Raw genomic sequence first — 72,089 nt, 5'->3', positions numbered from 1 at the left:
ATGAGCATTGCTGACAGAAGAACACTGGATCATGTTCTACCACCCATTTGTTAGAAAGGTACCACAAAACTGGACAGGATGGAGAGAAGAGTCACAAAATGTAATTCAAAGACTGGGGTTGGATAGAGAACAAAAGAGCCTGCTGCCTTTCAGGGAAAGACTTAAGGAGCTCAATCTGTTTTAGTTAATCAAAAATAAGATTGAGAAGCCGTGTGGCTACAGGGTGTAATTACCCACATGGGGAGAAAATACTGGCTACAAAAGGGATCTTTAATCTAGCAGAGAGAAGCATAACAAGAACTAATTACCAGAAGGTGAAGCCCAGCAAATCTAATGTAGTAATGGGGCACAATTTCTTAAGAGCACAGATGATTAATTACTGGAACAAAATACCCAGGGCAATGGTGGGTTCTCCATCTCTGTAGTCAGGCTGAATGCCTCTCTGTACAACCTGTTTTCACCATGAGATGCCAGACTCCATAAGGACAATCCCAGTGAAAACCTGAGGCCTGCGTTGCACAAGACCAGTTTTGGACTCTTCTTTCATCTCACGTTCACATTACTTCAGTATCTCTTCTGCACAAAGACCCTCGACCCCACACCAATAATGCCACTTTCTCACCTTAACTTTGCCAGTCTTTCTGCTGCCTCTTCCACAGCCAGTGCTGGGAAGAAGGCTTGGATGCCCAGCCATTTGCTGCTCCTGATCTTCATCCTCTCCTTGGCCCGGACATCTGCCCTTACTTTCCCCACACCATACTGTGACTTCTCTCCACTTTGCTTCTTACAGCCTGCTCTGTCTCTTTGCATGCATCCCTACAAAAGCTGTCTGTGCTACCAAGCAGCAGAAAGAACCAGGGCATGGAACTCCAGGAAAAAATCTCACTATTGCTCCCACTCGTGGGCCACCCATGCTTCACCCATGCCACCCTCTGAGGGACACGCAGATCCAGAAAGGACTTCCCAAGCAGAGTTCCCCTTGTGTTACCACACACCTTACAGTATTCAACCTTGAGGAAGTGTCTGATCTGCCTCTCCCTCCCCACCCCAGCTGTCCTGGTGCTTGACTGTATCCAAACACCCACCAGAGGATGGACTGAGTGCTGGTGCTTAAACGGAGATCACCTGTTGAGCCAGAAGCACCTGAACATTATACAAATGCCTGCCATTTGCCGTACTTTCTCCATACCCAATAAAAATTAATGTATGATGCAGTCTGACCCAAGGCACAGGAGTCAGTGTCACCATTGCTCCCACTCTCTATTTTCCAAAGTAGTTCTTCCCCTTTTCATATCCAACCCACACACACTGCTTCTCTGGTAATAAATTCACTGCCACAGTTGGAGCATTTGTAACCTGCAGAGTCCGTGTCAGTCTGGAGACAGAAGGTTTCACTGCATCGATATAGCTTTGTAATAAAATGACCCACCTGCTGGCATTTTAGGGCCAAACGCGCTTTGAGGGTGGCTCCGTTGGTGAAGGCCATTTGTCAAGAATGGTGCAGAGCTCCAGAGTCCCACCAGGTTCCTCACTAATCTGGGCAAACAATTCACATTAATTTCTAAAAATGCTTTTTTTCATCTTCAGCTTGCAAGGCAACTTTATCTCTTCCTCCCAGGAATGGGACATGGCTAACACAATCTATGCATTTGTCAGCATCAGCATGGATTATTAGAAGCAACCATATCTGGACCTCAGTTTAAGGTTGCCACTCAATTCTGGCTGCTATAAAATGTTGCTTTCTGTATGGCTGAAGCCGCAGCATGCACGCAGACCTTCTGCTGTAGTTCCTTCCCTGGCTCACAGATAGCCTCTGACATCAATTCAAAGTCTCGTTCTTCAAAGAAGATGAAGAATTGAATCCCTGCTCCATGAAGGACCAAATTTCAATCTGTGACCCCTGTTGACAGCTGGGCTTCTCTGAGCCAGTGCCTCTGAGGTCTGACAACAAAACAGCTCCGATCAAAGGGAAGTCTCTGTGGAAATTATTCAAGTGGGGAGCAAGTACACTCCCAAGCCTGGGAGTCTCTAAGGGATGTCACTAGGCTTTCCTTGGAGACAACTTTACTGCCATCACTGACACTAACAATACAAAAACCTTTATTCTCCCCACCTCATGCCTTCATTCCCTCATTCCCTGCAAAGAGAACAGCCATCCACCCAGAGTGCTGACCCCAAAAAAGGAAACTGCCAGAGGCCCCATGAACTCTACATGGGATTTAGTGACTTTTTTTACATGAAAAAGGGCTTGAAGGCTGCAGTAACGGATGCGATATAAAAGTCTACAAAGGAGCTGGAGGACTTGACCCTGAGTTTCTAGATCAGCTGTCAAAGAAATAACCCTAATTTCTTGCACTCTGGAAAGGAGTGCTGAATAAGGGAATTGCACAGATGAGGAGTGCTGTTTGTAGATGCAGATGAAGTCTAACCCACTCAACTCCAACTTAATTCTAACATAAAATAAAATTCCAGAGCTCACTCTAAAAGCACTGTCACTATACCTGCATCGTTTCCATTGCCCCAGGAAGAGCTATGTAAGGTGTTGCAACTGAAGAGTTTAGGTGCAAGCCTGGGATTCTCCTGTGGCTTTCCTAACATCAAGATGCTGGACCTTACACCATGAGACATGAAGGAGTAGCAATTCAGTACATTAAATATACATGCATGCATGTAGATATTTATAAAGGGAAAGGGAAAAAGAGAGTTAAGAAACTGCAAAATCCATGAGCCAATTACAACTGGCTTTTTCCCCTTCCATCTTTTTCCATTTATAGTGCAAAATGGGCCTTAAGCTCCATTTCCAAAATACTCATTGCAATAATTCCCTCTAGCAGAGAATCATTATTTACTGCTTGCATTCTCACTTCAAATAGGAAATATCAAGCTGCAAACACAGAAGGGCTGGGGTTAAAGAAAGGTACTCCCATTTGGCTCAGAATGTCATTCCTAGAAGTGCTTATTGCCATGTAAAAGCTGTAAATTGTATTTAAAATTTTCACTGAATTTTCAGTGAAAACCATCAATTATTTCTGGAGCCTTTGTAGGTGATATTTATCTCTTGACCCCAGTTATATGGTACGGAGTAAGGCCACAAAACCAAACACTCTATCACACAATCACTGTGTGTTGGTGGGGAGTAAGGGGAGACTGCAGTGACAAAAAACTGAGAGACACTAAAAAAGAACCATCTTGGTAACAGGTGTGACCTCACTTGTGATGTCAGCAGCCAAATATTTGTGATAATCTACTGAAAGTGACTAGAAATCAAGCATCAGAAGGTATAACATTACGTGAGGATCATGCTTGCAGCTGCATTCAACTGCATTCAGGATAACACACTGATGTTTTCGCCATGCTAACAACACTAGTCAATTAACAAACCTTCCAGGCCAGACTAGCAACCGAAAAAAGAGATGCTAATCCAGTCTCTGAAGCGCTGCAGTGCACGAAGCGTGGGCTCACTCCATATGTTCTCTCCCTCCTTGCAGAGTAAACGTCAGTGTTGCTTTTGCATGTTTAATGACAGTTTTCTACAACCCACTGAGCTTAGGAAATATTAGAGGAGCTATGAGTGATTAAATTCAACTGGAGTGAGGCCAACTCATCTCACCATTCTTCAAAGTTGGTGGAAAACGTACACCAGTAAAAGGTGCGGGTAGTAAGCTCCTGGGCAGTAAACAAAGCTGCCACTCTGCTTAGAGTTTGCCCCACAGTGGCAGTCCCGCGTGTGTTCAGGCCTGAGCCCCTGCCAGTCCACCATACCAGGCCTTAACGCTTGTCGGCGGCCCCTGCACTACACTCAGCCTCACCCTGGTCTCTCTATAAATGGGATTAAGTAATTTATAGAGCAAATAAATAACGGGAAGCTATGAATCATGAGGCTATTATTCCTTCAAGGGTTCCTGTTCTAATTCAGAGCAGAAACCTTGTAATGATGCCATCAGCTGCAAGAAAGGAAGCTTGAGTCATCATAGCCCCTGGATAAAATAATATGTGTGCAATACACAATTGCCTCTTTGTTTAGATAAACTGGCTTTGTTACCCATGAGCCCTCTGACTGCCTGCAATAAGGAGGAATCGGTTTGATACTTGCCCCCACTGCAAGCCAAGAGCCAACACGCTGTAAGGCACCCACTCTTTTCCTTCCACTTAAGTGCTGAGAGCTGGATCACAAATAGTCATTTGCAAATCACAAAAAACGTGCCTTACTTGTGCCCAGCACAGTCCTATCATCCACCTACTCCATCTCCACAAACCCCCGCTCATCTGCCTCCCTCCCTCGGAGCTCTTATGTGAGTCAGTGGTGGGATGGCTCACACATGGCCCTCCATGCTCAGCTCTGCCTTGTGGCTCTGGTGTCCCTCCAGGCCTGAACCAGGAGAGGTCATAGGAGCTGCAGCATTGAACTTTTGGGCTGATATCCTCACAGACTGGTGTCAAAAACCTGTGCTAAGGGCCCGCGAACCCTATGGCTTGTGGCAAGAGGGGGTAGGTATGTCAGAGAAGCCTGAATATGGCACTGAGCAATGTAGTGAGCATGTGGCTGAGCAGGGCTTAGCACTTGGGGTTTCCCATCTTTTGGGAGAGTAGCAGTGTTCTCCCTAGCACTACAGGGAGATGTTCCCATTCCCTTATTCCAAGAACAGAGCGTAGAAGGTTTGCCCCGATCCAGTGATGGGTTTGGGGCATTCTTCCCAGCGGAAAACCCAAATTTTCTTCCCTGCCTCGTAAAGATAGACTCATATCTACCTTTCTCAACATTCATTTGAGTTGCTTAACAACCCGCCCATCTTTTAGGCTTTCCCAGCCCTTATCCAACATGGGCCTCGAGGCAGATGGGAATAGTCAATCATTAGGTCAGACAGCAAGATAGTACGAGGGACTTTTGCTCTCTACTGCACTGATCTGAACATTTGCCTGGGCGGGGAGAATATCCAGGTTTGGCATTCTACCCTAAACAGTTGTTGAAACGGTAAGTAATGGTTCACTGAGTCAGAGCTTGTTAGCGTGGTCACATTAATATGACTCAAATGCCTTCAAACTGGAGCTTGCATCTCAATGTGTTGCTGCATTGAGGAGATACCCAGATGGCAAATGGATGGCTCCAATACCTCTAGGCAAGTCCATTGTTGTTATGGGCAGAGCTATACAACAGCAGAGGACAGAGCACGTGTGGCAACCATACAAGCTTTTCCTTCGCTCAGATTCCCTGAGTGAGTGGCAGTTCTCTGATAGACCCTCTGATAAGTGCTTCTAGAGCTCTTCTAAAAAATACGTGCTAATGTCATTCATACACTCTACAACTGTGTTCTATTAAACAAATCCTTGTTTACTACCTATCTGTCAATATCTGTTGCTAACATATTGTCTCTTGTCTCCACTCCTTTTGCAGATGCCTGCAAGAGTTGCTCAAAGGCTGGAAGGCAATGCCCACTAGAAAGAGATTCCCAGCCTTTTTCCTGCAGTAGGTGTCTTCCCTATCAACTTTAATAGCTGTGGGATTGGGCCCCTTTTTATTAGTGTTTTAACCATGCTTGCCAAAAGCTCACTGTTCCAGCTCCAGTGTAGGAATTGCAAATGTCCATCTTTTGATCCACTGCCAAACGCTTCTTCAGGAACAAGGAGAGGGATGGCTGCTTAGTGAAGCCAGCCTGCATCCTGAACTACAGCTTTCCAGCTCCCAAATTTTAGATTGCACCCTTGTTCAGAGTGCAGCAAACAGAAGCCAAAAATTGCAGAAAACTATGAAGTCCAATCACAGAAAAAGACCAGAATAAAATTCAGGAGCATTTTTCTTCCCTGCCACATGTATGGGTCCTTATAGATCACAACAACCAGAGAGAAGCATGTACACCCTAAGAAGAGTGCTTCTTTTGCTGGGAGTCGGCGACCTTCAAACTTGTTTTAAACTGTTAAAGCATTTGAAACGTAGCCAGGTCATTATGCATTGAGATTAGTTACAAGGTATGTCAGTAATAAAAAAAATAAGCATGTAACCCTATTTTATAAAGACCTGCTCCCCACACAGGCTGTATACACTGTGTTTATTCTGTTGGAGCCAAGGGACCTGCTCAGAGAGAGCATGAAAAGTTAAGCATTTGTGTAAGTCTTTCCAAGAACAGGGCTTAAGGCAAAATTAGGGGGGGGGGGGAAAGAAGAAAAAGCCTTTACAGTGCATGGCTGGTATTGTATTTTTGAACATTTCTACCTCAGTTCAATAAAAATCAATTTTCTTCACAATAAGGATGGGCATTGCGACTTAGGCATAGCTTTTTCCATGGCAAATCACAGTTTTCAACTGTCAGCCACTTTGCCCATAAGAGTTGTTGAAAAGGGTCACAAGATACTATGGGAGAAATACATTCTGCTTCTCATTTTCACTTGAAAATGGTCTGAATACTTTATACATAAGCTTTTTAAAACTATTCACCAAACATGGCAAATTTTAGCCTGGAAGGTGGATATTTCACAAGCTACAACTATTGGAAAATACAGTTTTAGAATAAAAAACATTTTGCCATCTTAAATATAGAGCTAGTTGTCACTTACTTTAATACCTGATAATATGGTTTTATAAACATACAAGTAACATGTCATTTTGCATCTAGTACCTCGATTCTAGGCTTTTAAGACTTCTAGGAATAAAAAAAGTAACCAAGTATAAAACAACATGATAAAAATTCGGGGCTTTTTTCTATTCACTGTTGAAGCACAAGAAGCATAAAGGTATTAGTGTTTGCAGGTATTGGAAGAACCAATAAGGCATCAGCTTACTTGGTTTTACAGCAGGATCATTCTGCTATAATCTTGCAAGAATTTTAAAGTGAAAAATGTAAAGGAGTTTTTCAGGCCTTTTCCTACACTAAGCAAGAGACTCCATCATCACAAACCATATTTTTCAACTTGAGCACAGGTCTCTGCTGTGTTGCCAAAGCTTCTTTGGAAGATGAACTCTATTAGCAAAGGAAAAAGTCAGTGCCTTCATCTCCAGAAGATGGAGATGACTTCTCTTGGAGAAGACTTCTCTTGGAGAGAAGTCTTCCCACCACAGAAAGCAAATATTCATCCTCATACCAAACTCCATCAGGTTAGTGGTCAAACTGAAGGAAATCTTTTTTTCATGCTGCAGCATTCCAGCTAAATTATTTTCTTTACTCACAAGACTTGATTAACATGTGCTGAAGTCAGTGGAAAATCGCCTACCAATTGAATGGGAAACGGTCAATTGTACAGAGAACACTTGGGGTGATAGGATAAATAGTGCAAAATGGAAGCAGTATGTGGACAGATATGTTTGTTACACATGCCACAGCCACAGTTCAGGACAGTAGGATTTGTCTCACTGTGGTATCTGAGGTTATATCTGAATGTCTGTATATACGTAGCTGAACATGATGTTTAGCCCTCTGGTCATGACAGCTCCCCTATTTCAAGTTGGTGCTGTGCCTGGTACTTGCTATGAACCCACACAGCATTTGGTAGGAATTCTTTTTTAATTTTTAATGGTAGGTACAGGGTGATTCCTTGTGGCAGCAGATCCACTCCACAGGAAGGCATGGTCCTTTGGAAACATGGGATGGCCGCTTTCCAGAACCACACACAAACTCTGGCTTCTGTCAGATGCAATTTCTCAGCCAGGACCAAAGCAGCTAAGGAAAAATGACACAAATGTCAACAAGCTTAACAGTCCTTTCTAATGATTGGTTAGTACACAGTACCAGACAATATCATTCTGAGTCTGCTTCTGAGAAACATCAATTACCTTCATTTGGTTTGTGCGTCAGGAGAGAAATGCTTCTTTGTTTAGATATGCAACTCCACCTGAAGTGCCAAAGATTTTCTCTGTTGATTTTTGATTACCCGTTCTCCCAGCATAAATGCCTTCTGTAATGTCAAAAAAAAGATTTAATTCTTGGCCATTTGTGCAGCATATGCACTGGCCTGAATTGCAATTTTATTCAGATATGTGTGAAATACAGGAGCTGACATAGCGGAGTGGCAGTCTGCCTAGTCCACTGTCCTACCTCCAACGGCCATGGATGCACAATTATTCCTAAAGAGACAGCCCCTATCACACCCTCACCTCAGAACCATTGCACCTTTCTTCCAAGGCTGCCTCAGAGCTTTCACAGGCTCCGCGGATCTCACACACTGCCTGCATGGGAGCAGCATCCCTCAATCATGTTACGCAAACCGTGGCCTCCCAGCATCACTGCTAGGTGATGGGATGGCAGGGAAAATACCTTTTCAGAAGAGGTTCACATCCAAAAGAAAAAATGTCAGACTGCATTATCTCAGGCAGATACTGTGGTAGCAGCCATAACAGCGCGGCTGCCGGTAGCGTTTTCTTCTTCCCCATTTGACCTTGCACTGCTTTGGAGTGGCTAAGGTGATACCAACGGCGCCTCTGTTGCCATTTGGGAATATGAGGACTTCAGAATGGGGCAGACTTTGCAAGGATGCAAAGTGACATTCAAGTCAGATCTAGCCCTAGGGTGGAGAAGCAGAAAGTCAATTCAGGCAAATATTATTGAGTGATTTTAATGCATTTGTAGTTAGGCTTTTTATTTTTTTCTTTTTTGTTGGTATAATTGATCCTTTGGAAATTAAAAAAAAAATAAAAAGACTCAGTAAATTCATTTTGGGTTATAATGAATAACAGCTTTTGGGACAATTGCAAAGTGCCTGAATTAGGACAAAATATAAATTTGTAGATGCACACAGAGACAAAGAATAAGGAGAAATGGAAATTATAAAGTAACACTTATGATTTATGAAAAATTCTTCATTTTACTGCTAATCATAATGGACTCCTGCTGCTTATAACCTTATTGTAATCAAAGGGGTATATTCATTTCTTGCATAGTTATGTGCACATAACTCCTACTGAAGCTAATAAGTGTTATGTGCTTGCTGTGAGGGGCGAAGAGGTGCCACACAATTACATCATTTGCTATAGCTTCATTGTAAATGATAAAAATGTCCTCAAATGTTACAATTATAGATAACATTGCCCATTTTTAATTTTAAAAATTATATATAGCGTTGAACCTTTGGCCTTGTGCTTGAGGGAAGATAGAAGTGGTTGCAGGCATTGGAAGCAGTGGGAGGATAGGTTTCTGTGCATGGCCAAGCTCTCTACAGGCTTCCAGCAAGTCTTGCTACGTGCTGTGAGGAGACTGCTTAACCACTTTCCAATAAAGCTTCCCATGGGTGTCTGTAGGGCTGGGTGAAGGCAACCTGCTTCACCGTGCCTGAAGCTGTGGAAGAACTGATCTTGGTGGGACCCGACAAAACACTGAAAATATCATAGAAAGCAACTTTGAAGAAACAGCAGAGATGTCTGTGTTGACCAGCACAAAATTAATATCCTTATTTTCAAGGGTATTAAGGAACCTGCAAGTAATTGTCCTGCATATCTTCATTCGATATATTTTAGATGTGATCCGTTGGTCAGGGTGTGACATCAGAGTTCAGACCAGTGGTAGGATGTTCAGCCAGTGCAGTTATTTTGTGTGTTCCCTTCTGGGAAAAGTGTGTCCAGATTCACCTTGGACAGTGTGACTACAGCTGCAGGTAAAGTGGAAAAGGATCGTATTTATATATAAAGAGTGCCATTTTGGCCACATAATTTCGATTTTGTATGGCAGGATGAGATGAACTTTCAATATTAAAAGCCAAAATGGTGCAGCTTAGCTATCAGACTAGAGCTAAAAGTTCTTTTGATAATGCTGAGCCAAAACATTTCCATTGTGCTGACTGAGAAAATTTCACACAGGCTGATGTAGATGAAATTGATACATCCTTAAAAAAATGCTTTGATTTTGGTAAATTATTATTTTCTAAAAGACAACTGAAGTAATGTTCTCCAGTCCTGAGCAGTGTTTTCCAAACTTTTGCATTTCCCTAAAGGAAATAATATAAAAAGAAAATAATGAAAAGTTCACAAACCTGCATAAGGGACTATGCACTTAGGTATCATAGACAGTGAAGAAACAATTCATCATAGTACAGTTCAATGTGTATAGAAGTGTTTGAAGGACCAGTATCTTAGGCTGCTGCACTTCACACAGTCCCAGGTTGCCCTGACATGAGTATTCTTGAATACAGCAGTCACGAGGCAAGTATAATGCAGAAAAAAAAAAAAACAGGTTCCAAAGCTAAATTCTTCAGAATTTTTGTGTCATTTTGAGTTTAGACAGCCTGATTTGCAAAAGAAGGTACCTCTTGAATTGATGGAAGTCGCAGCAGAACTACCCTTCCCCCTACTTGTGGGTGTTGGTCTCTTCTCCCAAGTAACAAGTGATAGGACAAGAGGAAACGGCCTCAAGTTGCGCTGGGGGAGGTTTAGACTGGATATTGGGAAAAAATTTCTTCAACAAAAGGGTTGTCAGACATTGGAACAGGCTGGCCGGAGAAGTGGTTTAGTCACCATCCCTGGAAGTATTGAAAAGACGTGTAGATGCAGTGCTTAGGGACGTGGTTTAGGGGTGGACTTGGCAGCACTAGGTTAGCTGTTGGACTTGATGATCTTAACGGTCTTTTCCAACCTAAACAATTCTATGATTCTACTTCACCTTAGAAATCAGCAGCAGCATCTTCTCATGTGATGCACAGCATTTAATGAAGGAGCTGCTACCAGTGATTGAAGCAGCCAAATCTTCAGCTCTTATGCAGCACACACATGCACACAAATGTTACAATCCGGAAATAAAGGACAAATATCCAAATCTCTATTTAGTTAACAAAATAAGTAGCACTTATTCTCAGATGTGCCAGACCACCCAAGGCTCCAGTTTAATTGCTTTGAGAGGCTGTGGACCAACATACTCCTTCAGATCCAGCTGTGCTGCTGGATGTTACCACTGCAGCTGCTCATCTGTTGCGTCCCCTGTCCTCCTCTTCCCGCCTCTTCCCCCCCCCAGCATTAAGCACCCATTTGAACCAGCCCACGCAGCGGTTTGTGTCAGCATTCCTTCATTTGTGCCAAGTAAAATCACCCAGGTTACTTTAATCAGTTTAAACAGGAGGTGGCAGGAGTGACTGCAGCCCTGAGAGGCACCAGTCTTTGGTCAGCAAGGCAAGGATGAATGGCCAGCAGGCAGCAGCCTGGGAGCTGATGAAGAGAACTAAAAAGCTCAGGTGCAGAACAAAGGCAAAAAGCCAGTTCAGACGTAATTCATCCTATTATGGTGTTGGAGAAAAAAAATGCACGACACTGCACTGGTGGCTCCTGCAGGTCTGACCTGCTGATCTCATGCCATCCTGTTTTTTCAGCTTCTCCCATGATCTGAGGTGTCTCAGCTGCCATGAATGGAAATACACTGTTCTTGTATGACTACCATCCATCCACAGTACCCAGAGTACATCCTTTACTCTTCTGCCTGGAAACGCTGTACTAGTGACCTTTGAGATCCTTGTTTATTTGATATTTTTCAGGGGTTCAGACAAACAGCGCTCATCAAGTATTATCACTTAGCACAATCAGTCCCGAAAGAAGTGGCTTTGCTGCTTCCAAGATATACACTTAGCAGCTGCGGTACAACTAGGGAGTGTCTGGTTCCTCATGTGTGGTGTGTTCCCATCCAGGAAATCCCAGTCAGAAATGTGGCAGCATTACCTGGATGGCGCACATAACCCAGAAAGCTTGACTAGTCCCAGAAGCACTGCGTGTCCTATGTTTGGGGATGCAACATTTGCACCTGCGACACATGTTCTCTTTCAGTAAGTGACTCCGAACAGCAAATCCTGTAGCCTTTCTCATTTAGGACATGATTCAGGCTGACTTTCTCCTCTCTCCCCTCTGCCCAACCCCAGCTGTCTGAAGATGCTGCCATGCAGCGTTTGCTAATCATACTAATGTGTCAGAATGATGACATGTCAAAATAGTGGCACCCGAGCGAGAGACAACCCAGTCTCTTCATCCCCGTCTTTGAGGAGCTGTGCCTAGTGAGGCATGTAGCATACCGACAACTTTCTCATCAAGTGAAGCTCAGCTGCAGAGAGGTTGGGAATCCCCATGCAAATCAGCAGACAGGGCTGGAGAGCTGGGGTGTGGGAGGGAGTGCAGTCTGGGAGAAACCAAATCAAGAAAGTATTAACTAAAGTCACCTTGCTTGCAGTGAGGACAGGTCATAATCCTCTCTGAGTCCCAGTGGGAACATAAGAGCTTATCTAATGACTCTCAAAGTCTCCTTTGTGAGGGACAGGAATGTGACACCTCTTTCTCCTCCTCTGCTTGTCCTCTGCAGCTGTTGGATTAGCAAGGAATTGCAGTGAATTTACAGATTCTTCCCTAGTACACCGAGGGGGAGGGAGCATCCACCAAGGGGTTATTCTTACATTTTCAGTCACCTCCTGCCCCAGCCAATTATGCAGTTGCGATAAAGACTGTTTAAAAGTGACTGTATTCTGCCCCAGAGCTAGCTGCATTCAGAGAGGTGAGCGAAATCTGGGTTTCTCTCAGTTTTAGTGTCCTCTGGATTAAAAATTAAAGAGGAGATATTTGCGTTAACTTTTGTCATAACCTGGGGAAGGATCTAAACAATTTGAAACCTCAGACAGCTTCAGAGAGAGATTCTGCAATTGTGCTACCAGGCACAGTTACACCTCGTAACCCTGAGGAAGACAGGGCAAAGGCTTACAGTAGCAAGTAGCACTTTTATGTATAGAGACACTGATTCTTATTTCCACTACCCTTACAATGGAGTGGGACCTTAAGGTGAAAGTAAATATTATTTTTGCACAATTTTTCCTTGCTGTTACATCAGGAATAGACTTATAGGGAGGAGGGTTGACAGGATTACAGCTCTGCTTACAGCATGTACTGGATGCCGTGTATACTCTTAGCTGCATGTTGGGGAGTGGCTGCTCCTCTTTCCCCATTTCCTTAGATTGTGGTCACATCCCACTCAACTCTACAGTGCCATAATTTGTAGAAAGACCTTTCTGTAAATGAGAACAAAACACCATCTACATTTTTTAGACCAGTCCCTCTTTTTGTTTTGTTTTGCAAAATGTAGTGAACAAGATTGTTTCTAGAGTCACGGTTGTGCTACAGAGCAAAACTTTCTAGAGAGGGATTAGAAAGTAGAAGTGATCTTCTTGTGGTCGACAGAATCTGCATGTTCCAGGGTGCCTTGAAGGCTTCTGTCCCCATTATAGAAAATAATGAGTGTTTCTTTAAGTAGCTCCAATAAATTACATCCCCAAATGAAGATGTTCTGCTGTCTGTGTACAATGTTACTAATTTCCTTTGTACAAGAAGAAAAAACATTAACCAGAGGTATGAAGGACACCTACCGTATCCCTCCTTTATGACTCATGTCTGCCCATCTTCACAACCTTTTCTTCTGGACTCACTGTTTCAGGTCCTTTTTGCTCTTCCCTTTCCAGAAAATATTCACACTCTGAATAGCCTGATTTGCCAGGACAAATTCATCTAATTCACTGTAATTAGGAACATGGTAAACTTCCACTCGTGTACAAAAGATGAAAGGTAACAGCTAGCAAGTGATTATTTCTATCAGTAGGTTTCTGTATAGCATTTCAGACAAAACATTCCTGCTCTTAATAGCTTGAATGTCTCAAAAGAAATCCATGGTAACTTGATCAACAGTGTCTGAATCTTTTCACAGGCTGGATGCTTTTCAAGAAATAATGATATTTGAATCATCTTTCTTAATGAAGAAGATATAGCATCAATACAATGTGCCAGTTCTGCTGCTTAGCCACTCAAAGTTGGCACTGGCTTCACATCAGGGTTGTTCACTTGGTGACTGTAGGGTGCTAAGGCCCTGATCCAAGAAAGTAATGAAGCACGTGTGCCTAAACACAAGCCTGAAGCTAATTTTTCAGGCCATCTCGTGTTTAATGCCACGCTTCTGCTCCAGGTACCTCACAGAAAGAAGATGGGAGAGCCAGGAGGGAAGAGAGATGAGTGTCATTTGCAAACACGTTCGACAAACAGATCCCAGTACGGAAGAGCCGACATTACGCAGGCACCTGGAGCGATGGGTCTCCTGGGCAGATGCAAGGTATGCAAACCATTGACATCAGTCTCCTTAACTGTCTGGAGGATCAGGAGGCACAAAAGCATTGTACCGAACTGCACTAAACCAGACTGCTGTAACTGCCACCTCTAAGCATAATAGGCCCGCCGGAGCAGGCATCTTGTTACTAGTACTGCTTTTCTTCCTGTCAGATATCTATGAAAATCAGCCTAAAATTACTCAGTTAAAATGACCACTGCATCCACTAAGAGGTGTGAGGTGGGAACTAGAGACAGATGTGGGGCCTAGGAATTATCTAAGCCCAAGTTCACCCTTTGCCAGGGCCTGGCAGGTTGTTCAGGCACCCATACAGCATGCCCCAAGCACGATGGCATACGTAGCTGGGCTGTGGGCAGAGAGGGGATTCGCCTCCCTCCAGCTCCTCAGGATCAACAACCAACAGAATATGATTTTTCCCCGTCTTCAAGCCTTCTAGTGTGAGAAAATAAGAAACTCTGGCCTGAAGCAACCCATTGCCACAGAAACCATAGACCTCAAGGTTCCCAGACTGGGGAAAATCTGTGACAAAAGTTGGGAGCTTATGGCCCTGCAGAGACCCAGTATTGCAGGAGTATATCTGTGCAACATCAGTCTGCACAAGAGGGAGGATGCTAATGGTTTGGATGCAGTGAGCTAGACACACCTCAGTTTGTGGGGACAGTCCTGAAGGAAGAAATTGTTGCATTTTATTTCAAGTTAATTGTGTGCATATTTCTCATTAGTATCCCATGGTCAGACCAGAATATTGGAAACCTCTCTTTTTTTTTTTTTTTTTTTTCCCCTCAGCTGCATTCCTATTCTTTGCAGAGGCAAAATCACTCATGAATCTTAAACAGCTTTTGCACAGAATCAGCTCAACTAATGAAAAAACAGAGAAGATTGCCATAATCTCTTGAATCTAAGGAGTAATATAGAGCACTGATTCTATCAGGATGAGGAAGAAAGACAGACATGAGAAAGATGGCCAGGTGCATTATGAATGTTTTTCAATATATTTCTTTAAAAAATGTAGGGGAGGGAAAGGTGACAGTATTTTAACAATACCATTATTTTACATCATCCTTCTCTTCATTACTTATGGACAGGCTGATGTTGAGATTTAGCACAGGAAACAGTTTTAAGAATCCATATATTCTTGGCTACAGTTCATGCCCTCAGACTGTGCCAGAACTCCAACTGAATGTTAAATATCTAATCTAGCTATGCATTTTTAATGCATGTGTTACCATCATATTGAAATAACACTGAGTGCTAATGACAAGTCTTTGTTTTTTAACAAATAAAAGAGTGTACCCAGAAACTATACTGAAATAGTAGGTGTAGCCAAAATTGACAAACAGTGCAAAAACATATGATTTCTTCCCAGAGACAACGTGCCATGCACACTATAGTAAAGAGCATGGAATTAGATGTGACCACACATGTGGATAAGGTTTGCTGTACAGGGAGCTTTTCATTTGGAAGATTTAGGCAGGTCTGAACTGCATTCTAGTGTTGCCCCTCTGTGTGCCCTCAACTAGCCACTTGAAGTGTGTTTGTCACTCAAGGCAAGATGAGTGATGGCTCTTCTGCCAATGCTCCACAGACTTGCTGTGGAGGTGGATGCCACACCAGCCTGCCAAATCTCCCACACTGACCTGGGTCAGAGGAGGGCCTCCGGTACAGGCACAGCACCCCACCTGCAAGGCTCTTCTGCATCCGGGGCTTGTCCTGGGGTGTCTGCACAGTACTGCTCTGGGCCATTTCAAGGCACTAGTTTGGTCAAAGGTCTCTAACCAAGCACTGCTTTGGGTGGATGTTCCCTTAGAAATTATGAGGACAGTCAGCGAAATTAAATGGGGAGACATGTCTCCTTCTTCCTGCCATGGCTCCTCTTGTCTAGTGGAGCACTGATGGCTTCAAGGCTAGGACTCTTCCTTAGCGTTTGTACAGATACAGCACAAGGGAGCTTCAATTTCAGTGGCAGCTGCTAAACACCACTGCAATACATGATAATTAATATGAATTAATTGTGTATACCAAAGAAACCAGCTGACTGGCAGGCCCTACGTACCCACTTCTGAGAAGATGATTAGCCCTTTATTTTCCTCTCTGCTTATAAATACATACGTAAGTGTATATACATATTTCTCTTCCACAGAAAAACTTCAGTGATTGACCATTTAAAAAAATAAGGTAAATAAGGCTTGAGATCCGGAGAAAATGAGAGCAACGTTCCTAAACCATGAATTTTTCAGGATTTTAAAATGGTGTCTTTCATTTTTTTAACTATTTCTGGAACAAACATACTAGGTTTTCATTACTGCTCAAGTCATCGATCCATTAAGCTTTTATCTTGAAAACAGAGAAAGACTCATTCCAAGGGGAAGAACTGGAGATCAGCTGCTACATATGCAATCAAAAGAAAACAAAAAAAAAGAGAGAGAGAATCTATATCCCTGGAACAGATTCCCCCAAACCTAGTTCCCTCCTTCATTCCTTCCTAAAACACACATCTTAAAGTATTCTTTCATTTGTATTGCGTTCTGCAATACTCTGCTTTGGTTTTGCCTGCTATTAATCTAAAACATGCTTGCTCTAGTAGTCAGGACTGAGAACTGAGGAGTGATGCTTCCTCACTGGCAGAAGGGCATTCTCCAATAAAAGGGGATGAAACCCTGACTAGACAAAGCAGTCAGTGCTCCTCTAACTTCTAGCAGCAGTTTGCTAATGACCTAAAGTGGGATCCTTATTCAGTAATCCTGCAACAAACAGAAATATTTAAGTTTCTAATGCAAATACCATTTCTGGGTTTTGCTCACTCATTTTGTTGCTGAGACACCTGAAAAGTATGAGTACTGTTACATCCCAAAGGCAAACAGCATCACATTTATTTTCCTCACAGAAATTAAGTTTTCAGCCCATGTCTTTACCCCAAGGTGTCCAAACACCATCATCTTCATTTCCTATTGCAGGTGCTGAAAAGCAGGCAAGGTTACTTACGCTCCTGATGTTTTAGTTGTTTTTTTTTCCTAGGAACATGATATGTATTTTGTCCTTATTTCCTCTGGCAAACCTGGTACCGTGGAAACACTGTGACAGGAAAAAGTATCTCAGTTGCCTAAAGAATAAGCACCTAGTTCTCAACAGCAGTTAAAGTTAGCTGAAATGAATCCCACTCGTAGTCACTGCTACTTTCTGGGTAGCTCAAAGATACCTGTTATAAGGTGCTCATGCTGTGCCAGCAGTCTCGCTTCAATCAATGCAACGCCTCGCGCAGCGAGACATGACCCAGCTAGAGGCAGAACTGGTTTCCTTATTCTTTAAATCAATAAATTCTGCCATTGTTTTTCCTTAGGACCAAAATATTTCTATATCTTTAGCATAATGATATAAGTAAGGCATTGCTGGTTAAAAGCAGCAGCCCAACAGATGAACAAAATAAAATAAAAAAGAATGTTAGAAGCAAGGCTGGGGTAGAGTGACTATCCCCATCCCCATATGCCTTTCCAGCAGCTAGAAATTATGTTATTTCCTGAGCTTGTAGTCATGCCTACATCACTCAAAAAATACAGCTTTTGTTTGGGCTAATGCCAACAGCTTTCTTTAACTGTTGTTGTTTTAATTTCATTACATTTGGGCTTTCAAAATTTCCTGTGGCAATGAGTTCCACAGTGCCATTGAATACTTACAGTGCTTCTTTTAAACCTGCTGTCTAATAAATTGTTCCCTCACTCCAGGGAACCTTGTCAGCTTCTTCATGAAGTTTCGAGTTCTCTATTTTCCACACCTGCCTCATTTTTTTTTTTTTTATTCTGCCAGGAGACCAGAACTGCAGATGGCATTCAAGGTGTGAGCACAGCATAGGTCTGCATGGTAACAAAAAGTATGTCTTTTATCATGTTTTCTATTTCTTTCCTAATAATTTCTAATATTCCATTTGTCTTTTCGACCACTGCTAGCTTTGAGCCAGTATTTTTGAAGAATTATATATGATTCCCCAATCTTTCTTCTGAGTGGTAATAGCTCATCTAGAGTCCATCACTGTGAACGTATAGTTAAGGTTGTTTTCCTCCATGTGCATTACTTTGCATTTATTGACACTGAATTTCATCTGCCATTTTATTACCCAATCACTCAGTTTCTCAAGCTCCTTCTGCAAGCCTTCACAAACAGTTTTAGCTTTGACTGCTGTAAATAATGTGATGTCAGCAGCTGGCTATGACAATTCACCATTCACCTCTTTCAGAGAAAGTATTTAGAGGCGTGCTGGGCCTGTGGGACCACACCAGAAACCTCCCTCCTCTGTGAAAGCGTTTTTCTAAGCTGTTAAAGCACCAGGGTGCCCTGATAGTCCCCGAAATACCCTATATTTCCGGGGTACCCAGGCTATGTGACTCCTCCCTGCTCCTTCCAGAGACCCGGAAGCCCCACACCTTCCCCCCATACTAAAACTCCCTTTGCCCCTTCCCAGAGCCATGCCTCCTACTCCCAGCCCAAGCGCGGGGGAGGCGAGGAGCGCAGTTACAGTTTGCTTCCCCCAGACCCTCTCCCCCGAAGAAGCTCCTCCCACCCCAGCGCGGGCGCAGCCCCCCGCGCCCTCCGACCCCCCGGTGCCCTCGGTCGGCGCGGCGCTGCGCGGAGCAGCCCATGGGCAGAGCGGCGGCCCGGCTGTGCGCACGGCGCCCTCTGGCGGCAGTCGGGGAGGGATGCTCCCGCGGGGGGGCATGGGCACCACCGCGGCGCCTCGGCGTTACTGGCTCAGGGAGCGAGCAGGAAACACACCGCTTGGCAGGAAGGAGGCAGAGTGGCTGCCCGGCCTGCGGCTGGGAGATGGCTGCACGACGAACCTCCAAGAGTGCACGGACGGCGCAGGAAGCACTGCGGAGCGTGAAGTTAGAAGCTTTCGGAGAGGTGTTCATTAGTGCTACGGTCACCGATCCCTGCTAGCAGTGCCAGTCATTCCCTGCTGCACTCACTGCAATAGTCCTTCCTGAGCCATGGCACTGTCACAACACTTTAGAATTTATGTAGGTCCCAGCAACAGTGGGAAATGAAAGCTTTTAAAGGGGGGGGAGGGGCGGGAAGTGAGTCCTGTTCGCTGTTGTGTTCACAACTTCCCCAAAGGGAGGTGGGAGAAGAAAATTAAAACGAAGCTCTTGAAGAGGAATAGCTAATGAACAGGGAGCCAAAGACCCCGCCAGGGTAGTACTTTTCATCTGGGAACTTATCTGCCATGACTCAGAGCTCGGTGCTTTTGTTAGCACACTGCTAACTGTCTGTGCTGTACAGTGCGGGCTGAGAAAAGCTGAGAAAGAAGTAGCTTTCTAGTTAATTTTTCACTTGCTCAGGGAGAGGGCACTGAGAATGGAGGCTTCATCTCCCTCACTCTGGGCGGCACTGTGTGCTGATGCAAAAGCCAGTGCTGTAAAAGATAACTCCTTCTCCAGGATCATGCCCTGGAACAGGACTAAGTAGCCTGTTGGGACTCTGTGCTAACCCAAATAGCTCCAGGGGTCTTAGAAGCAGCATCTTAGTACAGCAAAGTTCAGCACAATTCTACCTGGAGGAACCGGCATGTTTGAAACTAGCCTGTACATCTCTGCATCGCATGGTCCTCACACGGCCTGATGTACCTAGAAGGAAGTTCAGATACAAATGCTCAAACTGCAGCCATGGTTTAACCCATCTTAGTGCAGCCCATTCCACCAAGGGCTGCATGAAAACATAACAAGGTTTTTGTAACTTTTTTGTTTCCATAACATCACTACACTAATTGGGCAACCCTCATCTTACACTTGGAAGTGTCTACTTGTCCTATACTTTTACAGCACCTAGCACACAAGGAGGTTCTTTGGTGCTAAAGGAGAGGTGATCTGTAAACTCCGCCTAGCGCCTTCAGAAATCCAGGTGGAAGCTAAATTTAGGAGAATTAAACAAACACAAACTGCAAGCTCAATGAATAATATGACTACAGTCCCCACATTAGTAGAAAATTGCATCAGTTTGGAGCATGTTTCCAAGCCCACAGCTTCCAATTTGTCTTTGTGACCAAATAGACTTGTCTACTTTGTGACTGCAGGCTAGTGGCCTGGAGGCTACATGTTTGGACTCTGCGTAGAGAGGACCCACTGCAAGGCTGAATGCAGCCACGATGGGAAGGAGGGCCTGTGAAGACACAGAGCCATTCCCTTTTCCTCCAACCTAGTACACATGCCGTTTGGCCTGGGTGAAACTTCAGGTACCAAGTGAGGTATTAAATCATCCTCGATCAGAAGGCTTTGTAACAGTTGTAATTGTAAGCCAAAAAGCAAAACCTCACCTAATGAATATTCCAGGCCAGCCAACACATGAATCGGGTACGTTACACAAATTGCAAATAGCTTCACTCCTCTCTGTGGTCCTCCAAACCCTCTCACTGCCCTGCACTAGTGTGAGCCAGCCCTAGTGCTTTTCTCATCTGTCAACTAAGTCTACACAAGCGATGCAGAAAGTACATTAACCTTATTTCCTCCCCATGTTGAGGTGTCTAGTTGCACTTGAAGTCCAGTACTTGAGCTGTGGCCCAGGGATACTCACCCAGCACCCCAGGCAGGAATCTTGTCTGCATCGACCTAAAAAGTAAACAGGTGGTTTGTTGGTCCTGTTTTGCCATGCAAGGTCACTAAGCAAATGCTTGTCGTTCTCTTTCTCTCTCAGGAAGCAACTTGGCACAGCTTCTTCATCCCAGACACAAGCCTGTACAAACTCTTTCTCTCTCTCTGTGTCTTTAAAACACTCTCTCTGTATTTGGTCTTCTAAAAGGTCACCAGGAAGATTTGTCGACAAATCACTGTGGGGACAAAAGGGGGAGGAGTAGCTAACCATTAGCGCTAAACAGCAACTGCAAACTGGGCAGGCATGAGTCAGGTTAAGCAACCAGCTTGGACGTGAGGTTTAAAATGTTGTTTGCCCATCTTCCTCCCTGCTTCAGCTGCAAATAGAAGAGATATGCAAGCTGGATGAATTTTTGTTATAAAAAAAGAGTAGTCTGGCAGGGTCCACAGAGTAAGGACCCTTGAACTCTCTTTGGACTGAATTATTCTGGATTTGATTAGCTCAGTCACACATGGTGGAAAGTTCTTAATGGAAAGATTTTTGTGGAAGGCAGAGACTCTTTTCTGAGGGTAAAGCAGGAAATAGAGAGATAACGCTGCGGCTTTCCTTGATGTTCCGTATACTCATTATCCAGGCTGGATATTAACTGTGCAGAGTCACCTGTGGATGCTCCACACAAACAGCTACGCTATTTCCACATCCAAATAGGTCATCTGCGTGGTGCTGCACTGTCCCAAGTGGGACACTGTCTCTGTTGCACACTGGCTTGGGCATGTCTGCACTGACATGGTTCTCACCGCATCATCGTCTCTATTGCATCCTCCCTGTACGCTCTCTACCCGATTTGAAGCTGCGTTCAGTGCCAGCTGTCTTACTGCTTTTTGTGAATTTTGTTATGCCATCTGTATCTCTATTACCTTGCATTATCAGGAGAAAACAGTCCTTGACTATGTATGACTTCATGTTTTTGTGTGTGTGCACAATTTTTTTACCGCTGTGTATCTGTGATGTATTAAGGTGGAGCTAACTGAATATTTAGCCATTTAGCTTGTTATGCCTGAGGTGCGTTTTTATTTTTTTATTGGAATGTGATATTTCTATTATAAACTATAAGCCCCAAATACAAAATGTGCATCTTCAGAAGTCTTGAATTCAAAATGCAGTCTCAGAATATTAATATTTCAGATGAATTTGGTAGTTCTAACACTTGGGTAATAATGAAAAAGCACAAACATGCTGCAAGATTGATCCAGCCACCATTTCAATCAAAGGAACTTTTTATTTGACTTTTATGGGGGCCAAGTTTGGCCCTGAACACACTGTGTTTCAACTCTTTTTAAATGTTTAAGTGAAACTACAAGTCTTCTGGTATAAGCAGGAGGATGCTTGAATGTTGCACTTGAATTCCTTGGCAGCAGAGTTTTGTTTATTTAGTACAATATCTAAATACCTAATGCCAGAATATGGAATGGGATCTAGATGTACTTCCTGTGTCACTATTGTTAGTCAAGTGACAGATTGCATGTTACCTGAGCAGTGATTTAAAGGTGACAGATTTGGAGATGTAAAAATAATGTGAGTCTGCACTCCATATTCTTCATAGTTCCTCAATGGAGTAAGAGAAACTTATTGTTCAAAAAAGGAAGTGATGGGTAATTATCAACTGATTCTTAACCTCATCTCACATCTACCATTGGTGTACGAGCAAGTCAACAAAATTTAGGAAAGTATTTACAATAAAAAACACCAAAGCTGGCAGTGACTGTCTTGTGTATTCACCTAGTCATGTCAACAGTATAGGGATGGCAATTAGTATTTGGTGTCTGCAGGAGAGTTCCTGTGGATAAAGCACATCCAAGACTGTACCCACCTTTGCAGAGCCAGAGGAAAAAATCTACATGATGCCCAGGACAGATTAATGCAGAGGCATGTGCCTAGAGCTCCAGCTCTGCTTTGAGGACAACAACATCTCCGTTTTCATTACTGAGAAATGCTTTTAGCCCTCCTGGCCATGAAGGAAAGCTGGAAATGGCAACTTGTATGTCACGGATAGAGCCAACATCTGCTTGAATCTGCTGTCAGCGTCCAGCAGAGGGAAGGGCTGTACCTAAAGCTAAAGGGAAATTATAGGGACTTTATTTTTCCTAAATAAATAAAGAAGACAGAAATTATTTTTCACTTTAAAAAATGCTGTTTTCATGAATTTCATAAAAAGAGCACTGACAATCTGAAAACGTTTTCATTTTTCAAAACTTACACCCATAATAATACAACTAAATGGAACATTTCAGCCAATTAGTTTTATTTTTGGCAACCTAAACTGCGAATAAGCTTCAGTATTCAGTCAGAAAGGAAGCGCACTGCCCTGTTACGTTACCATTAGTACAGGCAGGCGTGGGGGGGAGAGGGAGAAACCCTGCACCAGCTGCCCTTAACAGCCCTCACCCATCCTTGACCAGATTTCTCTTTGCCTATGCAAGAGGGCTTCTCAGTGCCTTGCGTTGGCCATGCACAGCTCAGCCGCTCTGCACTCTGTTGAGGTGGGGGGTAAATTTTCCTTTTCTTCTCAGGGTGGGCTGTCGAAACATTTACTAGGTCAGAAAATAGCACTACTCTGTAGCCCCTTTTCAGTGCCTCGCTAGCAATGACTGACAGCTCATCACCAACGGAGGCTGAATGAGCCAGGAAAAAAACACAGATAGGAGCGATCTACCTCGCAGCTCCTGAATAGAAGTATTAGCCTCAAAACCCCTCTCTTGCCTTCTGGCCTGAAAAATACCCTTTCATCCCTCTCAGAGGTTTTCTGAACCAGGCAATACTCATCTGCCTCCTCCTTTTCCTCCATCTGCGGCCAAGTGTAGTACCTACTGGAAGTTGCAAAGGACACAGACAATGGACCAAAATCAGCAGAGGGAAGGGGGTTGGGGGCCACGGCTGAGGGAGAGTTCATGCAAATGAGTCACTTTTCAGGAAATTCATCAGTCCTGCCTGAGAGACAGATTCTCGCACCTTCTGCAGGAGTCTGACCATCTACAAAAGCTTTTACTGTGTCCTAACGCATCTGCTTCTTAATGTATGAGCAGGAGCAATCTCAAATCTGGAATTGCCGTAGCTTTCCTGTACTTGACTCTGCAGCTTCAACTAATAATGTTCTTTAGATGGACGTTCCGGTATGTGATTTTATGGATAAAAAGCAGGCAGTGCACTTGAAGAGAGGCCAGGTTCACACACAACTACAGAAATGTTGGTTTCCTGCAGTTTGTAACTGCAAGGGAAAGAGAAAAAACCCAGCTATATAGCCCAAACTATTTTCATAGGCTGTGGCAGCGTCACATCAGAAAATGCAGAAATATGTTTAAAATGTCTGTTGTTATAAAAGCATGGGATGGTTTCTTGCAGGAGATTTATTTGAAATGCACGAAAAAAGGTCTGTTAGGGGACACCCAGGGGAACTAAATTAGGGTTTTTCTTCCCCAAAGCCATAGACAGCTTTAGCAGCTGGAGCTAAACTTTGGCTCGAGTGTGTGTAGTTTGTGGGCTAGACCACAGAAGGACCTGCAGTCAGCTGCAGAAGTGTCCATTTCCCTGAAGTCTAAATTCTTGTCCACTACACGAGTGGAAATAACCATGACTCAGAGATCAACTTACGAAGAAAAACCACCCAAACTATAGTTTTGCCCTGTAATCAGACAACTTATCTCAGTATGCAACTCAACCCTCCAGCAGACCCCACATGCCCATGTAGCTTTGGAGACGTCCTGCCCTTATCCAAACCCTAATGGTGACTTGCTGCTCCCCTCCAAAGATCCTGTAATTCTCTGAGCCACAAGAGCCTCCCTCTTCCCCTGCCTCTGCCACTTTAGCACTTGGCCTTTCTCTGGAGGGATGCAGCAAGAAAGCGCTTAATGGGCCCCTGTGGGACATCACAGGAAAGTCCAGGAGTGAGGAAGAACATCAGGCACATAATTCATGACCTGCCTCAGGCAGAAGGGGGCAAACAGAAAAAGCAGCAACAACAAAAACAACAACAAAAAAGCTCTTCTCTCGAGAGTAGATTAATAGGAGTTCCCACTGGAGCCCATTAAACAAAACAAAATGCTGAAAGCCTAGGAATATTGTACACTTCATCATTTTCTCAGGATCCTGAGCGAGAGGGTGGGGAAAGTTGCAATGTTACTGAAGTGGAGGGAAGGAGCCTGGGAGAGGGCTGGCTCAGGAGGGGGGAGCACTGCCTGGCAAGAGGGGGTCATATCTCCTCGGTAAGTGGATGAACATCTCCTTTGTGTGCCTGCAGGTGATATTTTTCCTTCTCTAGTCTGTACACAGATATTTTGTGCCCTCCCAAGATTTTCCAGGGCCTCAGTGGATTGTGTGCTTGCTTTGCCATTCTGCCATCTGGACAGCCTGACATGACTGTCCCTGGCAGAGGTTGAAATTTTGATGTATTGTCTAAATTTAGAAGTGACATTTTCCCCAGGTTTTGTAAGCAGAACTAATGAATCGCTACAGTGCAATCTTTTACTCTCTCTTCATGGAGTTTGACCTGAATATCATCACTGACGAAGATGATGCGTTGACAGGACAGGTTGCAAGGATAATATCACCCAGTCTGCTCTGCTGCTGTATCTTGCTCCTGCCCAGTATATTCTCCTACTATCAAGACTTTTTTGTCTACTGCTCTCATTCCTCTGTCAACAAAGAGTTTATTCTCGTCTCAGTACTCCCTTTGTATGGCTCTAAGGACACATCTTCATGCCCTTCTGCCATTTGTGTTCAGGACCTATAGAGAAATTTGATAATACAAACCATCCCAGCTGCCAGTTCATCCTGAAATAACATTTAAGGTCTCATCAGTCAAGAAACTGTTTGGCCCAGCAGGGCCTGGATCAGGATCAGTTCACTCCCTAACACTTTGTGGAATAAGTAGGGTTTAGTGTATTCAACAGGAAAAAACATGAATGATTGTCATTTTCCCATTATTAATTTCTTTCAAACTGCATGTCTAGGTGCTGGGAAGTCTGAAGTTTGAAGAGACAGAAAAAGTTTAAAGAGACAGGACAACTCTCAGCTTCTCTTGTGCTTTCTAGAATGAGTCACCTGAAAAAGGGGGGTTTAGTGACCAGTCTTTAACTGATTTTAATTTACAGGCTTTTTTTGTAGATATTTCTGTAAATTCGTTCCCCAGGGCTCATTTTTGAGATCAGTTCTCTTTACTATCTTTATCAACAACCTGGACAAGGGGATTGAGTTCATCCTCAGTAAGTTTGCAAATGACACTAAATTGGGCAGGAGTGTTGATCTGCTTGAGGGTAGGAAGGCTCTACAGAGGGATATGGACAGGCTGGATTGATGGGCCAAGGCCAATGGTATGAGGTTCAACAAGGCCAAGTGCCAGGTCCTGCACTTGGGTCACAACAACCCCATGCAGCACTACAGGCTTGGGAAGAGTGGCCCAGTGGAGAAGGACCCGGGGGTGTTGGTTGACAGCCGGTTGAATATAAACCAGCAGTGTGCCCAGGTGGCCAAGAAGGCCAACAGCATCCTGGCCTGTATCAGGAATAGCGTGGCCAGCAGGACTAGGGAAGTGATTGTCCTGCTGTACTCAGCACTGGTGAGGCTGCAGCTTGAAAACCATGTTGAGTTTTGGGTCCCTCACTACAAGAAAGACATTGAGGTTCTGGAGCGTGTCCAGAGAAGGGCAGTGAAGCTGGTGAGGGGTCTAGAGCAGAAGTCTTATGAGGAGCAGATGAGGGAACTGGGGTTGTCTAGTTTGGAGAAAAGAAAGTTTATTGGTCTCTACCACTACCTGAAAGGAGGTTGTAGCGAGGTGTGTGTTGGTCTCTTCTCCCAAGTAAGAAGTGATGGGACAAGAGGAAATGGCTTCAAGTTGCACCAGGGGAGGTTTAGGATGCATATTAGGAAAATTGTCTTCACAGGAAAGGTTATCAAGCATTGGAACAGCCTCCCCAGTGAAGTGGTGGAATCACCATCCATGGAGGGGTTTAAAAGACGGGTAGATGTGGTGCTTCGGGACATGGTTTAGTGGTGGTTTTGGCAGTGTTAGGTTAATGGTTGGGCTCGATGATCTTAAAGATCCCTTCCAACCTAGACGATTCTATGATTCTATGATCCTTCCCATCCTGCAAGGCTGCGGAAGCCCATATATGCAAAAAATCAAGGTTGTTTTTGGCTTGCAAATCACAAGTTTTACTGTTTGAAGCAACTGCAGGAGAATCTTTGCATGGCTAAGATGGATAAGAGTATCACTTCTCATTCTGTGACATCTTTTCACCATGGGGGTGATTCAACTTAAAGTGGGAGCCAAAGATGCAAGACGATTTTCACTTCCCCACCTGGGCTGTTGAAGCCCCTGTGTGCTGTCCCACAGGACACGTTGCCCTCTCCTTGCCTGGCTTTGAGAAGCAGAAATGATTCAAGGAGTGATCTACCTAATATTGGCTCTGTCAGCCAGGACATTGAATTAATTACTGGTAACTAAAGCACTGTTTCACAAGACTGTTTGCAAAGCCTGTCACGTGAAAGGTGTTGACTGGTTAAAACCCATGCAGGATGTCAGACAGTTGGGAACTTCATGACACAGTAATATGTTTTTTTTCCTGTAGAAATCAAAGCAATTTTAGAGAAAGGTAAGGTTGTCAAACTTGTACACACTGAAATCTGTGACCACTCCAGACAGATAAAAGCCCTGTTGTGCATAAAATACAGAATTTCTTTATTCCCACATAAATTGTCTGTATAGATGCAATAACTTCTTTCCAGGATGCCTCACAGATTGAATTTCTGGATTTGAGAAAAATAGCTATGGAAATAGAGGAACAGCCTTTGAAAAAAGTGCATTTAACTACATAATATGACCAGGTAGCTGACTATGCCTCCTGTTAATCAGGACAGACAGCAGCCTTAGGAAAAGCATACATAGTATAACTTTTCCTGAATGTTTTGTTTGGGTTTTTTTTTGGCAAACAGCTGATTTTCCAGTTGCATCTAGATCAGGAAATTGGGTCAGCAGCAAACACATACATTTGCTCTGCGCACACAGAGCACTACACCACCACGCTGGTATGGTTTGAATTCATTATTCATTAAAAAAAAAAAAAAAAAGTAGTTTATAAAAATTCTTCAAATTCTTGAAACATGTTGTTCCAGTAGATTTTAAAAGGCTGGTTTTCCATGTTTGAGATTACTTCTTTATTTAAAAATAATTATGGTGAAAAATGAATTGAAAGTTCAACAGCAAGACAAAGCATTTTATTACAATCAAAATGAAATGTTTTTATTGAGCTGAGACTAATGAACTGAGAAAAAGGCCTTTTTTTTTTCTTTTTGAGTCCCCGAGAGTTTGATTTTTCTTCCTGATTTGGTGTAGGAGCATCTCTTGAAATCTCAAAATACTCCCAACATGAGAAAGCTATATCCCATAAAACTATACCCAGGATGTGAATGAATCCAGACCAGTCTTCTCAGGAATGAGACAATAGCTGGCAGCTCCACCCCTTTACTATAGCATAAACATTTTCCATACAGCCAAGACACCAATTGTCAGCTTTACCTGACGGACTTCTGCCTAGTGCTAGGCTCACTTTATTTGTGTGTGCTTTTTTTCATATAAGCACATTGGAAAAAGCTGCCTACCAAACCAAAACAGTCCAGTGCACACACGGTTAAGAACACAGGACAAAAAAGGTCAGTCTCCCGCTCCCAATCTGTGCATTTGAAGGGGGCCGGGGGAAATGTTCCCACACTCTAGGCACCTAACTTTTAGGTAATTAATCTGAACTACTTCTTGAGGCTTTCTCTCTTGAAAATGAAGAGAGACAAGTGCCTCCTGAGGGAAGTTAGGAGCACCTCTCTCAGACATTTACATGAGGATAACTTGAATTGCCTGTTTGGAAGTGCCAGTCTCCTCCTCATTGGCCAAAGAGACATCTTGTCATCTTCTGCTGGGCCTCTCTGTAACAGAAACTGCAGTAAAGGCCTAATTCCTTAATCGCAGATACTTCTACAAAACAACAGCAGTACAGCATAGCACTAGTGATTCATAGGAGGATTCAGTGCCTTCTCCACATCTGGATGATGAAGAACCATTCTGGGACACAGGAAGTTCATTTTCATGCATCACTATGGACATATATTCACTACCAAACTACAACCAATTTGAAATAATGAGCTAGAGGTCATGGACTTTCTGTTTTACTGTGTCATCAATTTCTGGTACATTTTTTCCCCCACCTGGGGAATTGCTCTCATTTCTGTACATGTAGCCTCCGTAGCCTTCTTCACTAAGTGGGGAGAGAATTGTTGTTCTTCCCCCCATGTTTGCAAGAATGGGCTAAATTAAGCACATTCCTTCTTTATTTTTAACTTTCTGTCAGCCAAACAGCAGACAGATCAAAGCCAGTTTATAGCCATGCCAGACATTTCTCGATGGCAATTGCTGCTCAGAGGCCCAAATTGCTATGAAAAGGACAACCTTTGATCTCTTCAGCCCTTCCCACATATAACAGGTCCTGCTCTGTTTGAAGCAAAGAGCCAGACTCCCCATCATGGATTAACTAAAGATTTTTGATAGAAAAACCTCTATAAAGGGCTTGAGGGGCCTGGCAGGGGCGAAGAAGCATTATGAAATATGAGAATGGATTAAACAGAGGGTGAAGTTGCTAAAAGCCACCTGCAAACTATGTAATCAGTGACCTGGACTCAAACTGTTTGTGTGCTTCCTCTTTTGCAGTCTTGCTGCTGCTGCTGTTATTATTTTTGGCCTGGGAGAAATATCTTTCTGAGTCCATTTCACCTTGATGGATTATGATGCCATTTTAAATGTCAATTGATAATAATTGTGCCATAAAAAAACATAATAAATGTTATCCGTTTAAACCTACAGTGTCCCTTTTCTTAATATTTCTAATTTATGAGCTTGTTGAGAAATCTACGGAGACAACAGGGCTAATAAATCTGAGGTTAAAAGGACTCCAGAAGGCAGGCTGCATGGGCTTTCTGCTAGACCATTGCCAGCTGTTGAACTTTGAGAAGATCAGAGCAGCTGTCACTGGGGAGACTGTCACAGACCAGTAAGGCATAAAGGATGGAAGACAACCTACAAGGACATGAGGCTCCAGAGGGCAATGTGGGCCATTTGCAGCTGCACCATCGCTGGCAACTGCTGGTGCACCTATGCACCGGTGCCCCTGACCACCTGAGCTCATAGACTTGCTCTGAACAGCTGATTGAGCACAAGCCCTCAGAGATCAGGCGTTGTCAGCTACAGCATCCATGCTGTGCATAAACACTGGACAGCTCTGACTCTGAGTCACATACAAAAGTGGGAGCTTAAAGGAGAGGCTTCAGAGGCGCTGGGTGGAATATAGTCCAATTATTGCCTTCGTGCAGAGGAAGAGACCGGTGGGGCAGGAACGGTCACGCTTCCTGACTGACAGCATAAATAAAGTTTCTTTTTCCTCTTTGAGAGAGGCAATATAGGACAAAAACCTCCCAAATATTGATCCCAAGTTGATTTCAAGTCCTCACATCGAGAATTTTTCACTTTCTGAAAGCTCACCATATTTTAAAAACCTCACAGGCTTTCTGGACCTCTAGATTTGCGTGGCACAGGCAGGACAAGTTGAGGAAAACAATACAGCATGATTTTGTTCCGGACACCTGCTTTCTGGTGTAAGAAGTTGCCCTCAGAGCTCAGCAACCTAAGGGGAAGATATGTTTCCTGCCTCAAGGAATTTATAGAATAAATTAGACAGGTAGCCCAATAATTGTAACAAATGAGTCATCTGCATTTCCAGGTCAAGCAGAAATGTAAAAATATCCCCAAACTAGCCTACAAAAGCCATCAAATCAGAACTTGGCAGAAAAATAACTTCTTCGTTCTTTGGTAATTTAAAATAAATCATTTCTTGTTTTGAACATAAATAATTTGTTACATTCCAGCAACTCAATCATTTGAAAAAGGGGGTCAACTACAGTATTTTAATTTGCAAAATGTTCGTTTGCATTTCAAGCTTCTATTTTTTGCCAGTCATTTTTATTTTAACATAATACAAAGCAAAGAAAGTCCAAACTAGCAGGCATTCCAAAGAATTTCAATTTTATTTTTGGTTAGTGACACAATATTTATCACTATTTTTCCATTTTTGTATTAAAAAATATTTAAATGATCAAGTCTTTCAGTATTACTTAAATACTTGATATCAATTCTGCATTTTATTCTGAAGAAACTTTTGTATGCAAAACATGGGATTTATGCATCATTACACTGCTGCTTTCTAATCCCCTTTCAAGAGTTGTCACTTATTCATCCTGTTTCCTACTTTAATGCTGCTTGTGCTTTTCTATATAGAAGAACAAAAATATATTTCTCAGTTGGCATTGCCTTCAGTTTTAATAAAAAGAACAATACAATAAGACAGAACAGAAATAAAGCCTTCACAAGGAAGCTTTCAAGTTGTAAATTTGCATGTGTGCATCTCATTTAAGCGCACACAGAAAATCAACTTCTCCCTGCGAGCAGCAGGGAGGTTTAAAGTCACAAACTAAGACAGAATAGTTATACAAACATGCACGGTTTGATTTTGTGACATGGGACTACAGCGTTGTCTCAGCAGGTCCCTACCCAGAGCGAGTTGGCAGAGGTGGAGAAAGGCAGTGTATATTCTCTGAATATGGAGATACTCTGGTTTCGCTTGTTACGTGTTGTCAGTGTGATCATTGAATAAAGGTATTTCACCAAGATGAAAACTTGGAGTGTGCCTGTCTCAGCTCTCTTCAGAAAATTTTTAACATGGAGTCATATGGATTTCTTTGGGAGCTGGTGTGAGCGTTCATGGAGACGTAACTGCCAGAAGGCTACATTTCTTCCTTTCAAATTGGTGTGTATTTAACTCAGCAAAAATGGAGCTGGAGCAAAGAGGAGGGATGGGAGGTGTGGTTTTTGCCCTGAAGTCTCTAAGCTAATTTACCCAGGCAGTGACCTCCAAAGATATGAGTCCTCTCATAAGGAGTGTTGGGACCTATCAGACTTTCCTGTGAAATCCTTCTCCTCCACATGCAACAAAAAATGAACCCCTTGAACACAAAGAGGCTTTAATAACAAACCAAAGCCAAAGCTTTCCACAGCAAAGGAAAATGTGTCCTTTCTTGGGCTTCATCTGGCAACTGAAGCAGACAAATCCATGGGTTTCACTCCTGCACCTACATAGAGCCTTTGGAAAAATGGACATCAGGGGAGGCTTAAAAGAGTCTCCTGGTTCCAAGAGCTGGTTGTCCTGTACCTGAAAGGTTCCAGATAAAAGGTAGCACAGTAAACATCAGAGAGTCCAGACACTGTCATATATGATAAATTAATACACTGGAGGCTGGGCCAAGGACATTCAACTCATGACATCTAGGAAGTAAGATTTGAAGCCATTATTCTATAGGAAGCCAGTAAAAGCAAGAAGTGGCCCCTTTTTTAGTGCCTTATGCAAGAGGAGTAGGGAAATTAAGGCATTTGTAAGAGAATGCACCAGGTTTCTCCTTGTGCTTTTTTGTGTTTTTTGAGTCAGGAACAACAAGGAAAAGCAGAAGCATTGTTATTAAACAGGCAGTTTTCAGTCAGGCTGTAGATTCAGAGCGTCTTTCTTTGCTTCCCCTCTGCATACAGATGACAGGCTCACCTCTTCTCAGCCCATAAATTACCTACTCTCTCATTCTGCCTAAGCAGGGAAGGGGGGGACATCTCTCCTTGCGTGCCCAGGCAGAACTACAGGTACTGGCAGCAAAGCAGGAGAGGACAGCTTGGCCAGAGCGGCATCCTCCTGTGTGCATCGATTGAAACAGCAAGGTGTCGTCTCCTTATGGAGAGGGCCACAAGACCTTTTGCACCCACGCAACAGCTGCCACCTCATCACACAACCAGGAAGGCGCGAGATCCTCCTTTATGCAAACAGCTCCATTGAGCCACTGGGCAGAGGCATGCAAAGGGAACAAAGAAAAGCACTTCCCACTCTCTACCCATGCGTTTCATCAGTGTGAAAGACACTCTCTTGTCTACCCTGTCACCTGGGGAGAAGCTTGATTAATAAAATCAGATAATTAAATATCCTTCATCACGACTGGCTGCACCATTTTTTACCTCTTTCATATTGTTCTTTCCCCACCACCCCCACCACTTTTCCAGTATCTCGAATCTGGAAAAAGCCGAAAGCCTTTCATCTTATCAGGTGTGGTTTATTGCCCCCTGGTTACACAGTAATTTTGGTCTCCACTCCATGAAGAGGTCATATGATGGGATATCAGCTCAAGAATTGTCAGTTCATTGGACAAATAAGGCAGGGCCTGCCAATACAATTATAAGAGCCCGATAAGGAAAGTGCAGAGGAGAACCAGCAGGAGAGGGAGACACAACCATAACAATTTAAAAGGTGAGGGGCAATCCCAGAAGAAGACAAGAAATGCCAGTGGGGGCAGGGAGAGGGAAGGAACGGGAGTGTATCTAACCACACATTCTCCCTAAAATAAAAATTAACGAGAAGATAGAAGTGGCTGAGCAGAGGAATCACTGGCATTCATCCGCTTTATCAGGGAAATCTCCCCCTGTGGTGGACGCCTGACTGGGAGGTGCAGGCGGCGGGTGGTGATTATCAATCTAGCTCAGGAGAGAAAGAGAATAATGTTTTATCTTTAGGTGTGCAGGTGGGGGGTAGAGGGCACTAATTCCTACTCCTAAGCATTTTGCAAGGAGCATCTCTTTTTCTCTTGTGACTGATAAGATGGGATGATGTTGAAAGTCACCTGTTTGGAAAGTTCAAAGGGTTTCCAAAGTAGAAGAAAAGAGGATCTGAACCAAAGCTGATGGCTGAGTGGAATGGCTGAAGGATAACCTGGGAATTGCTGGTGAAGGAGGTTTCCATGTGTGACACCTCCTTGTATGCAAGAGAAGTTTACAGGATGTCTGTATTGCTAGTAAATGGCACAAGGGACAAGTATTTGTCCTGCCTATTATTTTCTTAACTCCATAATAAATCCAGTGGGCTTGTCACAGATTTCACCCTGAAAGCAGAAAAGGAGGATAACTGTCCCACAAACAGGATTTACCAACCAGAAGCAACCATTCCCAGGGCATTTTTCACCCGGGTCTGCGAGGAGCACACCTTCTCCTGGGATGGCCGTTCAGAGCTCTGTAAATCTGCACCAGCTGGGGGAAGTTTGGCAGTGAGTGGGGTTGGTAAGACTTTTCACCTCCACTTCTAATGCTGTCTTCCCCAGACATGGGCACCCAGGTCTTGGTCCCACGCTGATCAACAGAGAGGAGCAGCCATGTGTGCTTACTCGTGGGTTGCCTTTGTTTCTCCTCCCAGTGCTGCTGCAGGTCGGCCGGGCACGGGTGGGGAGAGACGTGCACCTTCCCAGCTGCATGTTTCTTGGGGTGCGCCGAGAGCCTGGAGAGCAGGAGAGGACTCTCTACCCCGTGGCCACTTTGGCAGGAAGATGACAGACCCCCGGGAGCGTGCCAGCCAGGGGAAGCCCAGCCTGTCCTTTTCCATTGAGGAGATCTTAAAGAAACCTTCTGCCAGCACCACCCTAAGCAGTGAAACCAGGAACAGAAGTAACTATGTTGAGAGACCTCCAGCCCTAAAAGCAGGGTCGCCGCTGGCCTTTGGTAAGTACAAGTTATAACACTTAATGAAAATGGTCCTTTCTTTTTAACCCCTAAAACTATCCTGTTTGATTATGTAGAATTTTTATTCTTTAGCTTTTGTAGGAATCTGGGATTTCCCTAATCAGGTACAAATCATTCATTATATATACAGAAATTATCTTTAAAAATAATTGGCTTTCAATCTTGCAGTAGACTGGGCTCTGCTGCCAGCCTTTGGTGGGATTTTGTACATTATGAAGCCCTCATGTCATTGGAGATGTGGGTATGCAACCTGAACAGTTATTGCAGGTAGATCTCTTCGGTAACAGCAAGAAGTCCTTGTTGTAAACAAATACAACATCCTGGTGTCTTTCCCTTTAAAAAACAATACTCTTGTTATTAAAAAAAAAAAAAAGAATCACCTGTCATAAGGAAAGACAGGCGTTCAAACTGAGGAAGCTAGCCAGCTAGCTGCTGCAACTTAATGAAGTTGTTGGAATTTCACTTATATCAAGAGCTGACTGTTGCCTGGAATTACAGCCAAATCTCACATCAGTACCATTTTCTGATAAATCCAACCATTCATCCTCAAGCAGGAGAAATGGTCTGTAAGGGTAATGGTAGCTGAGGAATGTTAGAACTCAATTGCTGGAACAACAAAAGAGAAGGCATTTCTGTTTAATCATTTCTCCTTATCATCATGGACACTAGGTCCTTTCTTGAACTAAATAAAACCAGCTGGTAGAAAACTAGCATGACTTCGATCTTAGCAAACCAACAAGTGCATTAGCCCTTTTGCCTTCAGTTTCCTCAGTTTTAGTACTTGGGCCTTGAGTGAACTCTTAGCCACACAGAAATTGTCTCTTTCTTTCCTTAAACAAAAACTGATGGCCAACATTTTCTGGATTTAGTATTTCTTCTTCTTTTTTAATCTTTCGTGAAAAGGAGATGTTTTATGTATATAAACACATCCACTTAGCTGAAAAATGACCTGTAGTTTTGACAGAAAATTTTCACTCACCTCTCGCTCATCTGCTTTCAACAAAGCTTAATGTTACACTTTATATTTTGTAACACAGAGAGATCCTTTCATGGATCGGGACCCTATTTCCTGGGACTCTGGATGAACCATCCAGCAGTAAGGGAAAGAGTCTTTTTCCAAAAGCCTGGCAGTCCAAGTAACCATTGCTTATTTGCATACTTTCAACTCTTTTTATGTCCAAACTGGATACTCGCCTTGACTGGAAAGCAAACAAGACCTAAATCAGGAAGGGAACTACAATGAAGTGAGCACCACACTCACTTGTGTAACATTAGTCACCAGTTGGGCTCAAGCCCTGTCCCCCTAACGCTGCCTCTCAGCCATGCTTTGCATAGGATTTGGAATTTCTTGTTCACCTCTGGTACAGGGTAACCTCACTCACTCTGTGAAGATATTGTTTCCTGGCCATGAGGCAGCACCAGCACATAACACATCTCACAGCTGTGGCAGCCCCAGTGCTTGGGGCTGAGTATACAGCCGCTGCCTTTGTGCCTGCAGCTTTCCACAGAAACCTGTCTATGGGAAAGAGGCGTAACATGCTGCTGAATTTTCACGGAACCATAGGATAACTGAGGTTGAATAGGACCTCTCAAGGTCAACTGGAAGTCCAGCCTGCTGCTCGAAGAAAGGGCAGCTTCAAAGATAGATGAGGTTGCTGAAGGCCACAGCTAGTGTTGCTTGGCTGTTTCACTGCTGGTACTGTTGGAGAACTGCAGCACTTAGAGGTTTCCTAAAGCTGCCAGTGCAGATCGGGCCTGAACAAGAGCAGACCATGTTTTAAATATGGTCCTGAAACAAGCGAGAGCTTGGTAGTTTGTAGGGGTGGACAAGGACAGAGCTGATGCTGGTGCAAGTGTAATGAGGCCTGTGTGCTGAGGGACCCCAGGTGCCAGGTTGCGAAGGGGGAGAATGCTTGTGTAAACTCTGTGGGAGTGAGGTTTTGTGAGCTGAAAGTCCTTCCCAGAGGGCCCATGGCAGTCACTTTGTGCCACTGGATCCAAAGTAAGACAGATAACACCACTGAAAATTAAGGCAGTGCTGCTCATAACATGGACCATAGAACTGCATTTTAACAACATGAATCTCTTCTCTGAGAACAGAGAAGCGTGGCAGAGACAGGACCTTTTTATATTAAGTCTGTTTTGCGATCAATATGTTGGAGCCCTGTTTCACTGAGTGTCTCGGCTAAGCGTGCCGCTCCAAGCACAAGGTCTGACAAATCTGTATGCAGGACATGGTGGGTTCCTAGGACTGCATTACTGCACTGCCAGTACTGCTCATCCCAAATTGCTCCACCTGAGAGTACAGTCAGTTTTTCACCTTGAAAGCAATGCAGGCAAGAACAGCCAGGCCTTGCCTTTGATTTCACTTCATCACCTAACCGGAGAGAGACTGTAGCTGTAGCAAGAGAATATAGTGACTCTTCTCTCCCCTGCTAGAAAGCAAGGTTGGATTAATATACCTAAGGCAATGTAAAACGTTAACTAATGAAGCAGTATATGTACATGAATATTCATTTAACTATCACTGGAGCTGGGAAAACAGGAAAGCTGTAGAGATATTCCAAAATGTTGTTGTACGTTGCTTTTGCAATCGATTGAGACTATTTAAAAAAGAGAATAAAAATTAAGCTTTCTCACTCTTGGTTTCTTACTAACACCAAAGAGATACCCAAGCTTATTAGCCTTTGGTGGCCCAGCAGAACTGCCGATTTTTGCAGATAAGGTTTATTTATTTCAGAAGTGCAATACCCTATGCTGTACATCTTGGGATAATTGCTGTATTTCATCAAAGTCATTCAACTTCATACCATATAACACTGGCATTGAACAAGTTGTGTAAATAGTCAGCCATATCTAATTTGGCTCAGCGCTGGCCAAGGTCAGGGAACTGAAATGAGCTAGAGAACTTGTTGGAAATTCCAGGATGGGACCCAAATCCAGCTGCTTTCCCAGAACAGTTCAGCAGCAGCAAAGGAGGAAGTACTACAAGTCAGGGCTGAGTTATATCTTACTATGGTTTTTAAGAACATTTCCCACATCCCATATGGTATGGATCCGAGCAAAGCTATGATCCATATGAGAGCAGGAAATTGCACCGCATGCATACTTGTGGCTACCGTAAGGTAAATACTCCAGGCAGAAATTATCATCCCACTTATCTGCTGATCTAGGCAGTGCAGATACCAAGTTCATACTTGTCCTGAAATCTAAATCTAGCCATTAAGAGCTGAGGAGATGGGTAAGACCAGAGGACCAGAAGATGCAGAATGTCAGAAATGAAGGACATATACAAAGCTTACCCTGGAGTCCTTTCCCAAGAAAATCCAGGGGTGTTGGACCAGTGACTTCTAGAAGTTGCTTTTAACCTAAATTATTATATGCTTCTTTGACAAAAATGTTGTTGTGGTATACAGTGCCAGCCTCTCATGGAAAGCTGGGGCAGGACTTGATCACGTATGAGAAGATCTCTTGGCCTGACTCCTAAGTTCATAGGCTTTTGTAAGTGTAATTCCAGGGGAACTTGGAATAAGGAGTGCGCACTCTTCCCAGGAGTGTGCGACTTCCCATTTTGCAGTATTAACCGTTTGTGAGTTTACTGCACAAACACAGCTACTAGATGACCTGGAACTGCAGCTGTTGATCTGAAGTCTACTGAAATTTTTGAAAGACTCTTACCAAGTTAAAAAAGGAATAGTGAACAAGAAGGCATTTTAGTATTCAGTCTATGCTTTTTCTCTCTTCTTTTTGTCACAGTGCCTAAAAAGCGTAACCACGGCCTTTGCAAGGGACACAAATAAACACCCAACAAGTGCTGATCTCCTCCTTAGTGCCAACTCTTTCATTTTAAACAGAGGAGACTAATAGGCCTATTTCAGAAGAATTCCTTCTTCTGAAATCCCTGGGAACTTGATTTCAATGTGCTTGAAAGTACATCTGAAATGATTGTTCATTACTCCTCCGGTTTCTGCCAGTGAGGTTCCACCAACAGGAGGTCCTTTATCAAGTCAAGGAGAGCTTGGGATGAGGACGTTACACCTGGGAAATTAATAATAAAAGCAGTAACAGATACAGTAATTTTGTCATTCTGCCTGTGTTATGCTCCATTATGTTAAGGATATGCAAATTAATAGGAATAAAACTGCCACTTCACACACAAATGTCAATATGGTGATTGTTTACTTCACCCTTAGCAACACTCCACCCAGCTTTATTGCAAAAGAGGAAACAGCTGAAGGAATATAACTGAACAGATACCACCTGGCCAATATCACCAATTCACCCCACCTATTACAAGGGAAAGCAAACCACCTAAAAGAGAAAAAAAAAAAGGTATAGAAGAGAAAAACAGCACAATAAAAAGCTGCTTGCACTTCTCAGTGGCAGACTTTTCCCTGTTCACAGCCTTAGTAAGACCCTAAAATCATAAGTCTTATGCCTACCACAGGTTTGTCTGTATCCAGTGATTACACAAAAAGGCTTAAATGAAACTTAGGCCATCTGAAATAACCTCCTGCTTCCAAAAAGAAATCTTACTATCTTGCCTCAAATTTCCCGTCCTTTCCTACGCAATAGAAAGTCAAGCCAAAAAAGCCATTTTGAGCCGCGAGTCAAAGTCCTTTCTGTGCATGACAGTAACAAATATCTCATGTTCTGCCAGGCTGAAATGTCATTTTCATCCCTTAAAAAAAAACAAACACCCACAAAAAAACCCAAACAACCAGAAAAGAAAACTGCATTCCCGTCATGGTTTTCCTGGAGGAAGTTTTACCTTATGCCAATTGGTAGGTGTTTTTCAGAGTTCGCTGCTGGAGTCACATGACTACCCACCAAAAAATAAAAAGCTACAACTTCAGTCTCCTTGCCCTTTCAGGACAAAAAGCATCAGAGAAGGTTGCAATGCAAATAGGATTAGACCTTAGGGCTCCTAACTCTCAGATATGTGCTTTAAACTCAGTATCATCTATCTTCAACCTTATCCTTCAGAAAATTTCCTTGATTTTTCCAGCCTCTTTTTAAGGTTCATACCGCTCTAATTTGTTTCTTTGATCTCAAACAACAAATCTTCCCACTCCTTTTAAGCAGTTCACAGAAACATTGTTATTTTCCCATCTGCTTAGGACAGTCTTCCGTTCCTTCCCTGTTTTCTCTTCTTCAGCCTATATCCATGCTCATACATAAGTTGTGCTCATCACTGGTGTATGTGATCACCTCAGAGAAAAATTTTGGGGGAGGAAAGTTGTGTATGAAGGATGAATACATGTGAAAAGTCTTCTATAGTTTAGAAAATGCCAGTGTCGTTCTTAGAAAGCTTTAATCACTGCCCATAAGAGCACCTTGCTCAGGTACCCTTATGTTCTTCATTACTGTAGGATATAAGCACCATCAATTCTGTAACATATTCATTTTCACATCTAGCAAAGCAGTCCTTAATTTAGGGATGGGGGATTGAGATAGAAATCCTTGGCTAAGAACCTATGCCAACACTGATATCCTCTGAGTTCTTAAGCAAATCGTTTAACCCCAGCCCCATGCTAGTGACCACTCCCAGGTCTATCCTTCTCCTTTATTCCGCAAATATTGTTCAAAACCTCACCTGTTTTCCCACCAAAAAACTTAAACTTAGTTCATCCTAAAGGAATTAAATGAGTCTTATTTTGCACAATATGCCTCAGACACAGAGGTGAACCTCATACCAGGTTTTTAAGGTCTGCATGGCTGGACACATGCAATTGTGTTTAGAAGTTTACCCAAAGATTGGTGATGATTTGAAAAGATAACATCTGAACAACCATCCTTTATTGACACGGGGCTTTGGCTAATTTCCAGAGCTCTTGTAACCACATTTTCTTCATGTCAGTGTCAGCCCTCTGTAAAATTCCTATTGTGTGGGCTTTTACTGAGGGCAGAATTATGCACTTTGTCTCCAGATGTTATAATTATCACTGCTCCAAGGCTGGTTACAAATAGAACTTGTTATTTGTTCGGAGAATAAAAATCTGGCAAGTCTAAAAGTTTAGATGTTTTGCCCATGCTAGATACTGCACCAAAAGTAAAATATGTATTAAAAAATGGAATTTCTTCTGGTACAATTTGTTGGGGTTCAAACCTGCTGCTGTTTCAATATGAGAGGGGAGTGGGGAACAGGCGCTGCAAATCCCAGAGCCCAGATGTGGGTGACTGCTCAGGAGTGCAGTCCATTATTGCATTAAGATTTTAATGTTCTTTGGTGGTAATAACAGACAAACCTGTGCTGTCACATTCATTTCAGGGTCATGCTAACCGTGGAACCTGAATTCCCCAATGGGTCCATTACGCTTGTGTTGTCTCTTACTCTGCCTTTCCAAGCAAAGAAATCCAGGCATGGAAGAAAACTAGATCAAATTCTAGGTTTGCCATTAAAGTAGCACAGACCCAGTTATCTTGTGTCTGGAGAGTCAGGCCTGAGCCTTGATTGCACCTACCAAACGCAGCGCATAAAGCACCCAGAATTGGGCTTATGGTGAGGTTCTAATATAGAAAAGAGCAGGTAAGAGAATGGGAGTATTTGGTATACCTCTCTTGTGATGCTAACATCCACAGACAGCCCACTGCTTTGAACCATAAGGCTTCCCAGCATGTTATATTTCAGTGCATAGCTTTGCAAGGTCCGATTAGCTTTATAAAGAAGAGTAAGGACTCATGCTACATTCATGAGGGCAGAAAACTAATCTGAAAGATCTTTGCAGTGCCTCTGCTACACACAGAGATGACGGTGTTAGTAATAAGGCAACACCACGGCAGAAGAAAGATCGTGGCTTCTGTGATCAATTTCATCACCACTCAGGGTAAGGTGCCCTAGCACATGTCACCACTGGTGACTGCTGATGTTACCTTCAGCTCCCACTGAGATTGTTTATAATGCCCATGCTCAAATCTAAGCCAACCTTATGGCTGCACTTCATGAAAATGGACCAATATGCACTTCTCTTATGTTTGTCCTGTCAACAAGAGTGTGCAGGTGATTTCATGAAGATGAGTTGGCTGTCAGTACCTTCCTAGATATCACCAGTGTCACCTGTCACAAAGGCAGATGGAAAATGTTGACAGCCTGGGCAAAGGCTGCCTTTAGAATTATCCAATACCTAAATCTGAGCAGCAGGCAGCCCAGATATAGAAGAAAGGACAAATGGACTTGAATCTGGGAAGACGCTGGCCTTTAGCCTATTATCTCGCCCGTCTTCCTATAGGGCAGATGTACCTACGGTGATGATTAAGAAAGGGCCACATTTTTAAAAGCATTTTGTTTCCAGCAAATTCCATGACAATCTTGCTGACAGATTTTCAGAGCAGGTCCACATATACTGTACTTCTGAGTTCTTGAGAAAAGGCAGCCATCGAGTTGGACGCTGACAGAGAAGCTGAGCTTTCTTGATCATTTGGTTGTGTCTCCTTACTCCTACAGTCCTTTTTTTTGAAACTCCCCAAAAAGACCATTGAAAGTTTTAAGGTGGAAGGAAGCAGATAGTAGGCTATATTTAGGGGTCAAATTCACCAGGATCGTGCCCCTGCAACATGGGGTCATCTTGGCATTGATGCACAACACAGAAGCATTAAGGCCATTTTAAATATGATCAGGTTTGAATGGTAAAGTATCTAGACCACATTCAGGTTTCTTTTTTTCACACAAACTAGAAGGTGCGCTGAACAACAGTTGCTTTATTCAAAGCTATCTTGTGCTGTGTCCTTCACAGATTCCAGCAGCAGGAGTCAGTTAGACTGCGACTTACCTTCAGCCAACACTCTTTTCCCTGCCACATGTGCTACACCCATGGCCAGGACAAAGAAAGTGCAGGCAGCTCACTGCAGGAGACCTACTGACAGTCCAGCTTCCCTCCTGGGTGAGGACACAGCACGTAAACATCTGGAAGGCAAAAGGAAACATGAGGAAGAGGAAGATCACCTATGCGATTTCCCAGTGGACCATCCACTTCATGGTGAGTGCCTCTATATCCAAACTTTCTTGCAGAGTACCCAAAACCACAGTTGTTATCTTACAATGATGTACATGGCAATACCTAGCAACAGACATCACAGATATTTCTACTGCTAAGCTCCTGGCTGAGTCACAGGGATGGTTCTTCAGTCTTGCCATCAAAGCCATGGAGACCCACCCTGTGAGCTAAAGATCTAGCTCAGGCCTCCCAACCCTGCCAATTTTAGTGATTTGGGTGTTTGTTGCCCTCCTACTTGGGGTGGCAATCTACAGTTACCATGTTCAGCAGCCTCATTCCCGGGGTTGTGCAATGCCCGTTTCCTGGTAAATGGGCATTGCACAACGCAGGGAGTGAGGCTGCTGAACATGCCGAATCAGCTCGACGTGTTCTCTACACCTTGGACCCACTGCACAGGTGATGAAGAGGTCACCAGCACACACACAGGCACACTATCGATGTGCAATAGGTCTGGCACGCAGGATGTGTCAGCTACAATTTTCAAACCTGGCCGTGTTGGTATGTCTTCAAATTCTATTAGTTGTGAGCATTGGGAAACAGCAGTCTATCGCTTAGCCAAAGCAAAGGACCATACAAATATACTTTGCCAATATGTTGCACAGAGACTTTAACCTAAGCAGGATGCGTGGTACCTGAACAAGGCAAGTTCCTAACAGACAGACTGCAATTTCTTGGTAGCATGTGACAAAATCTGCTTTAAGTTCTTTCAGTTTTAGGAAAGGTTAATACAGATGATCACACTACACTCCAGAAAACAAGCTCTTAGTAGCAGCAGTAAGGTGTTTCCTGCATAGTTTGTTATTATTCGCTCCTTTCTGAAAGAAAAAAAAAAAAAAAAGCGATTTCAATTAAGTCCTTTGAAGACTCCTAATGGGCTCACGTGGCTGCAGATGCAGCGTAACTCAGCTGGCTTCTCTCAGATCCCCACATCTTCCTCGGCCCATACTCGGCAAGCTGGCAGAGGAAACATTTCTTTCTGTAAAATACATTTGAAAGAAAAGCCTTGTTCCTGCTGCTGCTGCTATGGTATACAAGAGTCTTGTGACAAGCTGCTGTCACCTCCTCCTCCTGCACGAGACGGCGTCTGTCTTGATGCAGAGAGAAGCATTGTAAGATAACGGGATATTTTAGCCTGCTTCCGCCCTGTAAGCTGCAAGCAGCTGATGGCAGCTGGGCAATATCACATTGCATCCTCGCAGAAGAGCCAGGGCAGTATGTATCTGGTACTCAGAGCTGCCTGTGAGTGCTAAAAAGGAGTATGTTTCATGCGGGAGGGAGTCCCCAGCCACGGGGATCACACCAGAGCCGGGAGGTGGCTTTGCCAGGGTGACAGAGGAAGGAGGCGGGTGTCCCAGCTCCCCACTTAGCCTCATTGACCAGCATAGTGTTCAGTACCAGCCTCATCAGCAAAGCAGAAGGGGAAGCATATAATAATCTGCACAAAACTGAGCTGAGCTGAACAGGCCCTTTCAATGACAACTTATATTTTAAAGGCATTTTAAACAAAATCCCTCTGTTCCCTGGTGGCAGTGGGGTTTTGAAACCAAGCAGAGGTTTAATGATCTGCCATTTTCTAGGCTACTGGTTCCCGCAGTTGCTGAGCCTTTGATAGAAACTGGCTGAAGGAGGGGGGAGGATCCTAAAGCACTGGACTGGCATTTTCCCCACGGTGCACAAACAATGATGCTTTGGATCCCGTTCATGCACTGTGTCATTCTTAGCAGAGAGCTGGAGGCCTGGGTTTAAAATCCTTTCCAGCATCATAAACTTCAGCCTCCTTCCTCCACTTTATGTTAGAGGGGAAGATCTGGCATCTCCTTTTCTCCTGCCTCTGGCTGTGGCTGGAGTCACCTTTCTCAGGCGAGGTTGGCAGCAGCGCCTGCGGGAGAGGTAGGCTGGCACCATCCGTGGGAGCACTCCGTAATCCTTACAGCCGAGCTGATAGCAACTGAAGTTCTGTTTCCACATCTGTCAACTCTGCAGTGCTTCAGACGCGCTTGCAGCATGGTAGCTACGGGCCAGTTACAGGTCCTTTAAGAAGGCACCTGGGTGATGCCAGATGCCCACAGCATATGCCAAGGAGGTGTCCTCAAGACCTCCCCCACACCCACAGCCAGGATGCCCACACCAAGTACCCAGGGAAACAGCACCAATCTAAGCGGCAGGAAAGCTTTCTGATGTGGAAGACAGCAGAAGTCCTTGGCTGGGTTTTCCCTCACCCTTTTCTCCCTGACCGCCTCTATCTATATAAAACACCTACATAATTTGTGAGGAAGGACTCAGACTAAGGGTACACATCTGTATAGTTGTCAGGGAGCAGAAGAAATCAAGCATGCTATGCAATCACCTTGGAGGCGGGAGGGCTGGGGTTTGTCTGGTGCTTTTTTGGATTGGAGGAGAAAGATGATAAGGAAGCCATGACAATATGCCCTTTGTGGGCATATTGAGATAGCAAGAGCACCCCGACTGTGACCCTGAAGTATAGATTTGGATCATATTTCCAGGCAAGCCCGTAACTCTGTAGAGTTCCTAAAAACTTGCTTTTCCCACAAAATGGCTTCTGCTACCAAACGGTTTAGAAATGCAGTGTCATTTAAACTAAACAGATTTATGCCCTTATCACAAACCATTTACAGGAAGCAATGCCTCTTGCACTTTGAACTTAGAGGCTGCATTGTAAGCAAAAAAAAAAAAAAAAGAGAAAATCCCTCATATGCTAGAGATATGCTGACAGTAGCTTTTCATTTTGCTAAGCCCCCATTTGAATTTGGAAGCCTTCGTTCCGAATGTTGAGTGCTTTCACTTGTGGCCTTCTGCATGAGAAGCTCAGCCGAACTGTTTTGGAAAACCTGGCTCTTGGAAGCAGCGCTGATAAAACCCATTTTAGAAGGAGACCATTCTGAAAGAGGCCTTACTTTGGAGCTGTGGGTACAGGCTCTGCTTGGGCCAGCTCTCTGTGAAAGGATTAATTGCTGCCATTTTGCGATGTGCAACCACCATTGCTGCCAGGGTCTTCAAAACTTAAGAACATGCAAGGCAAACTCTTGTGGCTGGCTGTCAGCATCACAGCAACATGTCCATGTAAACCCCCAAATTAAACACTAACCTCCCACTTTCCTTTTAATTCCTTCTCTCTGCTCTGTGTGACACCCTTGGGACTTGACCAGTTCACAACAACCAAGTACCAGAGCCTGAGAGGATTACGTGCCCCCATACCTCTCTGACCTACAGCAGCTCCTGCTGGAGACTGCCACGTACAAGATCTCAGCCTAGTTCAGATTCTCACAGGAAATTCTTTTGCAACGTCTTTTACACATGCTGGGTGTCATTGTATACATTTTTCTGTGTGTGCTGTAACTATCTACATCCAAAGGCAGTGGATGAGTGTGTCCAGCATTTCACATGGGCAATGGTTTCAGTCCCCTGCTCCAGCAAGGGAGCAGTCAGTGCCTTGGAGAAGCCAGATAGCAGCATCACCTAAAGACACCGACAGATGCCCGGTCTTGTGGGATTTCTTCTTTGGGCAATAATTCAAGCACAAGGTAGATCAGCCTTCTATAAATGGAGCTGGCTCCTAATTCCACCAGAAACTGGGGGTTTCAGGCCATAGGAACAACTGGGCAATGTTGTGGCAATTCCCTGAAGCTCATGTCTCCATTATTCACTGCAGAAGAGGCTGCCGTACTGAAGTGGCATCATCCAAATATTTCCACAGCAGAAATTCTCTGCGTATCACTGACTGGGAGCTCAAGGATCTTGTTATTAATCTAATAGTTTTATAATTATGATACCTACTTTGATCCCAAAGCATATTGACAAATTCTGGTGGCAATTATCATCAAGACAACAAGAAATATAGAGATGATCTCAGTCCTGGAGAACTTCCAGTATAAGTCATGTACCCTCTGTATTGATGCCAGTTGCAGGCATCTTTAGCTTAGTGTTTATGTTTTCTCGGAAGCGGTAAATTCTTTTGTACTGTTCATTTGTGGACAATATGGTCAAATCCATGTACCCCTGTGAAACAGCATGGTTTATCTCTCGCAAAACAGTCTTTTCCCCAATATGCTGACTTATCTCAATGCATTTACAAAACACTCAAGACACAATGAGGCACTGTATAATCACAATCCCAGATAATTATCGGCTGCCCAGAATATGCCAATGGGACTGAGAGAAAGGGCACAAGCATCCCATTGTCCTGCAAAACAAAAGGAAGAAATTCTAAATGAAAAGGAAAAACAGGAGGAAAAAATAAATGCATATATATATATATATATATATAATTTTGGTGCCATTAGCTGTCTTACCAGTCTTCTGTTTGTCAGTGTGAATAGTCCCTGCAGCCCTGTGTCTCTGAAGTGCAGTATTCCTATATACATTTAGAAATGCAACACACCATTGACCTTGTTTTGGTGAGTTTACCTGAGGCATAGTTGCAGGCTGGTTCTTTGTTTTTCTCCCTCTTTGAAGACTGACTGTTTATAATCACACCCTCGATATTAAATGAAAGGCATGAAAACCGAATCCTTTTCTCCCACCCTTCAGATTATGTTCACACAGACGTCTCACTGATACAAGTAAGCACTGAAGAAAGCAAAGCTGTCAGCAGTTGGAGGGACTATCATAAATTGTGTTTCTGTTGTTTCTTCATTATTGTTTTTTGTTTTCTAAAGTAAATGTTAGCATTCGATGCTTTCTTCCAGCAGCCCCTTCTTGCCTGGGAATTTTGGATCCAAAGGGTACATTACACAGGACCCAGAGGTTAATTTGTTCCTGCTAGTCAAAAATGTGTAATGTGACCACTTGTAAGGTTGATGGCACATCTCGATAAGTTTATTTCAAAGGTCTTCTGAGTACTTATTGGCTTCTCCTAAATTATCTGAGAACTTTTCATTACATCCACGGGATTTGTGCTTTTAATTACTATTCTTTGAAATTGAGGGCAAGCCTTTTACCTACTGTATTAGCAAGTGCTTTATTCTGAAATAAGAAACAGCAGAGACTACGCATTAAAATAATGATAGAATTATCCTGTTTTGGAAGGAGCACAGACTCTGAGGCAGGGATGTAAACAAGCATGCCCAACTGATGTCTAGAGGTTTGCAGGCACAAATAACCACAAAGACCAGGAATAAAGTAGAAAACAAGCTGTCTGTGCAACCTGCAATAATCTCGGCTTTCTCCATGGGCAAATGGCTGTTTTCTCACAAAGGTGGTTGACCAAAGAGTGTGAGGAGAGTGCTGGGGAACCTGTTTTCCTCAGTGAGAACCGTTATTGGATTAGGCTGGTCACTGTTCTCTGGTCTTTGAGGTAAAGTTTGGCAGTGGACGAAAGTTCACAGAAAGTAAGTTTCAAGCCTGAGATTTAGCTGAAATTATATCAGGTGATGGAGACTAACGCATCCAAATGTCAGTTGGGGTCCCTCAGACCATGGCCTGTGTGCTCCTTCCTCCAGATACTTTGCTGACCACTGGCTGTGCCAGAGCTACACACAATACCATTTCAGGGCAGCAGCATTTGTAAACACCGTTATCTCTTTGCTGGCAGATGGGAAGGGTTAAATTCATCAGGGCCTCAGGTTGATGGTGAGCACCATTCTCCACAACGAACTGTCCACATGAATGGTTTCATACGAACTGTCTACTCTTTGCCAATGCCTCTGACAAGCAGACTAAGAAATTCCCCTGGCCGCCACTACACAGCTTGCTTAAACACGTTTCAGGTCTGGTATTTTTAGCATCCATACCACCTCAAGTCTGTACCTCTCTGCATTTCAGCCGTGCTGTCAAGTGATTAGGCACTGTGCTTTGCACCAGGGTGGAAGCAACTCTCTGTCAAGGAGTTTTGGACTGAAGGGAGGGAAGTCAAGCCTTTAAAAGTTCGAGTCGTGCTGCTCTGTCTTAACTTCTGCAATGCCTGAACAGCCAGCAGCTGGATGCTAAATGCTGTTTTTCACTAGCAGGAGGCTCTATCCGGAGCACATTGTACCTATCCAATTAGGATCAGTCTCGCTGGCTATGCCAGTCCTTCTTAACGAAGGCTGGAAAACCACTTTAATAACGATTAGCCACACTGCCGTACTCCCACCTAAATATTGCAGCGCAAGCTCTTTTGAAAGCCATGAGCCACCTCTTTAACTAGGAGAGGGACTGCCATGGATACATCTCTGTACACAGACAAGCACGTTTTGTCCTGACGCCATCAGCACTTCGTAATAACTCTGTGATAGAGTTGCAATTGGTTTTGCTGTGGGTTTGGCTGCCATGAGCAGAATGTCACCACCAGAGAATAAGGTTCAGAAAAGCCACGGGAAGGAAGTGGCTGGGAGACCCACGTATCTGTAATTGGTTGAATTAAAAAGAAGAGAGAGAGGAACTTCTTTTAAAGAGACTAAAAGGGAAAAATAGAACTTAACCAGATACAATGAGGCTCTTTTTCAACGCTCCTGAGTTTCTTTCTGAGAAACAAATGATACAGTCAACTTTGTTACACAGAGAAAAATATATTTCTGAGGATATTTAGCTAAAGCCTCTTGCTTGCTTATGTAACTACTTTCTATCTTCTTGTCAAAGAAGAAGCAAAATCTTTGGATCTGGTTATCACATACTGTGAGAGGGTGCCTGTCCAGAAATGACAAAGAGGATTGCGGCAAGATAAACTGATCCCACCAGTTTTCATCTACCTAGATTAGATGCTCCAAAGGAAATATGTGCCAGCACTGATTTCCAGCCCTTCACTTGGGTTTTTAGTTCCTTATCTCTCCAGCATATGCACCCTTATAATGACAGCAAGTAGGCTTGGTACAGTCTTAGCCTGCTAATGGGCTAAGTGCTAATGGGAGATGCACTTGCAGAGACCTCACTGAGGCAGCATTTGTCTATCTGGTTCGGGTATGCAGGGCAGCTGAGAAACAGCAGTGCAAGGTGTACCATAGGCTATCTGCCTACTGACTACAGTCCAAAATGAATTTGCCCAAGTATGGCGTTGCTGCAGCTGCATATCTTTTACTTAGCAAACTCGGGTATAAGCAGTAGTCTTTGGCATTGGTTTGCTCATATCTCTAATATCATGTACCTGTGTTATATTGAATGTTGGAAATAAGCCATAGTATACTAAGCAAGAACTGTGTAAATAAGCAATTGCAAATCAGACTCCTTGAGTTTAAATTCCCTTTAAATTCCCTTTTTAGGAAAGGAATGATGGGGCAGCTTCAGACCATGTGGATATTTGGAGGTCAGAGATCACGTCATAAAGTAAGTTAGGAGAGACCTCTGGAGACCATCTTGTCCAACCCCAACTCTAAGCAGGGCCAGCTTAAATCGGGCTGCTTAGGCCTTTGTCCAGTCAAGCTTAGAATATCTCCAAGGATGGAGACTTCTAAGCCTCCACAGGCCCACTGCCTTCATGGTGAAAACATTTTTTCCTGTTATGTAATCAGAATTTTCCTTGCTGCAACTCATACCCATCAATCTCATCCTTTCACTGCGCACCTCCAAGAAGAGTCTGTGTTTCTACAAAGTTCAAATGTTTCAGCTTGCTCCAAGTCTGACCTAGTAATAAAGCCACATCTGCAGAGGACAAATGGAGCCTGTTACTGAATTTAAAGGAGCTGTACTGCTTTATCAGCATGGAGAATCTGGTCCTTCCAATGTCAACAGCAAGGCAAAGTATAGACAGCTGTATCTCTAAGCATCTGCAGAAGCTGACATATTTAGTTGCCTGGTATTTTCAGGCTTGGTTTCAGCAGTCAGCTAACCTGCAAATGACTTTCACAGAGCATAAAAGCACACTTGAATATCCCCATCTTTTACATAGAAAATAGCTCAGGAAACTCAGACAGAGTCTTATTTCCCCAGAGACTCTAGAGCCACGTCTGTAAAGCCAATGTTACACTTCCAACACTTTCTAGTCTTATATCTTCCACCCACATTCTTTATTAGACTGTAATTCTGAATGCTGTTGTTTGCTATGGGATCTCTAAGCTAAGGTCCCAAGGCAAAGGGAAGTATCAAAGCTACAGTCAGAGAAAGTTTCATCTTGCAAGAGAAAATGTTAACATACAGTCCTAGATATTTTGTGGTTTTTCATAGTTAAAAAAAAATAGAATGACTGATTACTTACAGAAAAAAAATGCACTCCTCTAGATTTCCTACCAGCAAAAGCCTTGATTAGTTCACAGGAGTCTATTTCGTTAGCAATTTAATTTCATTTCCAGTTGAAGTCAAAGCCTGTCCTTCAGTCTCTACTGGCCCATAGCTGACCTCGTGTTATTGTATTTTGTTTAATCTGATGAGTTTCAGCTTTGAAAAATCTGGTTTCAATAGGATTGACACTTCTGAGCACTGTGTAGATCCTTCCCTTACATAAGAGTTTCATCTGTAAAACAGTTCACCTTTCAAGAAGGGAAAATGTGGAGGATGTAAGAGTGAACTGATAGGGAGTTTCTTTTTCCGTCAACAAGTTATCTGGGTCATTTTCATACCAAAGAAGCTGATACGAGACATCAGAAACAAGCCTATCCTCTCTGAAGCCATGCTCTCTAATCCTGGACACTTCTTAGCTGTCAGTGGGACAGAGTACAGTAAGAGATTATCAGGAAGATCCATTCCCCATCCCATCTCCAGCAAAGTTTAAAATACTGTGTGGTTTAAGGTAATGGATCCAGCTCTCAGGTACCATAAGATGTCCCAGCTCAACTAAAAGTTTCTTCCCAAACTTACACCAGCTGTGCACAGCCTTTGTCTTCTCATTCTCATAAACTCTTTGTAGGATAGACTTTGCAGCTTCTATACTCATGATCTTTACTGAGGTTGTTCCACACCTTGGCCCTGTAGAGATGGTATTTCATGGCTTGTAACAGCTGATTTCTTGAGTCTATCTGTAGGCTGACTAATCCAATGGACTCTGCACCAAGTGTCCTTCCAGCAGCCGCAACTAGTTAAGGTGGTAGCCAAGGATAGATATCCACATTGTTGTCTCTCTTCCTGGTGTGTATGAACGTACTGTCTATGGAGAAGTCCTGCAGCTAGCATGGCCGAATAATGTAAACTATTTTTTTCTAACTTATGTAGTATTCTCTGGTTTGGGCACTAAAAGTCTTAGCCTTAGCTTTGATTCCACATTATAAATAGGAGGTGATGGTTGTCATCATGTGTGCTTACAAGCAAGAACTAATGATTGCTGTTTGTATGGTGACCATTGAGATGATGTCTGATCCAGCTGGTCTTTGGCATTCACTTCAATCCTATCATGGTTCACTTCAGTCATCCCATTTCTATACAGTCTAGTTAATGAATGAGACAGAAGGGTTTATACTGGGCTAAATCATTATTTGCTGCATAATGGTGGAATACTAAAATATATGTGGCATCTGAGATTTTAAAATGTAGACAGTTTCTTTCTTGCTTTGCATAGTCATGAAATTATATTTCATGCATTAATCTAATGCATTAAAAAAAAAAGGTCTTTTTTTGCTAATTCAGAAATCTTCCAGGAGATAGGCAGGTTTGTTCTCTTTCTCCTGAAGGCTTTCTGATTGCTAGAAGGTACACGGACTGCCTGGGCATACAAAACACGGCAGGACAAGAACCCTGCCAGCAGCCCAGATGTTTATGTACAGTTGGGACCACAGGAACAAGGATGTGGTCACAGTTTGAGCTAGGATCTCTTGCTTCACTCAGGAAATGTTGGAGGTCAACTGCAGCTTCTCCCAGGTTTGTGGAGCCAGTCTTCTACCCTGGATGGAGGCAGGAGCTCAGCTCAGTGTTCAGGGAGACATACGGGACATCTCAAGGAGGCCTCAAATTTCTAAGACCATGACAAAGTCAGGGCAAACTCGTCGGAATCTGCTATATAATTGCCCTGTGCTAGAGAAATATAAATACCATACGTTGTAATGATACAAATATAACAAGAAGATTAATTACTGTGTGACAGATCACGATGTGCTTGACAAAGTACTACCTTTGCACTCAATCTTACCTGTCTGCAGTATCTCCCAGGAGGATATGGAGGCCAGCCCCCCCCAGAGAGGTGTGAGGTGAAAATCTTCCAGACAAGACACCATTATGAACTTTTAGCTCTACCTTATCTACAGGGGGTGTAGTGTCCTGAGATTCATATTCTCAGCACTGATAACCTTTTAATCAATATAGCAATAAATCCCCCTTACAGCCATCTTTGGGGAAGATTCAAGTAGATGCAACTTTGTAATCGGGGCTTCTTAGGAGAGGGTGCTCATTGCTATCCAGCACAAACGTATGAAAATGTTTCTCATTTCAGATCTCTGCCCCAGTAGTGCCAGCAAGATTCAGCGTAAATAACATTTTTCCCTTGGGGCTGAAGCCAGCCCTACAGTCTAATGAGTAGTACTTTGATAGGCCAGTGAAAAGTCATTAGATACAGATTTAACTGTTTTGGACATCAGCTTTACTAGGCTGTCTCTGAGATATGGGAGTATTGACAGTGTTTATGATAAATGACACTCCTCGGTTATTCTTGCAAGACTGGTTTCTTTTCAAACTACCTGAAAGGTTTAGAAAAGATGAAATGTCCACAATGGAATATATTCATTTACTGGTCCCTAGATACCATGTCCTAGGCACCTTCCTATCCAGTCAGTGGACAGAATTTTTTATTCCTTATTTTCTGTGTCAACAGAGTCACAATGAAGTTTTGATTACAGAATGAAAAATGTCATGTTCTGGTTGGCACAGAGCCCAATTTATATTGGCCAAGGTGTTTAGTTACCTTTTTCACTGCTTTAGCCCCCAAAAGGAAAAGGCTACGTTAATGGTTGAACAAAAGGAAGGAAAAAGTACCAAGCCTCTTTGAGGGACTAAAACGATCTTCTTAGGTTTACTGTTCACATTAGGAAATGTACCCATCTACTTACATAGAATGAATTGGTAGTTGTCATCAGACCATAGAAGACAAAAAGCAGTTACTCAAAAAGATCATTTTCTCAAGCAACATGGTGTCATTGCCAATTACTTTAGGTCACTGAGTAGCAAGCTCATCAGAGTCACTAGTGATATGAGAACTTTTATGCTCCTATCAGGCTGCAGTTTTCCAAGCTCAGTAGGAAAAACCCTGTGACTCACAATGCTTGGGCCATGGCTTTTGCACTGGTCATTCAGTGTCAGCTAGAAGATACTCCATTTGTGCATGAGAGAGGATTCCAGCCTTGGGACAAGGCTGAACTCCATGTTCTGCAGATTGGCCGCCTTAGACCTCACTTCTGCTGCTCCTTTCTCCACCTCCTTGCAGGACATCAGCCCTTCAGCATCATTTCAGAGCAACCTAGACCTTATTCTAGCTTACACCAAGCGGCATACAGAGTTCATGATCTAAATAAAATACCCTGGTGTAGGAGGGCAGTTTCAAAACAGCATAGGAGTGCTGAGGGAAGTCTTAATGTGGTCACACCACAGTAGGTGAATGAATGGAGCAGTCTAAGAGTCCCCTGGAATTCACAGCACCCAAAGTTCCCCGTAAACTGCTCCATGGGTTTTGCGGCCTGGTAGTTCTTAAGGCTAAGCTTTTTTAGAAAGTCCCCACACCACAACGGTGCAGTCAGAATACCATTACTTGTCTTTGTAAGGGAACTTTTGTAATGCCACTGTCGCACTGCAGTGAAACTGCTGGCTATCCCTAAATACCGCCAAGCGAATGGTATGGGAAGAGAGTGGCGGTCAGTCAGTCTGGAACGGTTGACTTCCCTCCACAACGTTCACGCGTTTTGAGTACTCTTTGATCTTGCAGGCATACAGCAGGAGTAAATTCATCAAAATCGATAGAGTGACAATGAAATAAGACAATACCTCAGTGCTTAAGGAAAGCTTAGGAAGACCAGTATGACAGGAAAAGACAGGGATGGAAAATTTATGAGCTGAAAGAAAGATGGTGATTCGTTACAGGCATGAGAATAGCACCAAGACAAAATGGAATGTTTACTCTTTCATTCCATTTACATTAAGGGTTTCTTCACAAATAGTTAATAAGCGATTATAAATTAGCAACCAATGTGTGCATGTGACAGGCAGGAGTAAAAAGGGGTCAAAGGTCGGTCCAACACTAATGGACTTTGATGACAAACCCATTGCAAGGCTACTGTGTTTAAAATACATAGGGTTTTGTATCTCTTGACATGCAGTGCATCAATGGAATTAGCACTTCAAATGTGCGCTTTTGACTCAGTCCTTGAATGGTAAAGGAGTTCATTCACATTCACTGCTGGGTCAGGACAGAGTCATCTATGGTAAGTAGTTCTCTAGAAGGTGTTGGGGGGCCATCCCAGCTGCATAGCAATTTACAGAAATTGATGGATCTCTGAATCTTCTTGTGGCCCCGTGGCCTTTTCCTATAAAATGCAATGCACCTTTCCTTGTTCTCGCAGTTGAAAGGAAAGGGAAACGGAGAATCCGGACAACATTCACAGCTGAGCAGCTTCAGGAACTGGAGAAGATTTTCCAAGTGACTCACTACCCAGATGTCCATATTCGCAATCAACTGGCAGCAAAGATAAACCTCCCAGAAGCCAGAGTTCAGGTACATTGTGTCTCCAAAAGGCTATGATCACCGCACCAATTCTTTATTCAGAGTATGTTCTTAATAGTTTATGCCTGGGTGACAACACTAATGAAATACGTGACCTCTCTGGTGCCTTACAGAGGAGTCCAGTATCACAGTTCTCTTTTTACAAATAGGGAAAAAAGTATTTGTCGCCCAGCTGGGACTAACCAAATGGGATTAATCAAAGGGATAATAGGAGCTCTAAGCATACTAAATGCCTAGCAAATGGGAGTTACAGATGGTTATGAGCAACCTGTTGGATGCTGTAGTGACAGAGCAGCCATTTATGAAAATATTTATTAATCATTTATCAACCTTTTATAGACTAATGTACATCCAGTACAAACTGTCATCCACATCCATCTTCTACAGGGTCTCAAAAAAAAGTGAAAATAACTGCCCAAACGAAAATACTTTCTTACTGTTCTATATTTTGATATCACAGACTAGAAATGCCCTGGCTGTAACTTCAGTGCATGGAAACTAATCCAGTTCCCCCCAGCTGTAATGTAGTCTTGCTGACTGAGCTCGAAATTGATCCAAATGTTTACTGCATATGAAATCTGTTATATTAGCATATACATACCACTGTGTATTGGAATTTGTTGTTGTTTACCCGGCACTGTTGTGATGATTTTTGCACAAGGCAGTTTCTGTCCTTGTCATAATGCTACAGTGATCGGTGTATTTCTATGCACATATCCCACTTTAACAATCAAAGTTCAACACAGAGCAGTTTATTGACTATGACATGCCTGGGACTATCGACTAACCGTGATGATATTGCTTCACAGTTAGGTGACAGGGAAAACTGGAACAGCATAGCTGTAATATGCCCATTAGCGATATCAGTGCACCCACAATGCATTCCCAGTGGTATAAAGCACAAGTTGGGCTACTAGTCAGTGTTCCCAACAGAACAGCAAATCACATGAAAGTACAGGGCGATCTTCTGTTTAAAAAATCATTTATAATCGGGGGTGGGGGGAGGATTTTTCATGGGAAACATCAGCCTGAGATGTACATGAAGGAAGCAAAAAGCCCCTTGTGTATGAATTGCAGATGGCAAATTCCCAATTCAAAGTGTTACACGTGACACAGGAAATTCTGCATTTCACCTCATCTTGACTGATAAAGGGGAACTGGCCACAGAACTAAAAATTAGAAGTAACAATGATGCAAGTTACAAGTTGTTATAATTTTGATTGATTGCATTTGTCAAATACAAACAAAATAGAGTGCAGAGAATTTATATATTCTCTCAGTACACTGAAATAATAGTTTTGACAAAGGTTTTAGTAGTACAAGTCAAATGACCTCAGAGATAATTTAACCAGGGAAAAAAAAAAGTGAGCAACCCTTGGGTAACCAAGTGAAACATTTCATAACTGTGCAAAAAACCTTGTGTCCTCCAGTCAAGAAACAAAGCTATGATTCCCATGAAACAGTTTAAGTGGATAGATGGAATTATATCCCTGCAGGTGTGCATGCCTACATGCAATACGAAATGAAGAACGCAGGATGAGTAAACATTAGAAACAATAAATTATAAAAAATGAATAAGTAAAGCAGAAGGATACAAGCCAAAGCTTTGGTGAGAAAAATTAAGGATCATCAGAAACTCAGTAAAAGTCCATTAAGAATGAACCAAAAAAGTGAACAATTATATTGATCTGTTACTTTATAGGAACAGAGGGACTGTCAAGGATAATGCAGAAATGGCAGAGATGTTCAGTCATAATTTCTGCTCTATCCTTGGAAATATGTCAGGTAAGGTGGTAGTATCACATGATGATGATGAAACACTTTCTAACGACAATGTTGAACAGCAGCTGCTACAGACAGATATATTTAAATCCAAGCATCTAGGTGACTTACCTCCAGTAGTTCTTAAAAAGCTGCTTGAGAAGCACTTTGGGTTATCAGTGTTGATATTTATTCAGTCCTGGAGCATAAGAGAAGTTCCAGGGGCCTTGAAGAAAGTTAATATTGTGTCAATATTTAAAGGGTAAACAGGATGACCAGATAATGACTGGCCTGTCAGCCAAACATTGATTTTTGGCAAAACAGTGATAAAGCTCATATGAGTCTCTGTTAATGAAGAATTAAAGAAAGGGTAATATATTTAATGCTTATCAACACTGGTTTAAGGAAAATAGATGTTGTCAAACTCATCTTTTTATGATGAGATTATTGGTGACAGTTTTAAACGGAAAGAGGGCAGATTTAGACTGGTTATAAAGAAGAAATTCTTTACAACGAGGGTGGCAAAACACTGGAACAGATTGCCCAGGGAAGTTGTGGATGTCTCCCATCAATGGAAGTGTTTAAGGTCAGGTTGGACAGAGCTTTGAGCAACCTGATCTAGTGGAACATGTCCCTGCCCGTGGCAGAGGTGTTGGACTAGATGAACATTAAAGGTCCCTTCCAACCCAAACCATAATTCTGTGGTTCTGTGGTTCTATGTATTTGGTTGATAAAGGTAATAACATTGATGGCATGTCACTGTAAGGACCGTGCCTCGGACCTGCACCCTGCTTGGATTAAGAAAACAGAGCAGATCAAGATGGCATGTGCTAGTAGACAAAAAGCTAGGTCTGCAACAGCTGTCCGACTGCAAATGAGGACATTTCGAAGGTGGTCTCTCATAGGAACCATTTACTGACACAAAGGTGAATTTGAACTACATTATCAGTAAAATCTTTAATGATAGTGCTATGAAAAGGTAAGAAGAGTAGGGGACTGGAAAATAATGAAGAGGCTGCCTCTTTAGTACAGCAGGCTCTGGGTCATTGGTCATGTGTCTGCAAAAGAACAACAAAGGGACATTCTTAGAGACTAACAAATGGAGGCCATTCCTACAACAACATCCTCCCTCTGCACTCTGTTTTAGTCCTTGTTTTCTCAGACAACCTGCTGACCACTGAGAAGGCAAATGAGCCTTTTGTGAAACCTCGGGCAGGATTAAGGCAGCACTTGTCCCTGGCTTTAGCACTGGTGTGGCTTTCATGAACACACATGGGAATACTTTGCTCTGTCTCAGTGCCATATCTCAGGAACACTGGGAAAATTGAGGGTAGTAGCGTGCAGAGAATAAATGATATATGTAGCTTGATAACTGTGGTAGACAGAGCATGGAGGAATAGGTTCAAATCCCAGTAAAAGAAATTCAGGGTGGGCATTGAGAAATCATTTTAGGGGTGAGGGTGTTAGAGAGCTGGTTGGGCAAAAAAGAGCAGTTTGATCTGTGAACACAGTTTGCCTTTATTTAAAAAAAATATTCTGGAAGTGAGGACTTTATCCCATGTGCAGACTTTGGAAGAAGCACTTCAGAGGTTGAATTTTGGCTTCAGTCCCCCCCTCTGCCCTCAATCACTTTATTGGTGTTAAAGAGAGGTCATTTTTATGGTGCTGTTTCACCATATAACTCCTGCATGGTAGAAAGGGAATGTAGCAGTTCATACAGACTAAGCAGTTCTCAAACACATGCAAAGCCAGATAAACAGGACTGTCCTTTCAGTAACCTCAGATACTACTAACTATCAGCAATATAATAGAGGGCTCCTGACATTCCCATTACTTCCTGGGAAAGAGATGCAGAAATAATTGAGCTGCTCATTATTGGGTTTAAAATACATACATATTTACATCCAGCAGCACCTGGTTTTGATCACTAACACCTTGTGTTCATGTGAATCACTTGCCTAGAAAGAAATGTTTTCATTCAAACAGTAAGTTCCTAAGCCTGCTAGAAACTACAATAAAAGGGGGATTCAAGTTTTCACAACAATGCAGCAAGATGCACTACTGTGGCTGCACAATAAATACTTGTGTGCCTCAGCCAGAAGCCAGATAGGTCAAATCAGCTGGAAGATGAAAGAAACTCCCTTCAGAAAATTAGTTGTCTGTTTTCCAGTGCAAGAGAGATTGCAGATAACATACTCAGACTGCTGAGTGATTTAGAAGGTAGCATCTTTTGCATAGGTCCCTTACGTGAATTTCAAAATGTTACCCGCTAAATATGGGCAGAACCCTGTTACTACATTTCCACTGGTGACGCATTTTTATTGCAGTCCAGCCAAGCATCTAAGTACGTCTTTTCCCAGTCTATTGACTTGGGAACAGGGTGAAAAAGCTCTGTCATGCAACAAATCACACCTTCTAGGGAAAGCAGAATGCTGTGTGCCCTCACTGCTGCAAAGCTTTGACCATGAAAGGGTCTGCTTTCCCAGGAGAGCCCTGGAAGACCCCATCCTGCTGTCTTTCCTTGAACAGGGAGATCCTAGTTTTTCGGTGAGCTGTGAGAGAAAAGACACTGTCATGATAATGTAGAGATCCCACATTCTCTGCAAAGTGTGAAAGATGCTGTGTTGAACCCAATGTTTTCCTTTAGCTTCAGTCTCTGGTTCTGCTGAGCTGGAGGTCAATGTTTTCTGTCACTTACTTAGAGAGTAGTGAAAGTAGTTGGGTGTGAGCAGTTCCTCCTTCATCTCCTGTTCATTTCTGTGCCTTCTCTTTCTTGCCTGTATCCAGATCTGGTTCCAGAACCAGAGAGCAAAGTGGAGGAAACATGAAAAATTTGGCAACTTTGGTGGCCTTCAGCATCTGACGGAAGTTGACTTCATTCCTGCTCCCAAGTCAGATATCACAGTGAGTATTGGAAGCTATGTATAAAGCCATTGAGGGAGAGGTAGCTATCTTTCGCCTCTTCAAATGGGACTGTGCCAGAGAATGAGGACTGGAAAAAGCAAAATTGGCAATATGATGAAGATAAATCCCAGAAAATACGGTCAAATAACACATTTTTTAGGAATAAGAATTGTTCCATTCGTCATTAAATGAAACCTGTTTCGTAAATATGACATGAGGATGTCTTGGATGATCCTTCCCTATTTTACTGTAAATCATGCTTTGGATCAAAATATCTTTACCACCAGAAATTTCCTGAATAGGAAGAAATATGATATTTGCAGCCATAAAGCCATGCTTCTTTATAGACAGTCAGTATCTCTTTACGATGTCCAGCCTTGTTAGGCTGGCCAGAGCTTTTTGCCCTTGATCCATGTCCTTGCTAAGTCTAGGACAGTTAATATTATCTAGGCTGGCACACAGGCTCTTCCCTGTCAGGAGTTTTTCCATGGCTAAAACAAAGGATATTTCATGTTGCTCCCTGGGTGACAGCACATCACCAGGTTTTAGGGAGTCTATTCTAAACTTTCCTTCTTAATTACTGAGCACCAGGGAAACAAATAAAGTTGGTCGTAAATTGTATCTAACTAAAAGTCTGTATTGATTCACCCGAGACTTCATTTTTATTCTTGAAAGGCTCCTAGCTTGATGCCAAGAAAGCTCACTGCTACCATCCCTGCCGTGGGATACTACTCACCGCTGCAAGGGCAGCTGACAACTGCCTGGCTGCCCAGCACGCTCTCCTTCGTCCCTCACCGCTTGGAGCTGCTGCCCTTCCCAAAACCATACTTGCTCTTCAATGTCCTCCCCCCTTACGGTACACCACTACCCAACAAGTTGGAAAGGAGCAGTATCTGCGCCAGCTCCACATAGAGGAGGATATGTGGGAGTGGGGGACTTTGGGGCGTGGTTTTCTCACCCATGACTATTTTGGGGGTGTGCAGTTACTCAAACGAGCCTGCCAGGACGATGGGTGGCCTGCGGCGCAAGGTCAGCTTGCTGCAGGAGTGCCACCAGAAGTCGCCGCAGCCTAGTGAACATGGGCAAGAGCCACCATGGACTGGGAAGGAGCTCACCATCTGCCTGAGGAGCAGCATACTCTGTAGAAACCCAACCACTCAACCGAGAGCCTTTCTCTGGGAGGCCACCAAGAGGCCCTCCAAAAGGACTGGGGTTTTACTCATCCCTGAGACAGCGCTGGATGGACCTATTCCATTAGTGGCTTGGAGTAGGCAAGATGCCTGCGATGAGGTGTGCATAGTCCCAAGGTCCAACCATATGGGCTTTCCTGAACAAGTTTAGGTTACTTTCCTCATACATTCTGGTCCTCATGTGCTGACAGGTGCAAAGAACATGTTTAGGTCAAAAATCAAACTTTCAAGGTACTTTTTTTTTTTTTCCAAGTAGTCAATGAGGGAGGGAGGTGGGTTCAATTTGCTGTCTGTGGTTTTGACTTGAATAAATGATGATGCTGATGAAACAAAACTGGGAGGAGTGGCTGATACACTAGAGGGTTGTGCTGCCATTCAATGAGACCTGGACAGGCTAGAGTTGAGCAGAGAGGAACCTAGTAAAGTTCAACAAAGGCAAGTGTAGGGTCCTGCACCTAGGGAGGAATAACCTCATAAACCAGTACAGGTTAGGGGTTGACTTGCTGGAAAACAGCTCTGTGGAGAAGGACCTGGGAGTCCTGGTGGACAAGTTGACCATGAGCCAGCAATGTGTCCTTGTGGCCAAGAAGGCCAATGGTATCCTGGGGTGCATTAAAAAGAGTGTGGCCAGCAGGCTGAGGGAGGTTATCCTCCCCCTCTACTGTGCCCTGGTGAGGCCACATTTGGAGTACTGTGTCCAGTTCTGGGCTCCCCGGTTCAAGAAAGACAAGGAACTGCAGGAGAGAGTCCAGTGGAGGGCTACAAAGATGACCGGGGGACTGGAGTATGTCTTATGAGGAAAAGCTGAGGGACCTGGGTCTGTTTAGCCTGGAGAACAGAAGGCTGAGAGGGGAATCTTATAGATGCTTATAAATATCTAAAGGGCGGGTGTCAAGAGGATGGGGCCAGACTCTTTTCAGTGGTGCCCAGAGACAGGACAAGGGGCAATGGGCACAAACTGGAACACAGGAAATTCTGTCTCAACATGAGGAAAAACTTATTTACTTTGAGGGTGACAGAGCAGTGGAAAAGGCTACCCAGGGAGGTTGTAGAGTCTCCTTCTCTGGAGATATTCAAAACACGCCTGGACATGATCCTGTGCAGCCTGCTCTGGGTGAACCTGCTTTAGCCTGGGGGTTGGAATAGATGATCTCCAGAGGTCCCTTCCAACCCTGACCATTCTGTGATTCTGTGATTCTGTGAAAGGGGCACAAACACAATTTGAACTGAAATATGGTAATCTGAGAGGGGTGGCAGTGCTGAGCTCTGGATTTTGTACTGTGAGTCTCTGGGGGCAAGAGAATTCTTCAGCTGGTTAATTAAAATGCTTATGAGGAAGCCTCTAATTTTTTGACCTGAATTAAGAAAGCTCAAAAACTCCATGAGAAACAATAACGAAAGGAGACAGCTTAACTGAGTTTAATCTGCCAGATATAATAGGATAGTATGACCCCACAGTTTGGTTTAATTGTAGATCAATAATGAGATCGGCCTGCCCACTTACACAATGTCTGTATGCCATATTATTTACATAATATTCATCTCCATTCAACATATGGTGCGTTTTTTCCCCAGCTTATTCAGGGTCCAATCCTGCATCCACTAATGTCTCCACTGACTTTCACGAGAAGCTCTGTTGGGAAGCACTGTTGGGAAGCACTGTTCAAAGGATTGCACCATCTTCTGCCTTGCAGCCACAGCGCATACTGCACACTGACAGGGGAAACTATTGAGCAAAGCCATTAAAATGTGGTCTCCCTCCCAGACACAGCACTTGTAAGGGTAGCCATTCGTGACACAGTCTGAAAGCAAAGCAAATCGTGACCCAAAGTCTTGGTGGGGATGCTGTCCTGTGCACATGGGAGCGCAGGTAGGTTAATGACTCTGCATAGGTTGCCCCCTCAAGAAATTCCTCTGGCCAGACTGCAGCTGCCGGGTCTTCAGCCGCCTTCTAGCCACTAATTGTTAGTTACATAGTGGATCACAGTGAGTCAATAGCTTTCTTGTTGTCTGGCTGGTACCAGCGTTCTGTGTACTTCAGGTTTGGGAGACCTGTAAGCGAGGGAGTAGCTGATTGTTGCAGGGAAAAAGATAAATCCTAGCCTATATAGGTTTCATTTCTCCAGGCCACAACTATTCAGCAGAAGTCAGATATAATAATGTCCTGCCTCCTACAGGTCTTACACAAGACCTTTTTTCCACACCTTCTTGGACCTTTAGTCTACATCCTCTTCATCCCTGCCATCTTATCTGTCATCTGAAGGATAATCTGGATACAGGACTAAACTTCAGCTTCAACAAAGGGGTCTATGGACCTAACTGATTAAAATCAACAGGAATTAGCTATGGTGTTCTCCTCATGAAACCTTAGGTGACTGCATTGCAGCCACACACACCTGAATTAAGCACCACTGGCTCACTTTGAAGAAGAACAAGTGATCATACTAAGATTTCTAGGTTAGGGGTAGTCCGTGCATTAGTGCAGTTTCCAGGGTGTGAATTGTCCCTGTGCAATGATTAGCTTGAATATAGACACTGGCATTGTAATCATCTAAAGCTAAGGGAGCATCACTCTTTGTACAAGTAGACCAGGGCTGGAAGCCAGCACCTGCATTGCGACAGCTTATCCTGGGGGAATATTTGTGTAGCACAGAGGAGGTTCTGGGATGATCATAACGTGACAATCATTCTTGGTCAGAATACAGAGTGTTTGAATTTCACAATTTTTTTAAAAGAAACCAAGCAGCTTGCCAGGGTTAACGTTTACTTTCTGTCCGCTCCACATGTCTGTCTGATAAACCCACGGCCAGGGTTCCTACACGTCATGATGCCTGCCCAGAATCTGGAAGCTTTGTTTCACACCTCTGAGGTCTTCTAGAAGTCCTGTTTCAGAGCAGAGAGGTGAGAAGCAGAGCTGCTGAGCAAACTTCATCTTGAAAAATCAAAGCCTTTGAATTCCTTTTTTGCTAGCGTGTTCAATACTTGGAGGGTTTGTTTTGATGTAGAACAATTTTGCTTGGGCTTTCTTGCTTATTTATGAAGTTTCAAAATTTCCCACTGAACAGCAAATCTAGGTTTCAGGATATGTGTGGCATCTCCATCCATATGCAGCTGTTCAAATCCCAGAGAGACTTAATACCATTACCTCCATTACCTTGTTTCTCACCAATTTCGTAATTTTCTTCTGAGGTGCAGCCAGAACAAATTAGCATTGATTGGGGCAGTTTCTGGCATTGGCATCTTGTTAAACCCCAGCATCTCCTAGCCTTCCAGTTTCCACCCCGTGTCATCTAACTGTGGCATCTTTCCCTTCCTCAGCACCCTCCACCTATCTTCAAAGCAAGAAGTAAGAAAGTTCACTTGTTTCATGGCTGTGGTGCTCCCCGGCATGGCATTTTTGCATTGTTTTATACTCTGATGTTTCCAGAAAATGCCAGGTTGGGCACACCCAGTCTTTGGGACACCCTAAACTCCACAGACCTTCAGACATATAGGATTGCTTTGGGCATAAATGTATCTTAAACCTGCCAAAGGGTTGCTAGAGGAACGAGGCACACAAGGAAGCTGACCACACACTAACAAGACCTGCGTATAGAAATGCGGCTGTAGGTTCATCCTAACTTCAGAGTAACAGTCTGTAGTATTCCCTGCAAAAATCCCCAAACTTTTATTAACATTGACAGAGCTGTTTTCCTCTGAAATTCAGGAAACCCTTCACAGAGCAGATGTTTTGATCTGCGTTTCTGAACAGGGAGATGCTGGGGGAAGAGAGCACCAGTGATGCACCTCCCTGAGCAATTAGCTGGGGAAAGGAGTAGTCAGATTTCTCACCACCGGTGCACGGCTCTGGCTGTGCTGCCTTGGAGGAAATTGGTCCACCTGATCGCCCAGCACATGTGCTACACTTGTGTCAGCCAGAAACACCCTGACCACCTCTCAGCACACCCATCCCCCTTTTCAAACAAAAATGTGTGGTTGCCATCTCTATCCAAAGGGCCTGGCAGAGATCTTGGGCTCAAATCCGGTCGCGATAACATTTTGTTCCCTCAGCAGATCTGAATCACTTCTCCAAGGCAGCAGCAATGACAGGTGACAGCATGGAGCTATGCACTCCCCGTCGATGGACATCCTGGAAGGCTGTTGCCGCAGTTCACTGGATCAGGTCACATTAGCCTAATAGCATCTCGGAAACGAGCGAAGGGAGAGTCCCATCATGTCCTAGTCCCTGACAAAAATGAAGGGCCATTATTTATGGTAGATGCTTAGAGGTTCTGCCTCACCTGATTTCAAATGACTCAAACGACAGGGCTTACAGCCCCCTGGAGGGATACCCCTCTGCAGTCTCACAGCTCTCCATGACACTCCACTTACATTTTTCATATGACAGTTTCATCCTTTAATCCCCCATAAAACCCTTCCTACCTCTGGCTTACGGTCCTGATTTCCATTTTCGCACTGATTTTTCTTGGTGTGCCACTGATTTCAGGGAAATTAGTCTTCTTCGGCATGAGGAAGACATGATCCTGCCAATGATGTTTGTACATTGCAGACACCTCTGAGACCTCGGACTGCCCTAGCTTGTTCTTTAGCTCACCTATCTATCTGGTGTCCTTAATCTTTTCTTGTAAATCCCTCTGGGACATAGATATTGAGGGCAAAATTCTCAATTGGATTAAAAACAATTAGATGGACGACCAAGGTCCGAGAACCGACGTAAATTAGCACCAATCAAGAGGGCGGAGACTGGGACAAAGTCCAAAGGGGGTGGTAAATACTCATTGGGGAGAAGGGGATGGGGAGTACGGCAAGTTGGCAGGGTTGGGACCAGCTTTGCCCACGTATCAGCTACCTGGGAGAGGGGGTCGTGTGCTGCTGCAGGGGAAGAGGTACAGTAGGAAATCTGGGCTTAAAAAGGACCCCACACAAAAAATGGATGAATCAGGCTACCTGACTCCTATTTGGATAACTTAATTAGGAAAACTTGCTGCATATCAGACTGAAGTGCACACCAGTGGGCAGAGCAAGAAGATACCTGTGCAATGATTGCTCTTCTGATCAAATGCTCATTTTGGGGGTATTTTTTACTCTTAACTGGATTTTCCAGATTGGATGACTTTTAACTGTACCACAGTAAGAGAGCCCAGGGGCCTCTAGAAAGCTTTTCTGTTATTGTTGCTGCTGTTGTTTTGTGGGGGCGGCTAGAAAAGAGAGCTGGGGTTTGGAGGGGGTTGTTTACTGTTAAAGGTTTCTTTTTTTTGTTGTTGTTCTCTGTGATTACCACGTGTTCTGATCACAGTCAGAAAGAGAGTGTGCAGAGAGGGCGCTGCCTGCTCTGCAATTCCAAACAGGTATGCACTAGACCTTGGGTCAAAAAAAGCTGTGATTTAAAGCAGCCAAACATCTGGTTCTTCACGCTTGTTGACCAAGCTCTCCATCTTTTTCCCACTCTGTGCCCTGACCTGAGTTTGCTAAGCAACTGCAAAGTGTCCTTCCTCTGATACCTCACATCTCCTTTTAGCCTGGACTACAGGTCTCGCCTAAGTCCCTGCTTCTATTTTCTTGCTCTGCTCCTTTTTTGCCCCCAGGTAGTTTGGTGTATTTTGGTGTTATGAGAAAATGCTTTCACTTCCAGCTCAGGGACCAAATGACCCCACATCTGTGCACCTCAGGGAGATCAACCAAAAAGACTAGGTGTAAACAAGGGCTTAATTCAAAATGTAAGGGTCAGTGAAATAATTCAGGTGGGCTTTTACCCAACCAGGAAAGCTTGGCTCTTCCAAGAAGGCCTCTTGTGGCCTTTCCTCCTTGCTTGTGTCTTCATGCAAACCTGCTCTGTTCCTGGGCCAGTTTTTACCCCACTTCCAAGACATGCTCTTGCTTTTGCTGAAATCCATCATTTACAGTGTCTATCCAAAGATACCTGCACAGAATAATTTTGTTTTCAAGTGGCCTGCAATAAAAGCTCATCCCCTGACCTCCCAAAGCCTACCAGAATGGAGAGGGCAGGAAGGGAAAATGCCTTTCATTCCAGCTCTGCAGAGCTGGAGCTTCTGAAAGGACTCCAGAGTTTGATCAAAAATGAATCTGGTGACAAAGACACAAGGGGGGTTTAGATTAAATGCTTTAAAAGAAAACAAACAGATTTTTTTTTAATCATCTCAAAGAAATAAAAGCCATGTCTCAAAGTAGCAAATGATTAATTACTCAGACAGCCATTTTCACTGGCATTTCACGGAGACAATATCCCCTCATGGGGTAACTTGCATTGATGCTGCAACTCTTTCTGGGACCAGCATATCAAGTGGTACGTGCTGGCCACCTGAACGATCTGCTGCCTGTTAAAGAATTAGCGTACCAGCCAGGAACTATGTGCCAGGAATTCATAGCAGCTGCCCCTTTTTCTGCATTTCAAAACTCTTATAGTCACATTCTTTGCCATTGCATGCCTCGTCTTTGTCACACAGCTGATGTCGAGCTTACAGGACAGAAATTCACTGAATCCTTCATCATCTTCGATTAAATATAGATGCTGCTATTTACAGCCTTACACACCCCAGGCCTTGTCAGTTTTTAATGGTTTTGAATGCTTCCAATAGCAGAAAAGAGCCATTTCGTCTGCTCCTCAACAATAGGAAAAGCCAATTTAACACTTTTCTTTCTTTCTTTGCAGAAAGCACGTTCCTGACTCTGGGACAGCTTTGTTTTGTTTGTGTCTGCTGAAGCCAGGAAAACGTTTAGCGCTCAGCGATATCAACCTTGCCTGCCACCAATTTTCCACTCTCTGAAGCCTTGCTATTCCCTCTCTCCTTTCTTCTGTCTCCCCCACGCATTAACAGAACAAATGCTACCGCTCCTTTTGCTTTATTCCCTCGGCTAATCTCTTTTTGCTGCTCTGAACTTAGGGCTGTCCCGTACTGCCAGGATTTCCCAGGCAGGAATAGGTGCGCGCTCTTCCAGGGGCACCAGGCAGTGCAAAGCACCTCCTCGCTGCCATGAAATGGTTGCTGGTGAAGGGGGCTACTCAGGAGGGGCTTTCTCCTTCGTTTGCCCGGGGAAGGAGTAAATAGGCATTCAGTGCTCAGGGTCTACCGTATGGTTCCCAGGGTTATCCTTCTTATAGTTAAGGAAAAGCAGGTCCCCACCGAGGGGTCTTAAATCTCAGCCTGCATCGCAGGTGTTTGGGCAGTCTTTTCTTGATGGCATTTTACAGCACTACTCCATGCAATTCCCCTGCTCTCAGACACTTCGAGTTTTACCAAATTTAAACTGAAAAGTTAACGTTTTTCTGTGTTATCTGTCTGCCTCGGGCCAGTGTCTTAAATCTAGGCAATTCAGTCCTCGAGGCTGGGGAAAGTGCACTCCTTTCCTCGCGGTGACAAAATTCTGGCACCCTTTTGAGAACAGTACTTGGAGCAGGAGCTTGAAATCTGGCACGGAGGTGGTCTTTTCTGTTAATCATGCTCTTTGCCGTCATTTTCTCCAACTACTGTCGTCTGGCCAAAGTATCAGTCTTTGAAAAGTATCGGTTTGCACAGGTTTATTCTGTGTCCTTCAGATTATAGCAATTACGTTCCTTGTGGCGTTGATGCTCCCTAGCAATGCTTATTCTGATGGCTCAGCAAGACTTCCCCCACAAGCTCAGTTCTTGGCTTGCTATGAACAACGCAGGGCTCTCACCACAGCCCGTTTCCCCTGGGTTTTGAATGCCCCACTGCCTCAGTCACAGGATCAGGAGGGTGGAGCAAGCCTGGATGGAGCAATTTGCCCAGGCAAGGTGAGATGGCAGGGAAGGGTTGTGGCTGGAGAAGGAAAATAGGACAAGGACTGGCATAGGCAGAAGAGTCTGGCTGGGCAAGGAGACTGCTGGGGAGCCAGGGAAGTGTGACCAGAGGTGATGCCAGTGGGTTTGTGGAGACAGGATGGGTGGGTAGCAGTAGACAGGGCACAGGGACAACGAGCTGATCTGAGGCAGGGTGAGGCGCAAGCTTGGCCCTACCTGTTCCAATGGGATGCTCAGCTAGTGGCTTGAACTGCAGGCTTCACTCATGCAAGGCTCCTTTTCCGCATGCCCAGCCTGGCTGGGTCACACCACAGCACCATTTGGCACTGCCTGCTCGCAAAAATAAGATCACTGCCTGCTCGCAAAAATAAGATCCCCAGAATTTGACAGTGGCGTACCAAGCTCAGGAATGCTCCCAGCTTTTGCCGGCCTGTGTGTGCCCCAGCTCCTGTTTGCGCTGTAGGGATTGCATGCCCTCACAAGACGTGAGGCTGTGGGGCTCTAGGCACCCCCAAGGTGGAGCACTGCGGAGAGCCCGGTGGGCTGGGAACAATTCTAACAGCAGAGCAGGCAGCAGCTAAGGCCTGAAAGCTCCCAGTTAATAACAAAGAGAATAAACCAAGTCCTACTTATGGCCTTTCTTTCGGTGAGTCCTTCCATCCTGTTCGTTCAATGAAATCTGATCCCGCAGGGAAAAGCTGCGCAATCATTTAATTAAGGACTCTGTCACAATACAAGCACAACAGGAGGCAGAGCTGAGGATTCACTCCACCCTCTTGGGGTTTCCTACCCTTTCCAGTGCCTGATTTAGCTACCTTGATCACTTTTTCTGTACTCAGCTTTTGCCTGCGGTGTTGTGCAGAGCATCACTGAAGACAGGTTAGTGGCGAGGAGGGTAAGAATCCTTTGTGCCTTGCAGAGCAGAGAGCTATAAACTCGCATTGACTGATGGAAAAAACTTGACCAGACTAGGAGGTATTTTATTATCTAATTATATCGTACGTTACTAAAAGGCAGCAATAGAATAATATATAGATAGCTGTATCTGATGAGTGTATGTGTGGTTTTAAATGTGGATGTATGTGTATGTGTGCATTTCTTGAATGAAATGGTTTAGAGTCTACCAGGCCAAAAGATAAATTGCACTGATAAAACTGCTTATTTTATAGAAACTGGGAGCAAAAAAACAAAACCAGCCACAATGGATCAAACTCCAGATGAACACCTAGCCCAGTACCAGAGAGTGCCCAGATGATCAGCACTGAATGTTTTCAGCATGTGCTATTCCATGTTGTGTTGTGTGCATCAGGTTATTCCTGTACATTCTTCCAGTTTATGCTAACAACCCAACACGCTGTCATTTCTCGATGTCAGCCTCTCTGTCCTTGGCATCATCCTCTGGTTGTGATGTCTCCCTGGCCACCAGAACCCTCCATGACCACGACTATGCTTTTCCTCCTCTGTGCAAAGCCTTCAGTCACAGCTTCCTCCCTATGCCTACATCAGAACAACAAATCATAATATCTCCTCATCCTACAGAGTCCACTCACTTTTCACCCAGACTCTTTGAGGACTGACTAAAGTCTGAGGTGGATGCAAGCTGTCTTATGTGAAAAAGCAGATCAGTTCTCAAACCCCAAATATCCAACATGGTCCCCCAGGTATCATGAGCCTTTGCTGACTCTTGAAACCCACAAACTACACATAAAACAAGTAATTTCCTACAACCAGGCACAAAACAAGTAGGGTGGTATGTGGCAAACACTGCCTTCTGACCTACACCTTGTAAAAATCCACTGTTCACTCTTGGCTCCAGGAGGGATGGTGAGTCTGGCTGTGGAAGTCCCGGTTCAGTTCCTGTTGATACCAACAGGAAAACATCCATCACCTTTGGCAGAACCAGAGAGTGGTGTATGCTGGAAAAAAAAACCTACTCACATCTACTCACTGAACAAAACTACAGCCAGAGGCCCGTTGATGTTGCGCTGGGAGTTACTCAAGTGCAGACCAGCATTAGCACAGTGTTCTAGGACTTAATATCATTCCAGGCAATTTATTGCTTTCCAATATTAAAGCTGCTGTCCTTATGAAAACAACAGTGCACAGTGGCGTCTCGTATTTTCTGTGTTTAGCTGAGCTACCTTAGAAATTCTGCTTTAATAAGGTTAAATCTGTGCTCATGTTACAATGAACAATAATGCTGAAGGAGCTATGAAAATTAGTTCCTCCTCTTCTGGGAATCCAAGTGTTCTCAGATCTTGTAGGATCTATTGCAGCACACAGCACCAGCCCAGGAGATGTTTTATCGCACTGTTATGCAATAGCTGGTTCTTAGTATAAGTATTTACTAGAAACAAAATTAAGCTTGTGCCTTTGTTTTCCATGGGGAGGATGCTGATCAGGGAGACAAACCCCGGTCCTGCTTCTCCCAGTGGACTACCCTGACCCCTATGTCCTGGTTGGGCTCTTTGATGTTTGCTCTCCTTATGGCCCCACAGCCTTTGCATTCCTGCCTGCATCGTGATCCACCCTGAAAAGGGATTGCCCTCTTCCCCCATACCAGAGCCGTGCATCCCATCTTCCTCCAGACAGAGAAAACTCAGGGCGCAAGTCCCGGTGAATAAAAGCTGTAACTAACAGGTCTGAGGTCCGGCCGTGGCTTTTTGCCTGGGATTTGCAGCAGTGGCAAAGATCACACCCTCAGTGCTGGTGGCGGCAGATACCCTCAGTGATCCTGGCTGCTCCCACCTTTGAGACAGGTTATGTACCATGCTTAAGTGGTTGGGGCTTCTGGACTTCGAGCATGCCTAAATCTCTCCATAGAGTCTATAAGGAAACTATCTGATTCAGACAGCCCAGATACAGCCACAATACTATGGCTCTGCAATACCTATATCAGGCATGGTCTGGATACTGTCCTCAGTGTTAACATATGAATCTTAACGATACTTACCTTCTTAGCAGGCTGTCTTCACCATCCAGCATGGTAAATAAGGGATGCAGCATTATACCTTTCCATTTGAGCTCACAGAACACCTGCTCCTGAATCACACGTAAAGAAAGAGGACAAAAAACATCTTATAAAAAAATTAAAAATCAGATGAGGATAGCTTAATTAAAAGATAAACACAAATGAAATCAAAACAATCAATGGTAGTTCAACTCTAATAGAATTTTATCATCAGCAGAGCTGCTGTTGTTTTTCCCTTCCTCCCCAAATGAGATGCTCTGGAGAGGGAATTTCCCTCATCAAATTTCGCATTCAGTTGAATTAATCTGGGAATCTTTTTAATAAAAATAATTAAAAAAATATTAAAAAAAAAAAAAACAAAGCCACAAACCTTGAAAGAGGCCCTTAAACCAACCACCCTGTGCCAGACTGTTCAGTGAGGGAACTGGAGGGTGTCAGCACTAATCACCTGCCCCTGTTTTCTGAGGGTAAATTTGGCATATACCTCAGGGCTGGGACAAAAGGCTCTGGAGTTCTCCAAGGAATTGAATTGTAATTCTGATGTGATGGCATCAGCTAATTAGCAGCTCTAACAAACCTCACCTCCACCCCCTCTGGATTTTTTCTCCAA

General features: G+C 43.7%; 1 protein-coding gene across 1 annotated transcript; it reads left to right on the top strand.

The window, feature by feature from the left end:
- Positions 1-34,124: 34,124 nt before the first annotated feature.
- On the top strand, positions 34,125-60,450 carry ISX (intestine specific homeobox; the record flags this gene model as incomplete). Its single annotated transcript, XM_082493311.1, has 5 exons — positions 34,125-34,296; positions 42,051-42,293; positions 54,713-54,864; positions 59,422-59,538; positions 60,214-60,450. 5 exons carry the CDS (start codon positions 34,125-34,127, stop codon positions 60,448-60,450), a joined length of 921 nt encoding a protein of 306 aa, XP_082349437.1.
- Positions 60,451-72,089: the final 11,639 nt, after the last annotated feature.

The sequence above is a fragment of the Vanellus vanellus genome (assembly GCF_965231255.1).
Source record: "Vanellus vanellus genome assembly, chromosome: 1".
In the NCBI taxonomy this organism is placed as follows: Eukaryota; Metazoa; Chordata; class Aves; order Charadriiformes; family Charadriidae; genus Vanellus; species Vanellus vanellus.
Note: the sequence above shows the minus strand (reverse complement) of the source record. Positions and strands in the feature narration are given on the sequence as shown.